The following is a 72,089-nucleotide window of genomic DNA, read 5'->3' on the forward strand; positions in this document are numbered from 1 at the left end:
CTCGGTTTACTTACAGTTAGGGTTAGGAGAAATAAAACCCACTTCTATAGTTCTCCAGTTGGCAGATCGGTCTGTTAGGCGACCACGTGGGATAGTGGAAGATGTTTTGATAAAAATTGGTGAATTCATCTTTCCTGTAGATTTCATCATCTTAGATACTGAACCAGTTCGTGATACCCAAAACCAAATTCCCGTCATTTTAGGACGACCATTCTTAGCTACATCTGATGCTGTCATATACTGTAGGAGTGGACTTTTAAGATTGTCTTTTGGAAACATGACTGTAGAGATGAACATCTTTAAGGCTGGACTTTTTCTTGATGATGTTAATGATTTTAGCGAGATGAACCTAATAGATATGTTCGTTCAGGATTCTTTACCTGAGACTTTATCCGAGGATCCTTTAGAAACACTGTTGGCTCATTTTGGCTTAGACTTTGATGAGGAGGGAAGTATCAATGAGGTGAATGCTTTGTTGGATTCTACCCCATTACTGGATACTGATAAGTGGAAAGCAAAAGTTGAACCCCTCATTTTGTCCGAGCCAATTGACTCGCCAACTGTAGAGACAAATCAACTATCATCCACCAGTGAGTCCAGTGATCCTTCTATCCCAGAGTTGCCTCCATGCACAGAGAAACCACCTTCCTTCGAATTGAAACCCTTGCCTGACAACTTAAAGTATTCGTTTCTAGGTCCATCTGAAACTTTACCTGTCATTATTGCTTCTGAGTTAGAAAAAGAACAGGAAAGTAGATTGCTAGATGTCCTTAGAAACCACAAAGAGGCTTTAGGGTGGTCAATAGCTGATTTAAAGGGTATAAGTCTTTCTGTTTGCATGCACCATATCTACTTAGAGGAAGATGCTAAACCGTCAAGGGATATGCAACGTAGACTTAACCCTCACATGAAGGAGGTTGTTAGAGCTGAAGTCCTGAAATTGTTAGGAGCGGGTATCATATACCCTATTTCAGATAGTACTTGGGTCAGCCCTGTTCAAACTGTACCCAAGAAATCAGGCATTACTGTAGTCAAGAACGAGTCAAATGAGTTAATACCCACCAGGATGATCACTGGGTGGCGTGTTTGTGTTGACTACAGGAAATTGAACACGGTCACGAGGAAAGACCATTTTCCTCTTCCTTTCATTGATCAGATGCTAGAAAGACTAGCTGGGCATAGCTACTACTGTTTCTTAGATGGCTATTCTGGCTATAATCAGATTCCAATAGCCCCCTGAAGACCAAGAGAAAACCACCTTCACTTGTCCATTTGGAACTTATGCTTATCGTCGGATGCCTTTTGGGTTGTGTAATGCACCCGTTACATTTCAACGATGTATGATGAGTATATTTTCAGATATGGTAGAGAGGTTTCTCGAGGTCTTTATGGATGATTTTTCAGTCTTTGGTTCATCATTCGATCAGTGTCTGCATCACCTCACACTCGTGTTGGTTCGATGCAAAGAGAAGAACCTTGTTCTCAATTGGGAGAAATGTCATTTTTATGGTTCGCTCAGGAATAGTCCTAGGGCATGTCATTTCTGAAAAGGGCATTGAAGTAGATAAGGCAAAAGTTGAGTTGATAAAAAGTCTCCAAGTCCCTAAAACGGTCAAAGATATTCGATCGTTTTTAGGACATGCTGGATTTTATCGACGGTTTATTAAAGATTTTAGTAAGATATCTAGACCTCTTTGTAATCTTTTGGTAAAAGAGAACAAATTTGTCTTCGATGGTCCTTGTTTAGAAGCCTTTGAGAAACTCAAGCTTCTGCTTACTTCAACCCCTATTGTCCAACCTCCCATCTGGAGTACTCCATTTGAGATCATGTGCGATGCATCTGATTATGCCATTGGAGTCGTGTTAGGTCAACGTGAGAATAAACTTCTTCACGTAATATACTATGCCAGTAAGACGTTGAATGATGCACAGCTAAACTACTCTACCACCGAAAAAGAGTTGTTAGTTGTAGTGTATGCCCTAGAGAAGTTCAAATCATATCTTGTGGGTTCTAAGGTCATCATATACTCTGATCATGCTGCATTAAAATATCTCCTTTCTAAAAAGGATGCAAAACCTAGGCTGATTAGATGGATACTACTGCTACAGGAATTTGACATATATAGAGATTCGGGACAAAAAGGGTTCCGAGAATCTAGTAGCAGACCACTTGTCTAGACTTGTATTCGAGTCTGTAGAAGACAAGTTACCAATGAGAGAGAGCTTTCCCGATGAGCAACTTTTTAGTATCTCTCAATTACCTTGGTTTGCTGATATAGTGAACTATCTTGCTACTGGTCAGATACCCAAACACTGGACCAAGCAAGATCGTGATAAATTTCTATCCGAGGTAAAACGGTTCTTCTGGGACGACCCATGCTTGTTCAAGTATTGTCCCGACCAGATCATTAGGAGATGTGTTCCTGATGAGGAACAATCCAAAATCATCTCCTTTTGTCATGACCATGCATATGGAGGGCATTTTAGTGGTAAGAAGACGACCGCAAAAATTCTACAATGTGGTTTTTACTGGCCGTCTATCTTTAAGGAAACCCATGCATATTGTCTGGCGTGTGAACGATGCCAGAAGTTGGGAAGCATTTCATGTAGGAACATGATGCCCCTTAATCCTATTTTGATAGTTGAGGTCTTCGATGTGTGGGGCACCTTCCCAAATTCATTTGGAAATCTGTACATCCTAGTTGCAGTTGACTATGTGTCTAAGTGGATAGAGGCGGTCGCTTCCAAAACGAATGATCACAAAGTTGTGATCACTTTCTTAAAGGAAAACATATTTTCACGTTTTGGTACAACGCGGGCAATCATTAGTGACGGGGGAACACACTTTTGTAATAGGCAGTTTGAGCTTTTAATGAAAAATATAGTATTACCAATAAAGTGCCTACCCCATATCATCCACAGACTAGTGGTCAAGTCGAGGTGTCGAATAGGGAGATTAAACGCATTCTAGAGAAAACGGTTAACACCAATAGGAAGGATTGGTCTTTACGACTAACCGATGCACTATGGGCTTACCGTACAGCGTTTAAGACCCCTATTGGAATGTCTCCATATAGACTAGTGTACGGCAGAGCATGTCACCTACCTGTTGAGTTAGAGCATAGAGCATATTGGGCTATCAAGCAATTGAATTTTTCGCTTGACAAAGCAGGTAGAGAGAGAAAGTTGCAACTCAGTGAGTTGGAGGAGTTGAGAAATGATGCATATGAAAGTGCTAGGTTATATAAGCATAAGATGAAAATGTTTCATGATAAAAATATTTTAAGAAAAACATTTTCACTGGGTCAGAAAGTTTTATTATATAACACACGTTTGCATTTATTTCCTGGGAAACTCTGTTCTAGATGGTCAGGACCTTTCACGGTCAAGTTTGTTTATCCTTATGGTGCGGTCGACATTGAAGACAAAAATGGTAGTGTGTTCAAAGTGAATGGACAACGGCTAAAACCATTTTTAGAGATGTTGAACGATACAGAGGATGTTTCCGTCGAAGATCCTGTCTATCCAGACTGATCCGCTATGATCAGTTTCGTCTGGCTGAAGACGTTAAACTTAGCGCTTTTTGGAAGGCAACCCATGCATAGGACTTTTGAATCTGGTAACATCTTTCCTTACATCCTGTTATTTTGGCATAGTCTTCAGAACATTGAGGACAATGTTCGGTTTAAGTTTGGGGATAGGAGATTGAATTTTTAGTCCTTATTTCAAAAATTCAAAAGGTTCAAAATTTTTAATTTTTGGATTGAAAAGGCGAGTCTAGTTGTTTTTGCTTGTTAATAGTTATAGAGTCTAGTTGGTCGTACTATGCTTTTGCTGAAAGTTTTTTCACGAATTTCGAGTCTTGGAGTTGTTGTGCACTAGCCATGTGAGTGTTAGATAGGTGAAGAGTTGACTTTTCTGAGAGAACTTAATCGATCATTAGTGGAGACTTAACCTATGTGAGATTCTGAGCCTTTCCTTTTGTTTTGAGTGATCTCTTCTATGATAACTCCGAGTAGAATGAAGAGCTACTCAACCTCGCAATAGTCATTAGAGCTCAGTTGATCTCTTGAGTTCAAATTTTACAACCACTAGGGATGTCATCAAGAAGTAAACCCTTCTCTTGTAGTCTGAGAAACTTGAAAGCAATGTCAACTAGAGGAAAATAGATCTCATCCATCATTTAGAACCCTGAGAATAAGGCATAAAGCAAAGTGGAGAAAATTATACCCAAGGAAATTGTTGAGAATGTAAGTTGTGTATTTTGAGAAGTGTATAAAAAAAAAGAAAAAAAAAGAAATAGAAAAATCAAAGAAAAAAAAAGAAAAAGAAGTGTTTGTGTGGTTTTGTTTATGTATTTATCCCTTGAAGTAGTTCTTGAAGATTTGAAGACGTCGAGTTCTCAGGAGTTCTAGTCACATCATCATTATAGTCTATTGACCTCTAGGAAGCATTGTTAGATAGTTGATTAGGTGAGAAGAGTTGGTTAGCTTCCCCATTCCGTATTAGTGGTTGTTTCCTTTCTATGAGATTAGTCGTTTACCAAAAATTTAGTCCGTCTTTAGTAATGTGTTGAGTTTTTCTTCATGCTCATACTCGCACATTGAGTGAAACATTTCCGAGTGACTTGAATTTTTGAGTGTATGACCGTGAGGCAACAGTCGAGGCGAAATGTATTGAGAAGGTAATCAAGGTCTTGTCTGTTCTGAACCGAAATGATACTCATATTGGCTGGTCACGTGCACTTCGAGTCTTGATTACTAGTGAAGGGATATTTAGCATTTGTATGGTTTGGTCGACTTAGATTTCATTTCTATTAACTTTCGAAAATCTACCGGATAAACATTTTTAGTCCATATCATATTTAGACCCTATTGGATTTTGAAATTTCTGAATTTTGTGGGTATATTCAATGCAAACCCTCACGAGACAAAACTCGTCCTCTAGGGTAACCTAGAGGTTTAACGGCTTGTTGCACGAGCTAAGTGCAACCGTGATTCCCTACGAAAGTGGTGAACTGGGCTTAATTTTATTTTTCTGTTTTGCTCGAGGACTAGCAAAATCTAAGTTTGGGGATGTTTGATGAGACATGAAACTGTCCCATCTGAATCTCTTAACTTGGGTTAGTTAGTCCAGTTCGAGCGGTTACTCTGATGATTTGTTTGATTTTCTTTCTCAGGTCTCATTTACGGAGTTCGATGCGAAAACATCGTGATAAAGACATACTTGAGGGGCATTTTGGTCATTTTAATGACAAGGGTATTCTGGTCAATATTAGTGCTCATGTGAAAGTAGAGTCTAATACGAATCTATCGGAGAAAGCGGAAGTGGAATCGGAGTCCAGATCAGGGAGATGGAGCTAGTCGAAGTTGAGAGAAAAATTAGTTGACTAAACTAACTCCAGTGACACGTGGTGCTAGAGTGAAGCAGAACGTACGGTGCAGATAAGGCGAGGGCTCTCTTCGGTTACTAAAAGTTGTACCTCCGGGTCTTTATGAGTGCATGATCCCGTATGCCCAACAGTAAGTGTTACGGTACTCCATATCTCAACCGACGGATCTTAAGCGACTTGCGAATGGATCGGCAAACAGGTGGGCGTTGCTTCATTTGTTTGATGGACCTTACTGTAGCGAAATTACGCCAAGGGATAAGCCAGCAACCACCTGTGACCTAGCTGTAAGTGTCTCTCTCTTTCTCTCTTATCTTCTACAATTAAGGAAACTAAAGGGAAGATATCTCTCTTCCCTTATGAAAACCGAGCTGCTTATCAAGAAGAAAGAAGAGAAGAAAGGAAAGGGAGACAGAAATGGAAAGAAGAAAGAAGAGAAGGAAAGAAAGAGAGTTGTGGGAAAGCTTATTAGTGAAGGAGACAGAGATGCTAAAGGATCACAGGAAGATTATATCAGCTAGAGAGAGAAAGTTCTTGGTTAGGAAGCTTTCTGATTTTGAATAATTCTTCTAAAAAGAGAAGTTATATCCGAAGCTAGAAGGAGAAAGAGGGGGAGGATATTCGTTTTGAATTCTCTCTTTATATAACAATGAAAGACAGAAAAGAGGATCATCTTCCCACGGCTAGAGAGAAACAGAGAGATTATTTAGAGATAGAAAAGAAGATCAAGATTTAGACAGAAAGAGAGAAGAAGAAACAATACGGTTTAGAGTTCATCATCATCATCTCTAGCTTGTTTTGATCATTTGTTTTCTTTTCGATTTTTCTTGTATTCTTTTTATTTCTGTTTCTCAGTGAGAGAGAAAGAGATTACAAAAGAACAAAGAGAGATTGTAGAGAGATTGATGTTACCAAGTTAGAGAGAGAGAGAGAGATATAAAGATTCGGTTTTGAAATAAAAACAGAGAGTTATCTTCATTCTTTCATACTTTTGATTTTTGTATCTATCTTAAGTGAGAGAGAGAGATTAACAGAGATTATAGTGAGAGAAAGAGGTTAAGAGAAAAGAAACAGAAAGTTAGAGAGAGAAAGAGAGTTGGAGAAGGTGAGAAAATAATTTTCCCACAGGGAATCCGTTTCCGGGAAGACGAGAAAATCGTTTTCCATGAGGGTGCGTTTGGCAGAATTCTGGGAAAATAGAAGGAAATCATTTCCCTAAGGCCCTGTTTGGTTTGGAAATAGCGAAAAAGTTAAGTTTTCTCACTCTTTTACTTATATAACTTTAAATGTTTATCTCTTCCAGCATGATTAGCTAAAAAATCTTGTCTATCTAGGGTTTAGATGAAGTCCAAAATTAATTTTATCGATATGATTTGTTAATAATCTTTATTGTTCTTCATGATAAAATCTTCTGGATTTTTAGACCATTCATGGACTAAAATCTGAGTTATATAAAGAATTTGCTAATTAAATCATAACAAATCGTCGTTAGAATTTTTAGAAGGATGGATTCGAAAACCCTAGGTTCCCCTTTTCTGAATATCAACTTAAGAGTTATTTAAATTTTAATTGCTATTTTTTTATAATTTGAAAAAGATTACCAATCAAACCAAGTTAGAATTTAAGTTATAATTTAAGTTTGACTAAGTCTCTGAGGAACGAATCGGTCTTACCGGAATTTATTACAACTTGACACCCGTGCACTTGCGGGTGTAGACCTATTTAGGAAACTTTTTAGGCCCATCACACTCCTAATGACAACGCGTGTAATATTTCGAATAGAATAACGATGACCTTATCCGGAAGATCAACTAGTCTGGTTGAATTAGGGATCGTAATGCTTAGCTAGAAGCCAATTACGATCGTCTGATCACTTTGGTGATCCGCGACTGAAATAGACCGGATCCTACAACGGATTACACCAAAGAGTGGTGACTTGATTGGAGAGAATTGACTAGAGGGAACTTGACAAATAGATGAATTAGATCCAGTTTGATGAGCCCAAAAGGTTCGGAGAGAGTCCAAACAAAGATAGAAAAAACCAGGCCCGAAAGAAGGTCTGGATCAAGAAGGGAATGGGGCAGCCATATGAAGTGGGCGGCCAGGACCAGCCCAGTAAAGTGGCTGCCCTGGCCGACCACATTAGGAGTTCCAGATGGGACAAAAACCCCATCTGGAATTCTGCTCAAAAAGGGTTTTCCGAGTCTTATCTTTTATGTAGTCCTTATTGAATCCTAATTCGGATACGATTCTACTCTAGGGTTTGCTATATAAGGACTCATTAGAGAACAAAAAAGGTGTGAAATTTTTTTAAAAGAAAATCTAGTTCTACAACATCAAGTAGAAAGTACATTTTAGAGAAAAAAAAACTCCTAATGTATCTATCTAGTCAAGAAGAAAGAAGTTCTTCTTATCAACCTTCAATAAGGTCCTAGCTGACATTAATGAAGGGAGGTCAAGTCAACCTACTCGGTGTCTGAAGTATAGGAGCTACGCTTTGAAGTCTCATCTTCCGAAAATGAGTCAGAATCTAAGTTCGAGGGAAAACGATTAAGGTAATCTTCTTCCCATTCTAGTTCATCTTTAGTTCTTGCATGTGATCTTGGAAAGTGTTAGACGTATTAGACATCTGAGATTCTTCTTAGAACATTAGGTTACACCAAAACCTAACACTTCACCTACTAAGATCTTGAGTGGGATTACGTCGGCAAACATTAGACACACTTCCACCCCCTATGTTTCGGGATTTAGGTATGGGTCCCACATACGCGAACCCCTAGTATTCTCTTAAATCTCAGGACAAACCTGGTTGCATTTAAGTCAGGGCGGGGCTTAAGGTGCGTAACACAATCATACCACCCCACTAGTTTTGGGCTTGAGTGACAAACCTCTTTCAGATTCAAACTCCCTGTTGACTTGATACGGGTGGACCTGTTGGGATTTAAATATTTTCTTGACTTATTTACCGCGTTCAACTAAAAACCATTTTTTGGATTATCACGAGCCATGCAAGTCCTTAGTCTAAAGAAGAGAAACTAAAGAGTAGAAGAACTTAATAGCTGTGGACGGTAGAAAATCACACAATTGATAGATCGTCGATTGGTGGGCCACCGACAACTTGGGCTTTAGACCTCGAGATGGACGAAGTTCCGGTTGGACCTGTAGACAGACAAAAACAAGTAAAACCGTGAAGTCTTGGGGACACCGGGATGGTGTCTTGCCAAGGGCACTCCGACGGTCAAGTCAGCAAACTATAAAAGATAAGTATTTAAACAATTGAATGCTGAGGGTGTCACCGTGTTGTATCGTCGGAGGGTGGCTAGACTCGTAGAGTGGCCGGAGCTTCGACTCTACGGGATAGTTGATCGGATTGATCTCCTGGAGCGGGTCGAGAGGTCGTCTCGAAAGGACTTCAGAAGGACTTCGTGGGTGATGGAGCTTGAAGATGTAATATCGTCGTCTAGAGTGATCCCCTAGAAGATTACCCTTCAAGTCTTCTGGAATTCGAAGGTCGATTATCGTCGTCTAGAGCACTGATCCGAAGGTACTGAATGTGAGAGAGAGAGAGAGAGAGAGAGAGAGAGAGAGAGAGAAGAATGTTCTGTAGTTTTCTAGTCGGTATTCCCTGTCTTTGGAGTCTGAGTCTCCTTCTATATAGGCGACTGATGGACTCGTGGAGTCTGTTAGATCCGAGATAATTGGGGTCGAGGGTGACCTCAAACCCTAAAGGAGACTTGTTCTTGGCCGTCGATCTGTCACCTGGAGTAACTCGACCGTACGATTACGCCGCCTCGACTTTAGGCTCTTCGTAGTCTGAGATCGCCTAACGGTACTTAAGGCGACGTGGGGTTCTAGAGGGACTTCGTCAAATGGGTACGTGGCGAGGTCTCCGGAGTTGAGGTTGACTCGGTATCCGGCAGGCTCGGTTGAGGGCGACCAAGGGGTGCTTGGAGCATTGTAACTTTTGATGGGTTATTGTTCGTCTAGATGGACGTTCGCAAGGGCTCAGAGCCAGTTGGACCTCTAGTGGGTCGAGTAACACGTTGGAGAGTGTCCAACTAGTAGGCAAGTGGGTCGGGCCCAAGTGATATTTGTTCGAAGTAGGCTCGATCTAGGCGACCTTTAGACGAAGTGGGTCCAACACGATTTTTGACCACTACAGTTTGTCCCCCACTCTCTAAGTTAGTGATTCGCTCGCTTAGAGAGTAGATTTCGTATTTCCGAGGAGGTGTCGGTGTTTAGCGTTCGATCGGGGAAGTTCCGGTATTCTTGAAAATTGTATGACGTGCCCGAAATATGTTCTCTCGTCGAACATATTGATTGTCTGACCACTTCGAGTGAAATACGACTTAGTGTCGAAATTGGTCTTCGATCTTATAATGATTTTAAAAATACGCAAATATTTACGGATCTAAAAAAAAACATCGGGTTGTCACCACGAATATGTAGCAAAATTAGTCGGACAGATCCGGTCCACACTACCGAAAAGCAGTTCGGGAGGGCCTCCAAATTGCCCACGGTTAGTGGGTGAGGAGGGCCTCCAAATTGCCCACGGTTAGTGGGTGAGGAGGTTTCCTCCGAACCACCTCTAGGTAGTTTGGGGAGGGTTTCCTCCAAACTACCACAAGGTGGTTTGGAGTTTTCCCCCAAACTATCATAAGTTAGTTTGGGGGAATTCCCTCCAAACTACCTGGTGGTAGTTTGGGGGAATTAATTCCTCCAAACTACCTAACGGTAGTTTGGGGGAAGATTCCCTCCAAGCTACCGTGAGGTAGTTTGGAGGCTTCCTCCAGGCTACCTTTCGGTAGTTCGGAGGAATTCCTCCAGGCTGCTTTTCGGCAGTTTGGAGGTTTTTCTTCCGAACTACCGTGGGTAGCTTGGAGGCATTCCTCCAGACTGTCGTTAAGCAGTCTGGAGGTCGGTATTAATTTTTTTTTTCTTTTAAATCAAAATTGATTATTTTTTGAAAAATTTGTGCATACATACGTATATATATGTGTGTCTGTGTGTATATATATACATGTGTGTGTAAACATTTACATACAAGTGTGTGTGAACATTTATATACATGTGTGTAAACAAATGTGCTCAAGTGACATATAATTAAATAGACAACAAATGATTTTTGTGGGGGGTCTCAACAACTATATGACACATTTATTTTCAAAGGTCTCGACCAATGTGTGAAACACATACCTTTTTTCTGGGTAGTACACTTGTCGAAATCCGTGTTTTGCTATTTATGGAATATTGGCCTTGAATTTGCTTGAAGTAGTCTAGATGGACTAAGTGTCGGCTCGTTCCTTAGGTGTTATGATAGTATTAGATGCCTATACGTTTCAAGTTTAGCGGGACATTAGTTATCCTAGAGAGACCAAATATAGTCTAGCTGGACTAAGTGTTGGCTCAATCCATTTAGCGGGACTTTAGTTGCCTAGAGAGACCAGACATAGTCTAGCTGGACTAAGTGTTGGCTCAATCCATTTAGCGGGACTTTAGTTGCCCCAGAGAGACCAAATATAGTCTAGCTGGACTAAGTGTTGGCTCAATCCATTTAACGGGACTGTAGTATCGAACATCAGAATATTTGCAAGGGCGATGATTTCTTCAATGAATTTCATGAGTTAAGTTACACAATAAAAAAAAGTACGTATAAGGAACGTTGCAAACAAGCAAGAATGAGTTGAGTAAGAAGTATTACAAAGTTATTCAGACTTGAGGTTTGTCATCTCGAGCTTAGTGGCGAGAATTTCTCCAGTGCTCTTCTCGAGCTTGACCTTCGGGGTTGTTCTATCGTCTACTGAGTTGGCCCAAGTGCTAGCATTTTCGAATGTGTTCATCTAGAATTGTAGACTTTTGAGACTTTGTAGTTGGAGTCAGAGTCGAGAGCCTTAAGGCATCATTGTGCCATGTAGAGCTCGAGGGTGAATTCTTTCAAGAAGAGAGTGAGATCTCGAAGCTGTTGTGTTATTTTGATGACTTTGAGGTCTCGAGCTTTCCTTCTCTTTCGGTAACACCCGAGGTATTTATATTCCCCAGGATGTATCTATCTCGAACCTTCCTTAGGCCGGGTGGAGTCTCGGAGACGTCTCGACCCGCTACAATGTGTAGAAAGAGAATTAGAGGAAGGGAGATTAATGGCGCCTTGTGTGGATCATGTGGGGGGGGGGGGGGGGGGGTACAAAAAGGTATGTAGTATTGTAGTGCTCCCTTTAAAGCCGGTTGAAGTTCGAGCGTGAACCTCGTTGCTTCGTTTGAAGCGACAGTAAGCTTCTTAGAATTTTTGTTTTTTCGTCGAAGTCTTATGTTCTTCATCTGAAGTATGAGGTCGATAGCTCTAGTCTTCTGTGTGGCTATGTTGGAAGTTTAAGCTTGCATTTCATGGTATTATTTGTCCCCTGTTAGGCCAGTTGGAGCTCGAGCGTGAACCTTGCTGCTTCGTCGAAGCGACAGTAAGCTTCTAGAAATTTTTTGTTTTTCGTTAAAGTCTTATGTTCTTCGTCTGAAGTTTTAAGGTTGATAGCTCTAGTCTCCATTTAGCTTTGAGGGAATTCGAGCTCGCATTTTAGGCACCATTTGTCCCCCCAGCCTAAGTGCAGAACATTATTTTCTGGACTTAGGTTGATTATTTGCTGGCTAGCTTCGGTGGATGGGTGAAGGTTGTGTTTCTCCTGTTTGTCCACGAGCTTTGACCGAGCTGCACACACAAAAGCGAAGGTCGACGGCAACACCACCAGCCCTCCGGCGCACAAATTAGTAATTTTCTATCAACAAAGAATGATAGAAATAATGGGTGAAGACATTCAATACTTCCTGTTATCAGTATGGGAGTCGAGATGAATATCGATTAACCTTGTGTGGAGTCCAGGATAGTGCAAGATTCAGGTCTGGTTCCAGCTAGGTCGTGCTCCCAAGGGGTTATTTGATGTTTTTTGCCCCAGATTGTAGGTGTAGAATGTTTCGTGCCCTTTAGCCTATAAGTTGAATCAACTTTTCCAGATTGTTGTCTCTAGAGTCGACTAAAGTTGGTGGATGATGGAGGTGTTGTTTTCCAGCCATGTTTGTCCCCCGGTCGTGTTTAGTCGCTCTGCGATTGGGTAAGAGGGGAGGTTGATGGTGGAACCATCGACCCTCCAGTACAAAAGTTACTCAGTAGAGTTTTTAAGACAGTGTAAACTTTTGAGGTAGAATTTTAGAAGGTTAGAGATACACCTCTGGCGAGACGTCTATTTGTCTGGGTAAGATGCTCTAACCTGCAAAAAATCGAGCTAGAGGGTTGGTCGGTGGCGTAGCCACCGACTCTCCGATGCTTAAGTCAGTAAGTTTATTCAAGATGAAATGTAATAAAAACAGTTTAGAGTTCAGAAATGGTACAACTTTAGATGTGCTGCATCCCAACTCTTATTAATGTTGAGTTCATCTTCGAGTTGTAGTTTGACCACCTTGCCCTACTACTCAGATGGTTCGATGTTCATGTTGTAGTCTGGAACTCTGATGCGAACTGGTCCATTCGGCAATTAGACCTGGTGGATCAAGTGGTTTTCTGTCGTCTCGGGATTGAGGTCGCCTTGAGGTAGTGTAGGGCTCTAAGTGTCTACCATCTGACCTACGATCTGTTCGTCTCAAGCGACGTTCTCGGGATCGCTCATCGCTAAGGTAGTGTCTGCTTCGATGGTACTCGTCTTCTTCCCAACGGATCTCTACCCAAGCTCGAGCAAGAACATCCTCCATGGTGGTGCAGTTGAACTTGGTGAGTTCTTTGTAGAGTTCACTGTCTGGAAGTAACCCTTTTCGAAACGCATCCACTGCCGTCTCTTGGTTGCAATAGGGGATCGAGACTTTCTCTCTGTTGAACCTCCCTACATAATCTCTAAGTGGTTCACCTCGCCTCTGGCTAAGTCGGTAAAGGTCTCCAGAGAGCTTCTCTAACTTCTTACTACTCGCGAACTGTTCAACGAACGTGTCTGTCAGCTGGGCAAATGAGGCGATGGAGTTGTTCGGCAGGTTGGTGTACCACTGGAGAGCTGGACCAATGAGGCTCGACCCGAAGCTTTTGCACATGCAAGCCTCTCTAAGGTCCCTGGGTATGGCTGCAGTGAACATCCTTTGCTTGTAGGATGCAATATGGTCGTCTGGATCTGAGGTGCCATCATACATTCTTATACTTGGGAATGAAAATTTCTTCGGCATCTCCACTAAGGCGATGGCGTCGACGAAAGGGGAGTCTGCATAACTCTGTGGTAGACTCTTTCTAAGGGGGGTTGGGACTCCTGGAATGCGAGTGATCAGAGCCTCCATCTCCGCCAATTTTTTAGCCATCGCTTGCTCCAAGGGGGTTCCTGCAAAGCCAGAGTTCAGACCATCAGTCAACAGACTAAAGGGTACACTAGTAGGTAGTAAAGTAGGAGGAGTAAGGGAGGATGAGAAAAGAGGGGCAGTCATCGACTGCGATTGTTGATTGGTTTGAGCTGAGCTTTGGAAAGATGGTAATAACGTCGTTGTCGGAGTCGTAGTATTAGTCACTGGATTCGAAATCGAGACGCCAATGGTGCCAGACTGGACGGTTGGTTGGCTAGAGGAGTTTCCTGCTTCAGGAGTCACCAAGGATTGCATCGGGTTGACTGGAGTTTGAAACCTAGGTCCTGTTGGATACACCATGGCGAGTTCAGTAACTTTTTCTTGAAGTAGTTGATTTTCTGCTCGAACCAGAGCATTCTCCTCCTTCAAGGCCTTAAATTTTTGGGCATTTTCTTTCATCTGAGCAGTGAGTTCGGCGATCTGGGTCGAGACATCGTTTGGTGAGGCTACCATTCCTTCTTCCATTGATGAGGTCATTCGAGATGTTAGTTGAAGGGGCCCCACGGTGGGCGCCAAACTGTGGACGGTAGAAAATCACACAATTGATAGATCGTCGATTGGTGGGCCACCGACAGCTTGGGCTTTAGACCTCGAGATGGACGAAGTTCCGGTTGGACCTGTAGACAGACAAAAACAAGTAAAACCGTGAAGTCTTGGGGACACCGGGATGGTGTCTTGCCAAGGGCACTCCGACGGTCAAGTCAGCAAACTATAAAAGATAAGTATTTAAACAATTGAATGCTGAGGGTGTCACCGTGTTGTATCGTCGGAGGGTGGCTAGACTCGTAGAGTGGCCGGAGCTTCGACTCTACGGGATAGTTGGTCGGATTGATCTCCTGGAGCGGGTCGAGAGGTCGTCTCGAAAGGACTTCAGAAGGACTTCGTGGGTGATGGAGCTTGAAGATGTAATATCGTCGTCTAGAGTGATCCCCTAGAAGATTACCCTTCAAGTCTTCTGGAATTCGAAGGTCGATTATCGTCGTCTAGAGCACTGATCCGAAGGTACTGAATGTGTGAGAGAGAGAGAGAGAGAGAAGAATGTTCTGTAGTTTTCTAGTCGGAATTCCCTGTCTTTGGAGTCTGAGTCTCCTTCTCTATAGGCGACTGATGGCCTCGTGGAGTCTGTTAGATCCGAGATAGTTGGGGTCGAGGGTGACCTCAAACCCTAAAGGAGACTTGTTCTTGGCCGTCGATCTGTCACCTGGAGTAACTCGATCGTACGATTACGCCGCCTCGACTTTAGGCTCTTCATAGTCTGAGATCGCCTAACGGTACTTAAGGCGACGTGGGGTTCTAGAGGGACTTCGTCAAATGGGTACGTGGCGAGGTCTCCGGAGTTGAGGTTGACTCGGTATCCGGCAGGCTCGGTTGAGGGCGACCAAGGGGTGCTTGGAGCATTGTAACTTTTGATGGGTTATTGTTCGTCTAGATGGACGTTCGCAAGGGCTCAGAGCCAGTTGGACCTCTAGTGGGTCGAGTAACACGTTGGAGAGTGTCCAACTAGTAGGCAAGTGGGTCGGGCCCAAGTGATATTTGTTCGAAGTAGGCTCGGTCTAGGCGACCTTTAGACGAAGTGGGTCCAACACGATTTTTGACCACTACAATAGCCTTCCCTTTTATTTTCGCAAATAATAATTATATGCAAGTAATTCACGTGAAATCATGACGACGCGAGGTTAGCTTAAACAAATAAGTTTTAGGCGTTTTATATATACTTGAGCTAGGACTGTACTGATAGCCAAGTTATTTTTCGCGTAGTTAAATGTTTGTATAGCACTGCTTTCCAGGGTTGCTCTCCGGAGATGCTTTCCAGAGCTTGTTAACGTGTATATTTGCACGATTTTAATGCCTTAACTTTTAAAGAACGCTTTTCGTTGTTTAAGTTTTTGATTTTCTGAAGTATGGCAACTAATCGTCTGATCACGCGTTATCCAAGTTATCTTTTGGGTAACTTACCACGGTACCTTCTCTGCCATGCGTGGGACACACGCCCACCTTTCATTCGCGCAAAGCCATAATCGTTTCTTGTCACATTAATGTTGTGTCTTACTTAGTCAGAGATCCACCGCGATTTCCTTATGAACATTGAAGGTTTCACTAGTTTTTGTGGAACTTCTCCTTTATTCTTTATTCTTCGATAGAGACCTTTGCTCTTCATCTTCAATCTATAAATAGCTTGCTTGTTGTTGGATTTTCTCCATGAACAACTTTTCCCACGTTGTTCTTCTTTTTTGATAATTTTTCTTCAAACTCCCTCATTTCTTCAAGTTTAAGATGAGACCTTTATTTGAATTTAAATTCAGAGTCACTTGCTCCATTCACGGAAGTCATGCTAAATGGGGATGTCACTTCTTGTGAGTGACATTACCCTTGGGGGTTCCAGATCTTCTCTGTCTAGGATGACGAAATGGTTGACATGTGGCAGGTCTTCTGCCATCATCGCTTCCGCTTCATGAAAAGGTTTGAAGAATGGAAGGGCTTTCTTGAGAATTTGTCTTCCTCGATCTCTTGTTCGAGATACTTTGATTAAGGAATGACAGAACACACATGCTTCCTATTTCTTTTGCGGACTCATCCTGGTCTCAGATTGGTCGTCTCCCTATTCTTGTCTTCTTTGTTAGGAGTCAAAGACATCTTCATTACAAGCTTAGACCATCTCCTTTTGCAAGAGTATCTAGCAGACAACCTTTTCTTCTTGCTTGCGGAACTTTTTCTTTTCGCAGATCGAGATGAATGTTTTTGCTGAATTTGTTGTAATTTCTTCTATAATAAAGGTTCGAATAAAAGAAGATTTACAAAATGGCAGAATCGAGAAATTTAAAACTTCACTTTTTTTAGTCGATGCATCGAAAAAATAAAAGAATATCATCTGAGCAATTATGCAAATTTAGATGGCCACGCCAGAAGTCGATCACCCTATGGAGGTCAAATGTAAAACAACCCAAACAAAATCAATTTGTGACCCTTTCTCTTTCATAAATCTCACTCATAAAATAAAGGGAGATTTTGACATTGACCCCCACTTTTTATATCGATATTAGGACTACACCCCCATTTTTTTTTAAAAAACTTTTGATTTACACCCCCACGTGAACGGAAAACGTTAACTTTTAGTTAACGTCAGTTGTGAGAATCACACATGTGAATCATGACAAAAATGCCCTTATGTATGATGTTGACATTGACCTCCACGTGGACGGAAAACGTTCAAACAATTTGTGAAGATTAAGATTGTGGTGATTGTTGCGTAGGTCAGAGAAGATGAAGACAATGATGATGATGATGATGATGATGGTGGTGATGGTGGCAGTCGATAAGAGAAGAGTTGTCTATGGTTGATGAAGTTGATTGATGGATAAAAACAAATTTTTTGTCCTGATTCACATGTGTGATTCCCACGATTGACATTTACTAGAAGTTAACGTTTTCCTTCACGTGGGGGTATAAATCAAATGTTTTTAAAACGGGGTTGTATTTCTAATATCGATATAAACACGAGGCTCAATGCCAAAAACATACATAAGGGCAGTTTTGTCCTGATTCACATGTGTGATTCGAACAGCTGACATTTAACTAGACGTTAACATTTTCCTTCCACGTGGCAGTGTAAATCAAAAGTATAAAAAAAAACGGGGGTGTAATCCTAATGTCGATATAAAAGTGAGGGTGAATGTCAAAATCTCCCTAAAATAAAATATAAAAAGTCATACCTAGATCTCTCATGCGTCACCAAGATTACAGGTGGCTTACATAGGGAGTTTGGTTCGTCTAAAGGGACACAAATATATTTACCTTTTTGAATTAGCCTCGACTTTGGGGAATAAAGAAAAATCTTTGGGGCATAAAGACACTAGTCAACAAAATTTGACCTGTGAGTTATCTTTATTTTGGGTCTAAAAATAATTCTGTTATTTTATAATCCTTAATCTTCATCTTCTTCATCTTCTTCATCTCACATTCACCCACAATTCCACCCACCTCCACCGCCCGCCTTTTCGCTCTCTTCTCCCCTTGCTCTCTCCCCCCTCATTCTTCTTCTCTCTCATCTGTCTCTTTCTCATCCTCTCCATATGCTTCTCTCTAAGAACCCCAACAGATCTCGGATCTGCTGGGGTTTATCTTCTTCAACTTGCCGAGTTGAAGAAGACGATGAGAGTTGCTTCAACTCACTGAGTTGAAGAAGAGGGAAAGCCCAAGAAAAACATAAGCATACCAAATTCATTAAAACTAACAACACTATCACCATCTTCATCAGCTTCTTTCATCATCTCTGTTATTTCTATATGTTAATGGTTTACCCATTTTAGCCATTGATTCTCAGCATCAGTTTATACCCAGTTCCATGTCAATCTAAATACTTGTCATAGTTGTTCTTGATTTATTTAAACTTCTTCATTCACATCGGGCATAATTGCTTATACTAATTCATAAAATTCAACAAACACGTTTCCACTAACATCCACATCCATATTTGATAACAAACACTTGGATTCGATCACTTGTTGGTTTTACCCGAATGATCTCAATAATGCTGTCAGGTCAAGTTGAGTTAGGCTTCCATTTGAATCCATAATGAATCTTGAGAATATCTCTTAATTGTTGAAGTTGTTCTTATCAAAGACCTCATCCCATGTTTAATCAAGATAATTTTGATCTAAGCAAGAAGAAGGGAAATTTGATGAGGAAGGGTGAGAAAAAGGACTTTGAGACTTTTTTTTCTTCTCTCTAGAAGTAGGGGTTATTCTTTATACTCGAAGGATGGGAGTATAGGTTAGAGAGAGAAGTGCGATGAAGCTTTATGGCTTTGAAATATAAGAGGGCGTTTGGATGAGGAAAAATCTTAAATGATGGTAAGTGGCCGAAAATTAATTATGGTCGTGGTGATTGGAATTTGTGAGTAGAAAGGTGAAATTGAAGATAAAGATTAAGGGTTAAAATACAAACAAATTTAGTTTTAGATAAAAAAGAAATATGTCTCTAGACAATTTTCTTAATTCCCAGAAGAATCCACCTTTGAATTTTATGTTCCAAAAACAATAAGTTTCTCACATCCTAAAATTACCCCTCTCATTTTCATCTTTTAGGCTATGGCCACAGGTTGACCACCACCATGCCCTTCATCTTCTCTCTACTTTGTGTATCTCTCTCTCATTTCAGATATCTTTTTTACTGTAAAGTTGTCTGACTTGGTGTCCCTATAGTGTCGATGTCCCTATACAGAAACTAGAGGTCCCTAAATATACAACCGACCAAATTATACAGAAGTAATACTAAATAGTTTAGACTTTACAGAGAGATAAACAAGCGGTTTTTCTCCCTCCTGAAAATCTGAAATCCTTTCATCTATTTTCTAGTCTTGAGTCTTGACCTACCACTCTTTCTCTCTCTCTAAAATTGTTAAATGAAGAAGTAGATTGAGTTACAATAGTACACAATGAAAATGATGAACAAAACTTTATTTTTTTTCCTCCTCTTCATACTAATAATTGGCTCTGTTCAGAGTCGATTTGTAACACTAAAGACACATTCTTCTTCTTCATATGAAGATCAGATCTCAGATGGAGTTCATGACAAGTCATCATCATCTTTCCTGCTACTTAATCAAGGATCTTTTGTGGAAGAGAAGACATGTGAAGAGACTTATGGTTTTTTACCCTGTACAACTACTGGTTTGGGAAATCTTTTCCTAATTCTTGTTTATGGATCTCTTATGTTCCTTGCTGCTAAGTATCTTTCAACTGGTAGTGAACTTCTTTTAGAGATCCTTGGTCCTGGTATTGTTGGTGGTCTCTTCCTTCCTATGCTTGGTGCTCTTCCTGATGCCCTCCTCATTCTTGGTACTCTCTCTCTCTCTCTTCAAGATCTCTGCTTTTTTGTTCTTTATCTCTTTGTGGTTGTCTTTTTGAGTAAGTACAAGTATAAATTCTAAAACAACTTTAGTTGTTTATGATTTTAGTGTTTTTTGATCTTTACTGATTGAAAGTCGTTTAGGTACTTTTAGGGTTTTCTGATTTGATTCTCTTAATCAATGATCTCATAGTTTTGCTAATTTTTAGTAGACAATCTTTCAGATTGAGCTTTGCTAACTTTTGATGTTTGTTTAATTTCTTAATCAATTTGGCCCAATGTGTCTAACTAACTGTTTTGCCCCATTTTGTTTTGACTTGATTCACATACAACTTTAGTAATGATATTATTTGACAAAAGTCAGCTTATGTTTTTGCCTATGAATGAAGTTTAGACATTTGATTGTCCAAATAAAGATAGATTTAGGGATCAGATCATCAGAAAGAGTAATGCTTGTTATTGCTAGGTCAGGGACTATATGTTGTTTCCCGTTTCTCTGTTTTCTTCATGATAGCTTGAATATGGATATTGGATGTTTTACAAGATCAAAAAATTCTTTATCAGTTCCTCAGCTTAACAACCTATTTGACCGTTTCCAACCTTCCCGTCATCTGTTATCATCATTTTTTGACATCCTTGTCGTCAATCTCGAAAATGTTTATAGTGAAAAGTAGATGGTTCAATAGGGAGTAGATCTACTTTTTCTCTTTACACGATACATTTTATCTTGCTCATTGCTACAGAGGAGGAAGGTGTTCCTATGGGTACGAAAGACTTTTGCAAAGAATTGGTAAATCTAATTTAACCCAATTGACTTTTTTTTTTAATGAGAGTGTAATAACTAAAAGTCGCGGAAGCTATCGAACCTATCCTAGAAATTGATCCGATTATGAAGATTAATCGAAAAGCTAAGTCAAAATCAAATATGCGAACAGAATTTAACGAGGTTCGGCTTTAAAGCCTACGTCCTCGGGCGAACAAGAAATCTTTATTGAAGGATAGATGAAGACGACTAACACAACCCGCAAGTTCGTCCCAAGATGGTACCGTATAGTAATAACCTTCTATACTAAATCTTCGACGACCGAGAAATTTAACACCGCTCAAAAACTATGAAAAATTTCTCTCACTCTTGCTCTCTCTCTAGCTCTCTAAAGAAGAGTTGTTGTTTGTGTTGGTGTGTTGATTGTGTTGATCAACCCCCTATTTATATATTATTATAAGCCAAAATTTAGAAACCAATTCTCAAGCCAAAACCGCCTATAGCCAACTTGGTTATACCAAAGCAAACCGCCTATAACAAATTTGGAAACTGCCTCCTCTTTTGAAATTTGGAAACTGCCTCCTCTTTTGAAATTTGGAAACCTTCCTCTCACAATTCTCCACCTCGTACACAATTTGATATTCTTCAAATTTTGGACGAACACCAGGATACTCCTTGTAAGATATTTTTACTTGTAACTTCATCCGACTGCACCATATGACCATGGTTGCCTACGTACCCTTTTACAGGATCAAGCCTACCGTAGTTCTACTAACCCTTCACATAAAGTTTACCTTGTCGCCATTACGCCCTTTCGGGCAACTTAACACGAGCCGATTTGTAGCAATTCCAAGCAATGCTGAAACTTGCTACACGTCACCACTTTAGTCAACATGTCTGCGGGATTCTCATCCGTGTGTACCTTCATGAGAGAAACATCACCTTCCTCTATGACATCTCGTACAAAGTGATACTTGACATCGATATGCTTAGTACGAGCATGATGAACCTGATTCTTCGCCAAGTGGATCGCACTTTGACTATCACACCATACATCCACGCACTCCTGCTTAATCCCTAGATCATCCAGAAGACCCCACAACCACAATGCTTCCTTCACACCCTCGGCCATAGCCATATACTCGGCCTCCGTAGTAGATAACGCAACTGTAGATTGTAACATCGATCGCCAACTAACTGGAGCACCATGTACCTTAAATACATAACCAGTAGTAGATCGTCTTCTATCTAGATCGCCAGCATAATCCGAGTCAACATAACCGCTTACCTGACATGTGTCTCCACCAAAGCACAAACCCGTATCAACGGTACCCTTCAAGTACCTCAAGACCCACTTCACAGCTTCCCAATGTGTCTTCCCCGGGTTTGCCATAAACCTACTAACCACACTGACCGCCTGTGAAATATCCGGACGAGTACACACCATAGCGTACATCAAACTGCCAACTGCACTAGCATACGGTACACGATCCATATGATCCTTCTCCACCGTAGTAGTGGGAGATTGTTTTCCTGAGAGCCTGAAGTGTGGTGCCAAAGGTGTTGACACCGCCTTCGCATTCTGCATCCCGAATCGAGAAACTACTCGTTCGATGTAACCTTTCTGATTCAAGTACAGTTTCTTACTTGACCGCTCTCTCTTAATCTCCATTCCCAGTATCTTCTTTCCAGCGCCCATGTCTTTCATCTCAAACTCTTGACTGAGTTGAGATTTCAACTTATTTATCTCCACCATGCTTCGAGAAGCAATAAGCATGTCATCCACATACAAAAGGAGATAAATAAAGTCACCTTCGCGAAGTTTCTTGATGTATACACAACAATCATAGTCACTTCTGCGAAAACCATGTTTTAGCATGAAAAAAATCAAATCGTTTGTACCATTGGCGAGGGGATTGTTTCAATCCGTAAAGAGATTTCCTCAAACGACATACTTGATTTTCTTTGCCCTCAACCTTGTATCCCTCAGGTTGAGCCATATAAATTTCTTCTTCCAAATCTCCGTGCAAGAAGGCGGTTTTAACATCGAGTTGTTCCAGCTCAAGATCCATGTGAGCAACAATACTCAATAGCACCCGAATAGAAGTATGTTTCACGACCGGTGAGAAAATCTCATTGTAGTCGACCCCTTCTTTCTGTGCATAACCCTTGGCCACTAGTCTTGCCTTATACCTTGTACCCTTGATCTCGGAAGAATCCTCTTTCTTCTTGTACACCCATTTACAACCAATAACAGACTTACCTTCGGGCAATGGGACAACCTCCCATGTCTGGTTCTTGTGAAGAGACTCCATCTCTTCTTGCATAGCAACCAACCAACTCTCTCTTTCCTCCGCGGTAATAGCTTGTTTGAAGGTGACCGGCTCGTCGTCTTCCACCGAGAGTGCATATTCAACCAGATTTGCCTGCCCATAATGCCTAAGAGGTTTGTCTGACCCTAACCTCTGTACCGGCTTATATAACCGTTTCGGCCTAGTGTGTACCGAAACATCCTGCTGTTGTTGTTGTTGTAAAACTTGTGTACCTTCCCCTTGAACCTCCTCATGATCGGGTTCATCAATTTCCTCATCCTGAGTATTATCCTGATGCTCCACCTGATCATGATTCCTAGAAATCCGTTGGTCTTCGATTTCTACTTCCACTACTTGAGCTTTAGTAGACCCAACATCACCACAACTAGGCACCGTAGCTTTCGCCATAGCTACAATAGATGACTCATCAAACACCACATCTCTGCTGATTACAAACTTCTTGTCTTCCGTACACCATAGCCGATAACCCTTGACTCCTGTAGCATATCCTAAGAAAATTGCCTTCTTTGCTCTATTATCAAGTTTGTTACCTTTAACATGGTAATAGGCCGTACAACCGAAAACCTTAAGTCTCCCGTAATCTGCATGTTCACCTGACCACACCTCGTAAGGTATGCCGCCATCTAAAGAAGAATGTGGACACCTGTTCACAATATAACAAGCTGTAGCAACAGATTCTGCCCACCATTCTACGCCTAGTCCCGAATTGGAGCGCATACATCTAGCCTTCTCAAGTAGTGTACGGTTCAATCTCTCTGCGACTCCATTCTGCTGAGGTGTGTTTACTACTGTCCAGTGCCTCACAATGCCTTCCTGATTACAAAACTCCTTGAATGCCCCATCCGTGTACTCGGTCCCATTATCCGACCTTAACGTCTTCAGCTTTCGACCAGTTTTGTTCTCAACCATTGCTTTCCACACCAGGAATGTGTTGAATACCTCATTCTTATGCTTCAGAAAATAAAGCCAGACAAATCTCGAATGATCATCAACGAATGTAACAAAATATCTGGAACCACCCTTGGAAGGTAACTTTGCCGGTCCCCAGACATCGGTGTGTACGTAGTCTAATACCTCTTTGCTCCTGTGCTTGCTTGTAGAGAACGTCACCCTGTGTGCCTTCCCGAACACACAATGCTCACAAAACTCCATGCAAGGCTTCTTCATGTCCTTCAACAAGCCTTTCCCGCACATCAAAGATAGACCCTTTTCTGACATATGCCCAAGGCGCATATGCCAAAGCCTCGTACTAGCCGTTGGATCCCTTCCACTGATTCCTACTGCTACATCTCCCGTAATTGTTGTCCCCAAAAGTTTGTATAAATTACCGTAACGAGTACCTCTCATTACCACCAAAGAACCCTTAACGACTCTTATGGAGCCATTCTCTATAATTATCTTACAGCCGTTCCGCTCCAACACACCAAGGGAAATTAGATTTTTCCGCAAATCGGGTATGTGTCTTACGTCCGTCAATGTTCTCACCACTCCATCGTGCATCTTGATCCGTATTGTTCCGAGTCCCACAGTTTTACATATACTATCATCACCCAGTATAACTGTACCACCATCTATACTCCTATAGGTAGTAAACATCTCCCTATTTGGGCACATATGGTGTGACGCCCCTGAATCAAGCATCCACTTATCGAAGATCTTCTCAGACACCTCTGTCACCGAGAAACATTCGTCCGCCTCTTCTGACACATATCCCGCCTCTTGCATCTCTTGTTTCTCCTTGTAGCCTTCGTTCTTTTGCTTCAACTTTCTCTTTGGACAAGCCGCTTTAAAGTGGCCAAGCTCACCACAACTAAAGCACGTTTTCTTGAAAGAGCCTCTAGATTTGGATCTAGATTTCCCGCCCTTTCCCTTTCCCCTTTCATTACTCCTCCCCCTCGTTACAAACAACCCTTGTGCTTGATCCTTGTCTACTCCACCCGACGCCATACTGCTAGTAGCAACCTTACGAAGGTCATCCGCTAATAGCGAATTTCTCGTCTCTTCCATGGTTAGACTATCACCAACAAGCATCAAAGTTTGAACAAGGTTCTCATAGGATTTAGGTAATGAAAGTAACAATATGAGGGCTTGGTCCTCATCCTCAACCTTAACATCAATATCCTTCAAATCTGAGATAATCCTGTCAAACCTATTCACATATTCCTGAATAGAAGAACCCTCTTCCATTCTACATGTGAATAATTTGGATTTTAAGTAGACCCGATTCGTTAAAGTTTTCGTCATGAAACTGCTTTCTAGTTTTAACCATACACCAGCCGCCGTTGTTTCTTCGTCTACTAGGAACGCCACGTCCCTCTCAAGACACAACATAATGGTAGCCCGTGCTTCGAGGTCTAACTCTTCCCAATCCTCATCTGACATATCTCCTGATTTCTTTCCTGTCAACGTCTTGTGTAATTTCTGCGAGATTAACAGATTCTTCATCTGCATCCGCCAATAAGAAAAATCGTTTTTCCCATTGAACTTCTCTATCTCATATTTCCCTGCTTTGACCGTACCACTTCTCAATCCCATCTTCTCTTCGTTCAATCTCAACAAGGCTCTGGTACCAATTGTAATAACTAAAAGTCGCGGAAGCTATCGAACCTATCCTAGAAATTGATCCGATTATGAAGATTAATCGAAAAGCTAAGTCAAAATCAAATATGCGAACAGAATTTAACGAGGTTCGGCTTTAAAGCCTACGTCCTCGGGCGAACAAGAAATCTTTATTGAAGGATAGATGAAGACGACTAACACAACCCGCAAGTTCGTCCCAAGATGGTACCGTATAGTAATAACCTTCTATACTAAATCTTCGACGACCGAGAAATTTAACACCGCTCAAAAACTATGAAAAATTTCTCTCACTCTTGCTCTCTCTCTAGCTCTCTAAAGAAGAGTTGTTGTTTGTGTTGGTGTGTTGATTGTGTTGATCAACCCCCTATTTATATATTATTATAAGCCAAAATTTAGAAACCAATTCTCAAGCCAAAACCGCCTATAGCCAACTTGGTTATACCAAAGCAAACCGCCTATAACAAATTTGGAAACTGCCTCCTCTTTTGAAATTTGGAAACTGCCTCCTCTTTTGAAATTTGGAAACCTTCCTCTCACAGAGAGAGATACCTATTTTGAGGACTTAAGGACCTAAAAATAAAAAAATTTATATTTTTGGTTCCTTTGTCTTCATCACCAACCACTTTCACCACCACCCACCACACTATGGTAAAGAAGATGGAGATAAAGATGAAGGAGGGTATTTCTGGAAAAGAAGAAAATGTAGGGAGTTAAAAAATAAGTGATACTTTAATCACTTCAGTCCCCGTAGAATCCGAGAAGTTGCAGGGCTTTCCCTTAATATCACCGAGTCAAACCTTCCGTGTCCTAGCGAAGACCTTTATCTTTTCATAAACCTTCTCATAAATTGGGGACAGAAACGATGTGCGTGAAATTTTTGCTTATTCTTCATTGGTAACAAGTTGTTCGGTCTTATAGGGGTAGCTCTAATACCAAAGGACCTCCAATTTTATATATTACCGTTCCAGTCATTACAGTGCATATGCATTATGATTTATTTAAAGTGCATGTACATTGTTTTTTTTTACTGTTTTGCGATCTGTACTTGTACAGTATCTGGACTTTCGGGAGATAAAGAAACTGCTCAAAAGAAGGTCTTGGTTGGAATGGGGTTGCTAGCTGGGTCAACCGTAATGCTTATAACAGTACTATGGGGATCTTGTGTTATTCTTGGCAAATGTGATATCGAGGATTCAGTTGCAGTAGATTTGAAAGATACAAAGAGATTTAGCTTAACTGGTATGATTCTTTTTGTCATATCCTGGATTACTAGTTATGTACTCATAACTTCCTTTTTCCGTTGATGATAATGAGTAATTCAATTACATGTTACATTTTCTAGGTTCTAATACTTAAAAATGTTGATAAATAATTAGAAACGCAATAAACCAATGGTTCTTATATTACTTCTTATCCCAATCTGGTTAGAGCACTCGTTAGTCATAGGTGACATACGTTAGGTTTGGGGAAACCCCGTTAACTCAGTTCAGAATTGAAAAACCTTTACTTAGTCAGGTAGCTCAATAGGCTAACAGGGAAGGATGTTAGCAGTGGGCTGAGTAGACGTTACAATACTGGATCACGTTAATGATTTTATTAAACTTGAAAAAATAATTCTGTTTAATCATTAGTTTAGTTTGTTGAACATCAAATAATTCGACATTTCTTATTTCTGCAGGTTCTGGTGTTACTGTTGATATTTGGACTAAATATGCTTCATGGATAATGATCATATCTGTCATCCCGTTTATCATCGTTCAAATACCACAAATTTTTCATTTATCTTCTGGACGACACCTAGTAGTTTTGATCTCTCTTGTTGTTTCTATTGGGCTATTAATTTCTTACTGCCTTTATCAGGTATACAATTTTAAACTTCTCGATTAGTTTATCTAATTAAAAATAAGCAAATCTTCACAGTATTTTGGTGGAAACCACTTCAGTTGGGTGATGTCTGCTTCTGAACTGCGGAGACCAGGGTTCCAATTTTACGGTTTCCATAAAACTTCTTCACAGTATTGATTTTGGTATATCTACTTTTAATGTTGGTTCAGGTCTTTCAGCCGTGGATTCAAAGGAGGAAGCTTGCATATGCAAGGCATAAACATATAATTTCAGGACTTTTGAGGCATCTAGACATGAAACAAAAACTCCTCACAGATGACTATGAGCCCGATGAAGCTGCTATTAATAAGTTTGTCCTTGTTATACTGTTCTCTAGCTTCTTTTGCTTTCTGATTTTTCGGTTATAAAATCTACTCTAATTGGATTAATTTTCCCGAATTACAGGTTATTTAATCTAATAGATATGGATGGGGATAATCAATTATCGCGCTCTGAGTTACGAGCACTTATAGTAGGCATCCGATTTGAAGAAATAGAATTTGATCAAGAAGAAGCTGCTGAAAAGATATTTGTTGATTTTGATACATCACGTGATCATCAAATTGAGTATACCGAGTTTTTGACTGGCATTAAGAAATGGCTTTCTGAGGTAAAACGTGCTCATAATCGTGATCCAAAAGCACAACCGCTACACAAATTTTATCAGGTATTTTATCCGATCATATGCATATTTCCGAAATAATGATTGATACATTAGTGTTCATAACATTTTTGAATGGAAATGCAGAGAACAAAGCAAGAACATGATATGCTGACAGATAATAGTGATGAAGTTGCAGAGGGAGTTGAGAATCCAAAATGGATTGCCACTAAAGCTGCCCTATTATTGTTGCTTGGAGCTGCTATTGCAGCTATATTTGCAGATCCCCTCGTAGATTCTGTAACAAATTTCTCAAATGCAACAAGTATACCTCCTTTCTTCATCTCATTTATTGCCCTACCTTTGGCTACTAACTCCAGTGAAGCTGTATCGGCACTAATTTTTTCTAGCCGAAAGAAGAAAAGAACATCGTCCTTAACGTTTTCTGAGGTTTGTTTCTCTCTTTGAAGTCTGAGTTTAGATTTCCTTTGCTTAGGGAATTGCAAAATCCCATGAACCATCGACACTTTTTTTTAATCACAAATAGGGCACCATGTCATCTACCCAAGGGCTTGCTCGCCTCATGCTCCGTACTAGTTAGCTAACCTGGTCGTAATCTAGTCAGCCTACTAATGTTTCCCTGTATTGGTTAGCCTAATGGGTAAAATAAATCCGGACGTAAGCTATTTAGCTCGAGTTAATCCATTCATTACAGTACTCTACTACTCTGTACAAACCACCACCCCCCTAAGAAATTGTTTTTGTACTCTGACATAATCAAGTTAAAGTCATTCCATCTCTAAATTACGGTCATCCCATCTCTTTCAAATTTTCATGTTTAATTTTGTGATTATATTTTCGAAACCGTCTAGCTAGGAAAATGTGTACCAAATCAGGAAAATTGCAATTATAATGAAATTCTGAGATACGTTAAAACTATTTGTTGCAGATATATGGAGCAGTGACTATGAATAACATCCTTTGCCTTGCTGTATTCTTAGCCCTTGTTTATGCAAGGCAATTAGTATGGGATTTCTCTGCTGAAGTTCTTGTTATTCTTATAGTATGCATTGTGATGGGTCTATTTACCAGTTTCCGAACCACGTTTTCTCTTTGGACATGTTCGGTTGCGTATCTTCTGTACCCGTTCTCCTTGTTGCTGGTTTATCTTCTCGATTATCAGTTTGGATGGTCATAGATTTGGGGAATCTCCAGAAATCCTAAAGCAGAAATAAGTTGCTACCTGACTCGGTTTGGTACTTTCTAAATGTCGTGCCCTGCTACCCTAAACCGTTGTTTCCACAGATTTCATGTATTGTTGTTGTTCATGTTTTGAGCGAGCGTGGTGTGTACTTGAGACTGGTTCTTGTCTACTTTCTTTATGTTTGAAAAACTAAGGGGGTGTATGATATTTTAGCACTGACAATTGGTAGCACTAAGTGATGTTTGGTTTTCTATCACTTACAAGTGCTATTGAAAATAAAAAGTTATCAATTTTACCTTTATATATCGTTACATGGAGTCTTTAAGAGAGGGAAAAAAGGCAAAATAGGAAGAGATGAATGACTTGTCCCTCTTACGCGAGAGAGGAAGAGGGACTCGGTAACTGAGGTTCGAACTAGAAGGGAGAAAGAAGAATTTTTTTTCTATAATATTCAGACACAAAAGTTTCTCCCATTTTGCTATAATATTCAACTCCCAAACCAGTAAGTAGTGTTGTAAAAATATTTCTAGGTATTGAACGAAGGATTACAGTTTTGGGGTGCCAAGAGACATCCCCATTAATATCTGCCTCTTAGCAACAAATTCTAGGTAAAGTAATTGTCCAACCGTTCTTTCCAAAGACTCCATGCAACAATTGCATTAACCATTTCAGATCCACGTTCTGAACTTGTCAAATGGAAGAACCAGCATCCTGAGCGAACCCTAACTAGTAGGGATTGTCAGCGTATTTGTATCACTTTGTATTTACTTTTATATTCAAAGGTATATTTGTACTAGTTCCTTTTATATAAATATATCCATACCCTAACTTCTAGGGTATCTTGAGCTTTTCAATTCTCTACATGGTATGAAGAGTTACTACCAAGAAAACCTACTCTTCTTCTTCGTCTTGGGTTTCAGTGCCTTCTTCATCCTTTCTGTTTTGCTTCATGACCGATTCAACAACAAATCTCTCTTCCTCTCCCACGATTCTCTCTTCCCTCCCAAACACCTCTCCCACAACTTCTCACTTTCCTGCTCTTTCTAACATTGCCAACTTGGTATCCATTTGATTGGATAACACCAAGTATCTCTTATGGAGGAGTCAACTTCTCCCAATACTTCATTCTTAAGATCTTTATAAATTTGTTAATGGCTCTTATGCCCCCAGTTGAGTTTCTCCCTACCTCCTCTAAAACTTCTTCATCCCCTATTCCCAACCCTGATTTTGTCTTTTGGTATCGCATTGATCAAATGCTACTGTCTTGACTCAATACCACTTTCATTGAACCAGTCCTCACTCAAGTTCTTGGTCGCCCATCTTCGCGTGCTGTTTGGAATCACTAGAAAGAAATTTATCTTCGATTAACTCTTCTCTTCTGATGAATTTGTAGCTTCAACTTCAAACCCTAAAGAAGGGATCTCTCTGTCTCTCTGATTATCACCTTCGTATCAAATCAATTTTTGACTCTCTTTCCGCCATTGGACATCCAGTAGCTGTGCTGAACTGGTACTCATTCTCTGGTCTGGGTCCAGACTATGAAAGTTTCGTTACCTCAATAACCACTCGATTGGTTCCTCCTAGCTTTGCTGAGCTGCACTCACTTCTACTCACTCATGAGTTTCAAATTGATTCTTCGTCAACATACCATTCGACCCACTGCTCTGTTTTCTCATCCTTCTCCACCCACTTTTCGTTATTCTCATCCACCTATTCAAAGAGGTAACAGAGGTGGAATCAGAGGTAACAGAGGTTTTAATTCAAATAGAGGCCATTATCAAAGAAATGCCTCCTTTGTCCTTGGTCCTCCTCCTCAAATCATTTGCCAATATTGTGGTAAACCATGTCACACAACTCGTCAGTGCTTTAGTTTACCTAATCCAAATGATTTGGCCCAAGCATTTGCCGCTATGGGTGTCGACTCTGCTCATGCTGATCCAAATTGGTATTTCGATTCAGGTGCTACTATGCACATTGGGGCTGATGTTGCTTCAGCTTCATCTCGATCTGATATTACTCTTCCTGATCATGTGATGGTAGGCACAGGTCAAGTTACTCCTGTTTCAAAAAGAATTTGATCTATGTTTCTCATTTGCTTCGAGATTTTAACTGTTTTGTTGTCTTCCATCGCCATGGATTCTTTGTTCAGGAAATTCGAACAGGGATGAGACTCCTCGTAGGAACGATTGACGAAGGACTCTTTAACTCTCTTCCACCAAAGCAGCTTCACCACCACTTTATCTTTTTGTGTCATCTCTATCCTCTGTTTCTCCAGTTTCATCTGAAGTTTGGCATTGGCGATTAACTCACCCTTACCTGAAAGTTTTAAATTATGTCATTAGAAACAATGAATTAAAATTTAAAAATTCTGTAGTGGATTCAAGTAAATGTTTAGGTTGTCTTTCTAGAAGATTCATCGTCTTCCCTTCTCTTCTATTGTTCGTTCTTCTTCTGCCCCTAATGAGCTGATTCATTTTGACCTTTGGGGTCATCGCAGGTGACCTTTTCGTGCGGTCATCGTTATGTTTTATTATTAATTGATTACTACACCAGATTCACATGGATATATTTTCTGAAAACAAAATCAGAGGCAAAATTTCACTTTCAACATTTTAAAGTCTTTGTGGAAAAACAATTTCAAAAACTAATTAAAATTCTTCAATCTAATGGTGGTTGTGAATTTATTAACTCTGATTTTTCTGAATTCCTTCTAGCAAAATATAATTCAGCATCGTCGCTCTTGCCTCACACTCCTCAACAGAATGGAGTGGTTGAGCGTAAAATACGACACTTAATTGAAACCGCAGTTTGTCTTCTTCATCAAAGATCAGTTCCCTCTAATTATTGGACTAACGCTTTTCAGACAACTGTTTACACGATCAATGGTCTTCCCACTTCCTTACTACAAAACAAATCACCATTTGAAAAATTATTCAACTCCAAGCCTTCTTATAATGATCTGAGAACCTTTGGCTGTAGAAATTTCCCTAACTTACTTCATATCGATCTTCAAAGTTGGATGCTAAAACCAAACCTTGTGTGTTTCTTGGTTACAGTCCACACCATAAAAGATATAAATGTCTCGACGAAAGATCCTCACGAATTTATATTTTCCGCCATGTTTTGTTTGATGAAGAAGTTTTCCCTTTTTCAGCTCCTTCTTCTTTAACGAATAAGGTCTCCAAGAACCTTAATTCTTCTATCATCAATTTGCAATGGACGGTCCCCACTATCTCTCTCACACTTTTTCATCAAACCGTACACTTGTCCTTCCTCAGCCAACGCGTTTTGCTAACGCGTCGTCTATCTCTCCTCCACCTGTTGGCCCCACCACTGCCACAAATCAAGGGTTGCCTCCTTCGAAAGACAACAATACCTCTCATTCCTGCCCGCTGGTCCATCCACCCAACAATTGTCGTCTGACCAAAACCGGTTGTCCTCTTCAATTAATCATGACCATCCATTCTTAAAGAAATCTAATCCTTTACCTACTTTACCAAATGAATCTTCTTCAACCTCCGATCAACTTCCAATCACTGGAAATGTCCTTTCCATTAACCCTAACTCAAAACAACCCTCTTCTAAATATCCCATGGTTACTCGCACTCAAGATGGCACAAGGAAACCCAAGATTCTTCTCTCTATCTTCCTCATTACTCACTTAACCCACCACCTATTTTCAGGCTTATAAATACGATCATTGGCGTAAGGCCATGGAAGATGAAATTGAAGCTCTTCAGAAAATGGCACGTGGTCCCTAGTGTCTCCTCCCTTTCATAGAAACATAGTCGATTATAAATCGATCTTTAGGGTCAAACAGAAGGTCGATTGCTTTGTTCAGAGATACAAAGCTCGATTAATTGATCGAGGATATTCTCAATAGCAATGGGGTTGGTTATGATGAAACTTACAGCCCGGTGGTGCGACCGGCGATAATCAGATCAGTCTTATCTCTAGTGATCTCAAGTAACTGGCCTATTAAACAACTTGATGTGAAAAATGCATTTCTCAATGGTGATCTTCAAGAAACTGTTTACATGACTCAACCTAACCTTCAAAACCCTAATTACGTTTGTAAATTACATAAGGCTCTTTAAGGCTTAAAACAAGCCCTAAGAGCTTGGTACCATCGGTTCAGTTCTTGTACTTTAAAAATGGGGTTTCAGCAGTCCATTTCTGGCCCATTAATGTTTTATCATCACAACTCAAATATTTAACAATTTTGTTACTTTATGTGGACGATTCTCGTCACAAGTTCCTCATGTCAATTGTTACAAACTCTGTTCGACAATCTTAAGAGGCGTTTTGAGATGACGGATCTTGGTGATCTGAGCTACTTTTTGGGCATGGAAGCTCATTGATCATCTGATTGTATTACCTTAACTCAACAAAATTATACTTTAGATCTACTTGGTCGTTTTGGTTTGATGTCCTCAAAACCAGTAAGTACTCATGTCATCTCCGGCACAAAACTTTCAAAAATGATAAAGTCAGATTATACTAATCCGCAAGATTTTAGATGTTTCGTGGGTGCTTTACAATATTTAACCCTAACCAGACCTGACATATCTCATGTCATGAATCAAGTTTCAAAGTTCATGAGTTCTCCGACGACAACTCATTTAATCGTTGCTAAACGAATTCTCTAGTACCTGAAAGGAACAATAAAAAATGGTTTATGTTTCTGGCGAGCCACAAGTCCTCCTTTAATTTGATATTCTGATGCTGACTGGGCAGGCTCCGCAGATGACCGTCGATCGACATCTTGGTATGGTATTTTTCTTGGGCCCAAGTTAATTTCATGGGCTTCTAAAACTCTGCCCGCAGTCATCGGGTCATAAAGAGAGGCGGAGTATCGGGATGTGGCCCACACAACAGCGGAAATCATATGGGGAAAGAATTTGTTAAATGAATTAGGGCTACCCACACCTCAAACTCCAACCATATATTGTGATAATATCAACACCACATACCTCACTATCAATCTAATTCTTGACTCGCAGACAAAGCATGAGAGCAATAGATTTTCATTTTGTTCGTGAAAAGGTCAAGAATGGTCAACTCAAGGTTATTTATCTTCCCATCGATGCTCAGTTAGCTGATATATTTACAAAAGGCTTATCCTCTACAAGATTTCATAATTTAAATTTTAAGCTCTCTCTTGTATCTAGTTGCTCGGCTAGAGGGGGGATGGTGGGCGTTAGTGGATTTGTATCATTTTGTATTTACTTCTATATCCAAGGGTATATCTGTACATTGTATTTAGTTTCTTTTATATAAATATATCCATACCCTAACTTCTAGGGTATCTTGAGCTTTTTAATTCTCTCCAGGGATAAGGGGCTTGAAAGGTCGCGCTGAAACAAGAACATGAAGATGTTAAAGAAGAGCCTCTTGTATATGACCCTGATCATATGTTTCTAATGTTGTGTTTGTTGTTTAGTGTAATTGTTGGTGAGACTTCAAAGTGGAAATGGTTTTAATATATGGCATTTATGCTTAGTTTTATTCTTAGAAGCTTCAAACATGTTGGATTCTTGAAGCAACTTACTTGGTTGCGCAGTTAAGCAAGTTCACCTCTGTTTAACATAAAAATGGTTAAGCTAAGAAAAGGTGCAAACAAGCAAAGTTTTTCTTTTCATTAGTCTGTGTCAAATTCAATTACCAAAACTTCGTAGCCAACTATGAGGTATTAGATATATTTCCATTGAAACACTAGAAGATGTTCAAAGCCTACTTCAAACCTACACAAAATTAGGAGTCTTTATTTTCGAGTCAACTTTCTCTCTTCAAGAACTCTGTCACTCTCGATAAATGTTTGATTCCTACTTCAGTCAAAGGTATGTCTACTTTTGTAGCCTCCTGTATCATTTTTCTTATAGATATGTTATAGGAAGCGAAGCCCAAGACATACACTGGACTTATTCAATTGGAAATAAACATATGGAAATGGCGTCCAATTTGACAGTCCGTTAGGGTCAAATCTGAAAGTTTCAAATTCAGTCCTTGAAATGTCCATGCTTGCATCCGAGTCCCTTGTCTTGTTTTCGATCTAGGTCATCGTAGTAGATCGACGATCCAGATCTAAATCCGATGAATCATGTCCTAACACCCCTTCCCTCCCCCCCAATAAGAAATCAATTCAACCTTCTTCTATGTAAAAGACTCGCAAAACACCATTGGAGCTTCTTTTTTCCAACTGAGGTCTCCCTTCATGAACCCAATCACCAAAACATCCCTCATGATGCCAATGTAGGAAGCTTTTCTGTCTCAGTCGGGGTTTCACTCATGCCTTGGAATCGCATGAGTGAAAACCCTGATTGAAAACAGAAGTGCACGAGTGATATGCCCAGAATGGGTCTATTCTCGCAAGTATACATGATCAAGTTATAGTATATCCGAAAGTCCGAAATCGATCCCCGGAGATAAGTCATTTCAGTTTAAATCTTAAATTAACACCCCATTCATAAAATTGATTTGTTTTGGAAAATGATTAAAATAATAATTAGAAATTAAAGGAGAAGGTAGCAAGATGAAGAAATATCTAGGATTTAGAATCCACCATATTAGTTCACTTCCTAACACATGTAACTAATCAACTAAGCCTCTTTCTTTATAACTTAAAATCTTACATAATGAACTATTTAGATTTCGGAAGATATTCTTGATTAACATATTTCATAATCATGTATTCAGATTGACTATCATATAAAGACTATACTCTTATTATTCATGATTTAACAAGCATATTCCATCTAACAACTTAACGTAAGTATGAGATATCTAAGTATGAAGCATGAACAAAGAAAAGAAGATAAAATCTAAATGGAAAGGCAATTAATAGACATTAAAGCTCAATTAAAGGGTTCAATCAATCAATAACACATTTAAAAATAACCAAATATGATTTCCTCTACAATCCTAGATATGAAATTAGCTACTCATTGAATTTGAAGACATATTCATTAATAAAACAAAATATATGGAAATAAATGAGACAGAAAGAAGACACCCAAGAAATCAATCTTTTCTCAACGTGCTTCAAATAATCCCCTAGTTATGCTCCAAATTCCAAGTGCTAGATCTTTGTAATTGAGGATGTAGAGAAAATTGATTTAGAAAAGGAGATGGAGACAAATAGGTTGTAGAAACAAAATGGGAGAAGCAAATAGGTTAGAAATAGAATTTAGATGTAGAAATTAGAAGTAGGAGTGATAGAAGAGAAAGATAGAGGTTAGGGTTTTTGTTGTTAGAACTAAAAGAAGAGGGAGAGAGAGAGAGGTTAAGAACTAGTAGTAAGAGAGATGAGAGGGCCTTCAAGTCTACCCAAAAATGAGTGGAATAGATTTATTTTTACAGGTTGATGGTTAGGGTTCTAAAAGATAAGGTTGAGAGGGCTAAAATCGAGATATTTAGGTTGCTTTTGGTGCAAGGAAAGATTTTTATTGGTTGGAAATCAGGTGGGGACCAAAAAGAGGAGTAAAGAGGTAATTTCAGGGGTTTAAAGGTAAAAGCCCTAAAATTAAGGAACTAAAAGACGTTTGGTGGCGAATGAGAAATTCAGGAGAATTCAGTGGAGCGCGGCCATTCTATTAACATACGACAGAAGCCGAGGTGTGTTGGATCGAGGATCGCGAGGGAATCTGGCTGATTTGGAGGGTTCATGTGCTGGGACTACGGAGGTAAGCTGTGCAAGGAATACTGGATCGCGCACTCTAGAGCGCGCCATTTGCTGCTTCGCGGCGGACGGTTGTAAGTGTATGTAGCGCATCCTAGATCGTGACAGCGCGTCCCAAGTTGTCACACTTGCCCAAATAAATCTCGAAGATATCCCGAATGCTGACTTGGTTAACTTCAATTGGCCCTAACTTTGACATTGGCTAATTTGCTCATCTGAACTCCGATTTGACGCTTTCGCCTATGGGTTCGCCTTTGTCTCTATTTTTCAGCCATATACAGATATTGGCAATATACCAGAATGACCTTGACTCCAAATGACCAAAATACCCTTTGTGCACCTTTCGCCCGTTTTTATCAGTTTTTCGCTCTTAACTTCACAAAAGACACCTAATCAAATAAACCAATCATTTTATTATAATTAAGGCTCCAAATGGACTAATTCGCCTAAGTTAAACGACTCAGATGAGATGTTTTCATGACCAATCAACTAGGAATGTCTTGGAGATTCGATTCACAAGGGGAGACCTCGTTTGGGAAGAGAAAGTTGCAATGGTTTTTTGTGTTTTTAGGGAGAGATATAGAGAGAGGGGGGGGGGGGGGGGGCTGAGTCGATTTGTGATTGAGGGGGTTGCTGGGACATGAAATTTAGATCTCGGCATTCGATCTACTTCTTCAAAGGTTCAGTTAAAAACAAAATAAGGGACTCAAATGCAAACACATGCATTTCAAGGACTGAATTTGAAACTTTCAGATTTGACCCTAACGGACTGCCAAAGTGGACTTCATTGCCACATGTTCCCTTTAACCCTGAATACACATGTGGGTCCCAATAATATTTTTTTTTTTTGTTGAAAGATGTGGGTCCCAATAATAAGTAATCAGGTTCCTTTTTATAGAAATTAAAACTAAAAATCAATGGGAGAATCAGAGGATTGGTGCATTATGTTTCTGACGTTTGATCAGCCAGGTTCAGTGGATCTGTCTCTATAATTCCAAACGACTAGAATAGTAGGGACCAGAATAGAGAAGAGAATTCCTTCTTCTAAACCAATTCAGTTAGTTTTGTCTAATCTTTCAACCAAAATCCAGAAAGAAAAAAAACCCATTAACAACAAACAAAATACACACAATAACAAAACAACATAAACCCAAGCCATTTCATTACATTTTTTTTTCTCTTTGATTCCGGTCATTTACGTCCACTTTCTTTATCATGAAACAGAGATATGCTCGAGTTTACCGTCTTCCTACTTGTAGGGTTAGGTTGAGATCCACATCTTCTCCTCCTTCACTTTTTCTTTTGATCGATTTCGATGTTAACCGATCGGTATGCTTCCCTTTCAGAGGAAATAAGCTATAAACTGGTGATTGTTGCTGAACTACCCCGCTCGGACCAAAGAACATATCTTCATTATATACCTTCATAATCAACCAAAACAAAAGAAAAAAAATCAATCAAAATAGAATACTTTTTTTTTTTTTGATGAAGATCAAAATAGAATACTTAGATAGTTAGATATGTAGTGTTCGGACGGAATTTTATCTAGATAGTGTTTGTTTTTTTTTTCTTTAGTCAGATCTGAATTCTGACTCGAGTCAGGTTTCAAAATGTTTGTTTTGGCGTGACTTGTCCAAATGAATGATCCGGACTAATTTTAGGCCGATTGAGTCAGATGATACATAATAAGAAAACAACAAATAACACCTAAATTTGTCCTCAAAACTTACTGGAAAACTTGGCAGCAGATTGAATTCAGGGAACTCTATCTGATCAGGAGCAGGATACATAAAGGGTTGCTTGGCTTCAGAACTTGAAGAAGATGAACTACTTGAAGGAAATCCTAGGGTGAGAAACTTTCCATCTAAAGATCCTATTTCTTTAGTACTCTTTCTTGAGTTTCGCTCTGATGAGCTTCCTCTCCATCCGACATTGATGGCAGAAGAATTTGATGAACCTTCTCTATGAAACAGATTCACAAAGACATAATGAATAATCGACAAATACCCATTATTCAAACAACCAACATTACATATCAAAACTCAAATTCATTAGAACTAACCTGAAAACCAAATTTCCTTGATCGAAATTTCGTATATCGCCATTCAGACACGAAGATGATTCATCAAGTCTACATATTGGAGGGAGGAGTTGGGGAAGTTTGTAGTTGAAAGAAGAATCAGATGGTTTCTCTAAAGAAAATGGCCATGGCCTTTTCATACCAACCATCTATACTACATTTTAACCAAATCCACCATTATACAAAACAGCAATATCCATTTCAACTGTTCTATGTAAAAGAAACTAATAGACCTTGGATCAAATGAACAACTAGCCAACCAGGGTTATGGTACTAGCATTATCCCATTTCGTGTATTAAAATTTGTAAAGTAGATAAGCCTTCATCAATCTTTTTCTAGCAACTCGGTTTTCAAGGAGAGTAAAGCCCAATAAGCATAGTATCACAACTACTTCTCACTCATAGGTCGGGACTTAGAGCATCTCCAATGGGACACTCTAACAAACACTCTATAAATCCTAATTGTCAAGTGTCAATAGAGATTCTCTTTCCTAAATGTCAATATAGAGACACTAATTTTTATTGGTTTTTAATGGAGATCTCTAAAGTCTCTATACTTAATACACATGTCCCTCTTCAATCCAATAGATCAAAAGTAGTTGCAAAGCAAGATTTTCGGAATACTAAAGTAACACTTAGAGAGTCTCAAGTAGACGCTCTAACTTTAGAGTTTCTCTCTCTAGACACTCTAAAATAAATGTGTCCACTTCATATTACAGTGTTTAACTAAGTGTGTCATTGGAGATGATTTTTAATCAGAAACTCCAAAAAGTCTTATGTGATACTCTACGTGTTAGAGATTGAGTGTCCCATTAGAGATGCTCTTAGTAATATTACCCCTGTCTGGAGGGGAGTGTATTAAAATTATCCAACATCGTCTTGGCATTAGAATTTTTAAAGTAGATAAGTCGAGTAATTGTTTCCCTGCTTGGGGGTTTTCAAGATGAGTAGTCCCAAAGGGGTGCTTTAATAAATGAAAGAGAAGAAAAGTTCAAGTACCTTCTCTTCTACAGGCCATAGTGGAGGTGCTGTGAAGTTGCTACTGTAGCTTTGGTTTGAAGGGGGCTCTATCTGAAATTTTACTCCAGATGATGATGAATCTGATACATTCATCTGAAAAATCCTCTCAACTTCAAACTCAACAAGTCTAAACAACAATCACATTAAAACAATTCTAGAGAGAGAAACAATTTACTTACAATTGAAGAAGGTTGATGTTTCCTTTGTATATTCCAAGACCATGTCTGGTTGGACATTGGATCCAACTTTGGAACTTCTCTGTCAAGCTCAAAAGGGTTTCTTGTGTATGGAAAATAACCAGAGCCACCATTATCATTACCACATTCTGGTTGATGATTTCCATAAATAGTAGTCCTTGGAATAGGTGAAGAAGGAGGTGATGGAAGAAAGGGATCAAAATTTGAAGATGGTGGTGATCTAAACAAAGAACTTGATGAAGATGGAAATAGTGGTGGAAATGAGATGGAAGAAGATTGGTGAGGAAGAGAGAGAAAAGCTGAAGTAGAAGAATCTTTCTTTTGTTGTTGTTGTTCTTCTAATCTGATTTTTTCTAATTGAGCAACCCCAAGTCCTCTTTGTGGGATTTTTTTCTGCTTTGCTTTTTTAGAAAATTTACCTCCAGTTCCACCATTACTGATGATATTACTAAACCTTTCTTGATCTTCCTGAACCATTATTCTTCTCTTCCATTTACCCACAAAAACAACACCAAAGAAAAACCCACACCACCAATCCAGAAATACCCATAAGCAAAATGAACCAAATTATATACCCCAAATCAGAATCAACAACTAAATAAACAAAAAAAACAATTCAGAAAATTTAGAGTAAAATGATTGTAAAAACCCAATTTCAAAATTGCTTAAAGGTAGAGATAGAGAGAGAAAAAAATGAAATTAGGGTCATGGAAAAAAAATCTTAGAAGCCTACCCAGGTTTGTAGCAATTTTTTTAGAGAGAGATGAAACTGATAGTATCTGAGAGACCAATTTACTAGATCATATCACCACACATATCCAACCTTTTAGTATCTCAAAATTTTGGCCCAAATCCTCGCTCTAATTTCTCTCTTCCTAGGACCTCTTCTCTCTCTCTAGAGCTCAAAAAACAGTTTCTTTCTCTCTCTAAAACTCTCAGTCACTATCTAGTATTTCCTTGATTCTTTCTCAGTCACTTTGGGTTCTCATCTATAAAAAAGGATCATCATATATATAAAGCAAATTACACATGTTTTCTGGGCCACAAACATACAAAAATACTGTCACAAAGACTCCATTAATTTTCAAATTCTCTCTCTTTCTCTACAAGGTTGGGAAAATTTGGTATTTCTTTACCAATCTGAGCAAGGTTCTACAAATTGAGACCACCACTTGCAGCTATTCTAAGACATGGAAAGGGTTTGGGTTTATATGGACCCCAATTTTGTGAGATAAACCACATGCAATATTTCACTACTCATTAATCATACATATTTCATGATGCCAACTGAGAAGTGCTAAATGACCCCAAACTGCCCTTCCTTGGTTGGATCTAAGCCTCCTATGGATATGGATATAGGATATCTGAATATTCGACATCCGATCTGCATCCGTATTCGAATTTTAAGAAAGTATCTCAAATTTCGGATATCGGATTAGGGATTCGGATATTCCTTATCAGATATCTGCTCATCGGCTAATATTCGATCCGATAAATATCCGTATCCGATAAGTAATATAAAAATATAATAAAAATCAAAATTTATTAAATGATATATAGAATGTATGGTTGAGAATTATTATTTAGATCTAATAGTTAAAAATTTAAAGAAAAAATTATAAAATTTTGTTAAAATTTTGGATATCGGATATTATCCGATATCTGTTAATATTATCGGATTCAGACATTGATTTGTAATATCCGTCGGATAATTATCGGATATCAAATAGCTTATCGGATTCGGATAAGGATATGTCTATATCCGATGCGATAAGCTACCGTTTACAGGTCTAATTGAATCATTTTTCTATCTAAATAGTCATCGATTAGTTTCCGGTTGTGGTTGGCTTTCATTTTCTCGGATCATTTAACATTTTTTATGTTTATTTTATTTGGATTCTTAGACACTTGAACTTTATTAGTATTGCTACACAATTTATTTGAGTCAATGATCTAGTTAGACAAATAATTTGTTTTAGATGATAGTTCCATATGACCAGTCCAGATCTTGATCAAAGTTTAAGTATTAACTTGTCTCACTAGAAGATTAAATAGATGGGTTGCTTATCATTAATTTCTCAAACTTCATTGTGCATTCTTTTAAGTAACCTTTTTCTCTTTCCCGTTTTGCATTTTTAACCCATTTTTGTGTGTAGTTTCTTTTAGTAATAATACCTAAATAACAAGATACACTGCCTATCTTTCAACAAAAAAAAAAAAAAAAATACACTGCCTATCCTCAACCATTTTTGTGTGTATGAAAGTGAAAGTTAATATTTGAAAGTTTCATTTCCAGATAGTGCATTTCAAATATACAAATAGAGAGCTCAACTTGCATGCAGATAAGCTAGCCAAATGGGCGATAAAGAAGAATAGAAGTAAAAATTGGCTAAATATTCCTTGTATTTTGATTGATAAATATTGTAATAACGTTATTATTTAATTAATGTTAGCTAGTTTCAACAAAAAAAAATTATTTGAAAGTTTCATTATATCAAATATAACGCTTCTTGGGAGATTTTGACATTGACCCCCACTTTTATATCGATATTAAGACTTAAACCTCCAGTTTCTCAAAACGTTTGATTTACACCCCCACGTGGACGGAAAGCGTTAACTTCTAGTTAAATGTCAGTTCAGGACAAAAATACCTTTATGTATTCCTTTGACATAGACCCCTACTTTAATATCGATATTAGGACTACACTCCTGTTTTTTTAACTTTTGATTTATACCTCCAAGTGGACGGAAAATGTTAGTTTCTAGTTTAATTTCAATTGTCCAAATCACACATGTGAATCTGGATAAGAGTACTCTTATTTACATTTTAATTTCTTTCTCAATACGTTCTTCTTTATTCAATTAACCAACTTCATCAACCACAAACGACCATTCCTTTTCATTGACTCCCGACATCCCTACACAGCTAGCACCACAATCTTTGTCTTCACAAGCCACCATCACAACATCGTCATCAACCTTAAGGGGTTTAGTCAGTGATCAGAGTTCTATGCCTTCTTTGGTTGATTAGAGCTAATTGAGTTAGAGGTTAGCTCATAGAAGAAATCAAATTTAATAGTTGATTAAGAAGATGGTGATGATGATAGTGGTGGTGGTCAGCTCAGAGAAGAAGATGACGACGAGGATGATGATGATGGTGGTGGCAGTCGATGAATGAAATAGTTGTCTGTAGTTGATGAAGTTGATTAATCGAAGAAAAAAGAAGAAGGTATTGAGGTGGAAATTAAAATGTAAATAAGCGCATTTTTGTCCTGATTCACATGTATGATTCCCACGACTGACATTTACCTAGAACTTAACGTTTTTCGTCCACGTAGGGGTAAAACACAAAGATTTTAAAAAACGGGAGTGTAGTCCTAATACCGATATAAAAGTGGAGGTCAAGGTCAAAATCATACATAAGGACATTTATGTCCCGATTCGCATGTGTGATTCACACAATTAAACATTTAACTAGAAGTTAACGTTTTTCGTCCATGTGGTGGCTGTAAATCAAAAATTATAAAAAAACGGGGGTGTAATCCTAACATTGCTATAAAAGTGAGGGTCAATGTTAAAATCTCCCGAGATTTCTTTTATTTTATTTGTAAGAGCTTTGATTAGACTGAACAACAAATATTTTATGTTACATTACAATATTATGTTTACAAATTTGCACAGAGAGCACAAGCAAATGCAAAAAAGACAAAATTCGTGAACAACATTAGCATGACCATATTTAGCTATATGGTATGCCATGATGTTAACAAAGTGGTAAAGGTAAATTATATGGACAAAAGAAAACAATCCAAAAGTGTAAGGAGGAAAAAGATGGTCCGTCTGCAAGTCAAATGCACCCAAGAGTATACTCCTATCAGATTATCAATAACCACTTCACGACCAGGGTTCAAGATTGAATTGTTAATAGTAAGCCCAAGTTGTAGCCACAAGAATTGCACAGCTTTCTCCCTCATCTATCTTTTTTAGCTGACTATTGTACTATAACCCAATTAAGTTAGCACTGGACACTTTAAATTATAGTCAGAAACAGATTAAAATCAAGATGTGCACAAGTTTTGAGTTATACCATTGTTTCAAGAATTAGATAAATGAGTAAATGACATAGTATCTCTTACAAACTAATTTAGTGAGTTGTACTTCAATATTGGTATTATGGGCTCTAGCTAATAGGTGTAGATGGAAGTAGGGGTATACCTGAGTCTGAGTGGCCTGAGTTAGAAGGTTGTAATATTAAATCATGACACTTTATTGGATGTAAATCAATACAAGTCTTGATGTCTCCTTCACATGGTGAAAGTTACTTTTAACTTGACCTAAAGAAGTATAGAGAAACTCAAACTTAATCTTCACATCAAAATTAACCTTCACATGCAGTCACTACTAGGTCTAATAGTGACTTGGCTTAGATTAACATGTACCCTAACTTAATATCAGTAGAACTAGAACAAACTCAATAGAGGCATAGAGGCCCCAGGGGCTTCCTTCTTATTTTTGGAGCCTCTGAATTGTAGGGAGTTTAATTGGTTCACAATCTCAAGAGAGGCTCCCAAATGAAGGATTTCAAACGCAAATTTAATTTATTTCGCGCGTCTGTGATATATGTGTGTGAGATTTTAGTTCCAATTTTCAGCTATCAACTATGAGCTCCATGTTTAAAATTTGTCAATCATTTGTTTGTAAAATTTACTTGACTTTTCGTTTTTTTTTGAGAAATCGACTACGATCTACATTAGTCATTACAAGACATTGATACATCATGAAGATGTGATGAATACGATAACCGCCTAATTTAAACCATAGTGAAAGAGGCCTAAAGCCCGACATATTTATTACGATATTTACTTTATATATAGCCTAAATTACATGGGATAAATCTGGTTGGCAAACTGCTTCCACCGAGACTCGATCCCATGACCTCATGGGCTTAAGAGGGGTGTCCAACCATAACAGTACCGAACGTTAGGGTGTATGCCTTCGAGATACAACGAATAACCTTTCAGAATTTTAAGATGGTACTTCTATATTCTGAAAGCGGATGAACCTTCGTAAATATTATGAGCTCTTGGACTGATGCGAATAGATCTTCTAAACGCTTGAATGTTTAAAAATTCACTCGGTACTTATCTCTTCAGAATTTCAGACACACTAGAATATTTCTAAAATCAGATTTTTATTCCTGACACACCAGAATACTGGCTTTTAGAAGAGAAGAGAAAAAGAGAATGAATTGAATGAAAAATGAAGCGGGTTTGGGTTGTTTATATAGGAATCGAATAGGAATTTTCATTTGGGACACATCTCGTGATTTTTGGGGGGAAAACCCTTAGTTTTTGGGACACAACTCTTGACAAAGAGTTGATAACTGGGATTTTCGGTTGCCTTTTAGATCACCCGATTAAGCTTAAATCTTGGAAGAAACGCCCATCGTTAGATGGCGTTAGTTCCGTCCCAAGACGTGCGCACCAGATGATGAAATCAACCGTTAGATCAAAGGTCAGACGATACCCCGAAGCCAGCCTTACACAGAGGTGACAAGGGTCATTGGATCTTACGGATCCAACGCTTCTCGATGGTGCGCGACATTGTCCCGAGGATTTCAAAGCTCGGCCGTCAGATCTACGAAATCCCGCAGAGTGAACGCGAGCCATCAGATTTGGACGCACTTGCTTCGCTCAAGTGGCCCCCAATCTAACTTGTCCGTTTTGACATTTTAGTCCCTAACTTAGCCGGTCTTCGTCCTTAAACTTGAATTTCTCATTCATCCTGAATCGGATTCGAGTGATTTTTGCTCTAAATTAAAGAGCTTGACGAGACAGCGCAGAGTGAACGAGAGCCATCAGATTTGGACGCACTTGCTTCGCTCAAGTGGCCCCCAATCTAACTTGTCCGTTTTGACGTTTTAGTCCCTAACTTAGCCGGTCTTCGTCCTTAAACTTGAATTTCTCATTCATCCTGAATCGGATTCGAGTGGTTTTTGCTCTAAATTAAAGAGCTTGACGAGACAGCGCAATGGCGCGTTTCTTTTCTGAGTTTGACGAGTCGGGTCAAGCCAAAATCGGCTCTGATTCCAACAATCCCCCACATGAATGAAAATTCGAGGTGTTATTATGAGATATGCAGACATACTATACTGACAAACTGACACTAGCAGAACTCATATGCGTAACCCGAAGGCCCGAAACGGGTTTTTCTGAAAATTGATTTTGGAAATCATTAAAAGTCAAAACCAATTTTTTTTCGAAATTGACCCAAGCCCTCTGAAGCCCCAAATGGAGTTTTTCTTAAAATTGATTTTGGAAATCATTAAAGATAAAACTGAAACGCACCATTAGTCAAATTTTTTGAAATAGACTTAAGGTCCATACGTGACATAGAGACGTCGACAAAACATCTCCATGATAATCATGCATATATAATTGTTAGCCTTAAAGATGATATAAATGCATGTGATGTGAATGCGGAAACTACTATGACCATAGAAAGTTGTTTTCTTTCATTCCTGTTTTAAGCACGGATGGGTGCAAGTTGTAATAATTTTAATTTCAAATTTTATACGATCTACGAATCGTAAGAGTCTTGTAATTAGAGTTTAGGGTCTATGAGTCCATTGAAGAAGATCAAGGATAGGATCCTGACTCGAGTGGGAGAAATCAATGGAGGCTCGAGCATGGTGATCCAGGCGAACAAAGGCGAAAGCAAGAAGAATCCTAAGAAGATTGGATCTCTTAGGACTTGGAGCCATACTTGGATCCACATGTGCTTGATTTATTTTCTCGCTCGCATATACTTTTTTATTTACATTTATGTCGTGGATGATTAGTTAGGCTAAATAGTTCACTATAACCCACTAGACAAAACGTAAAAGTTCCTAAGAGTAATTTTGAGTAAATAGCCTACTCAGACTAAAACACCCGTTGAGACCTTGATCATGGAATGGTGGATCTGCTAGGGAAGGGTGCCATCTTTTATCTTAGGACAATGCAGGTAGACCTTTGGCAGAGGTCTACACGTCTAAATGGTTTTACTCAACGAGATCAGCAAAAGAGTTTTAGATACTCGAGGCAAAAGGATGGATTGTGCATTAATTAATGCAATCTATCAACCAAGAGTCATAAGAGTACAATCAGTGAAGTAGTTCACTCACCCATGACAACAGGGTTAAGGGTAGGGCCATAGTCCGCTTGACTTCCGAAGAAATGAGATCTTGGAATCACGTTATTCAATCAGGGACGGTTTTTATATTGAATAATGTGGGAAAACTGAATTTTTCGGAAAACGATAACAAGTTTAAAAACTTGCTTATTCTTTCATTGTGGTTTTAATGACATATTATAAAATTAGTTTTCTAACCTTCAATCAATCCTTAAGATGAAGTTGAATGAAAGTAACTTCCTTGAGTGGATAAAGGAATCCCAGAATAGTTCTCAGATTCGAATAAAGAAAACGTCCTAGAATATCCAACCCTAGTGATGACTCATACCTAATAAGGTCAAAAGCCGTTTACAAGCAATCGTAGAACATTCTCTCTAGAAGAGTAACAGATGCTAGCATGACCATTAAGACAAACTGAAGAAGAAATTCCTACAGAGATCATTAATGGAGAGGTACGCGACCTCTAAGGCAATGTGAAAGTCATCTTAAGTAAGGAAGAACCGAAAGGTCTTCATATTTTTTATATGACTTGTCTGTTCGAAAACTTGAAACAACTCGAATTTCCCTTGTTAAGATATGACAACATAATTTATCTATCATCCAGTTCAATACCGATTGAACCAAGACAGATAAGACCTTATACGAGTCACTCCGATTGTTATGAACAACTGAGCAGTACACACTGGAACATCGAATCTGAGAAAAGGTTCTTGAGATTCAGAGCAGAAAATCTAAGAGAAGTTCTTGAGATTCTAAAGGGCAAAGGGGCAGTCAAGAGAGACAAACAATTGATCAAGGAAGGCAAATTGTGTTCGAGTCCATGATCAAGAATTGTTCCTCATTACTGTAGATGTTTCTAAAACAATGGCTAGACCATTTCCAGTATCTTTGTTAACAAAGTTAAGTAAGTATCCTAGAATCCCTTCATCAAGTGTTTAAAACCAGATGTGAGGCTCTGTAGGAGCTTAAAGGAACTTTTTACTTGACTAAAAGAGAGATGGACTCTTTAATAACTAATGAAGCAAACAGTTGCCTAAATCGCTATAAAATCTTACAGCTTTCTTTTAGACACTGATCTAGTTTGGAACTTAATAGTAATTATTATGTTATCCTAGAAACATCGAATGTTTTAAACCAGAGGTAAATTAACTGAAGATTCTTGGAGAACCGAAATTGTCAACATTGATAATGGCTAAAATCAAGAGATTCAAACTCGTTAACTCTAGAAGTGGCGCTTACGTCTGAAGGACTAGTTGACAAAGTCAGCCTTTTCAGAAAGGCATAGAGACTAGTAATCTGTTAGGACTCATACTTAGTTATGCAAACCTATAAATTTACTTGGAGAAGGTAACGAAAGCTACTGCAATACGTGCTCTGACAACTTAATGAAGTACGCAAACGTACAAGTCATAAAGTGTATGCAGAGTTGAGAAATGGTTTCTTAACTCAATCCATGGAACACATCTGATGGATGGTGGGTCCAGTGGGAGTAATCAAACACTGTTATGCATGATTCGATCAATGATGGGTTTGAGCCAGTCTTCCGAATGTTTTGGGATATATTCTACAAATGGTCGTTTTCCCACTTAACCAAATCCGTCTAAAAGCTAAGCCTACATAAAACATTCACAGGGGCAAAAAAATTCGCAAATCCGACGCAATTTCTTTAGAAGAAATTTGGGGCTATTTCACGACCGATCAGAGAGCAAAGTTGTTGTTGCTCGTGATGGTGTATCCTTCTAATAATTAGTCTGACCTAGAACTAATTGTTAGAAGGATAAGTGGGAGAAAAGTAGAAGCCGAATTAGTTCGAGTATGAGAAAAGTCTTAAGAAAGTCATAGGAAAAGTACAGGTCGAATAAGTTCGACCTAGAGCAACAAAACTGTTAAGAACAGTTAATCGCGGTTCCTAAAGGTAAAGATAGATTAACTCTAATTACCTACCGCACAAGACGAATAAAATTTGCAAGAGAACTCTCAAGAAGTTGAAAGTTGCTCAAACGGGAATATCTCAAAAGTTGAGAGCATTCCAAATTGTTGTTCATGACCCCTCAAGGTCATAATAGCTTATCTAACAAGTTCAGAAGATTGAAATCTTACTGATAGAAGATAAAAACCACAGTCCTGCGCAAAGACGAAAGCCAACTATGGATTTTGGCTCGAAGCCAAAATATCATGGAATCCATATCTCATCAAGTTTTGGAACTTCATAATTTGATCAATGGAGTAAAACCCATATGACAAAAATTAGTTTTCCAAAGGAGAAAACTGAGAAGGATGGAAACATTAGAGTTTCTCAAAACTAAACAAAGAGACGAAGATCACAGATTCATACCATGAGACTATTAACAAGATCTTTACATCAGTCTAAGTTTAGTCCGTACTAACATGGAAAGTCAAAAACCGTCTTCCCTAATGAGATCATAGAAGTAAAAGGTTAACGACTTCAGAAGTTAGTAACACATGCAGGCTACGAAAATCTATTGGTAGATTGAAGCAGACAAGAGTTGGAATCTTCAATTCAACGAGGTAACAAAAGATGTTTGATTCCTAAAGAGTGAAGAGAAACTTGAACCTCGTGATTCAAGAAGGTAAGTGGGAGTAACGCGTTTTCAGGTCCAGTATGCATAGAACATACTAAGATTGAGACAACATTGAGATGTTGAAAACAGTTAAGAACTGACTCAGTAAAGGACCACACACAAAAGGATGATATGCTTTGGGCATTAAATATCTATGAGAATAGATCGAAAAGATGATAGGACTAAGTTAAGAAAGTTACTACGCTAAGATTCTTGAAGTCCAAATGCAAAAGACTCTATGAGAGAAATTCAACCCAAGTCTCGTGGCGTAGAGCTAAGCAAGACTCAGAGTCTAGTAGGCTATGATGAGCAAACACGCGTGAGAAAGATATTTATGCATCAAGCATAAGATCGGTCATGTTGGACATGAATAACATTCACCTAAAACGTCTCAAATACTTGAGGTATGACGAGTTGTCACTATTAAAATCCAGATAAGGAATCTCGGACCACAACTAAATAACATCCTCAGAATGAGTTTTTGGTACAAAGTGGGAAGTAGTAGATGTCTAACTATGCAAACTTCCAGACATGGAAGAAAAGTAGGCTAGAAAGTGTTTTGTGCCGAGAACTGTTGCAGACTCTACAAACGAAAGAATAGAGTTAAAACTTAAGGAGTTTGAATAACTAATAGATCCGTTTCAAACTGAACCGTCGCCCTAGACAAAGTATGAAAGTCATACAAAGGTCTAAGGCATCAGGTGAATTCTAAGAATAACATTGATTGCAAAATTGAGTGAGTGAAGGAGTTTACGGAAGAGACTCAAATTTACAAACTCTTGTTATCGAAAATAAGCACGTTGTTTATTTCGTCGTCTAAATTTGGTTTGGTATTTAAACGACAGTCCACAGATAAAGAATTATTCAAAATAGGATTGTCAGGTATGTGATCTGATGAATGAACCCGTATTAAGTGAACTTGGAATTTTCATTATCAACTCCGTAGTCTAGGTCATTGCATAGACAACAATGACTTACGAAGACTAACACGTGAGGTCGACAAAATATTGCAGTTTCATGGGCTATGTGAATAGGGTATTCGGGTCGACTATGTTGGTGTATGATTAGGAATATACACTGGATAACCCACAAATGAGAAGTACATCAATAGTGATGAACATCAAACACTTCTCATTGACACGATTCCTCAAAACATGAGTGTTCCACTCATCTTATGTAAGGAATGTCCGACTTTGGTTCCGCCAAACGCCGCGCCGTAAAAGGAGGTTATAAAAGTGGATACTGGGAAAGACATGAAGTTTAGTGGGAGTACAAGAATGAAATATGTCCTCCTAATTAAATTAGGATAAAGTATCTCCGGGTCACTTGACGAGTAGCAACTGAAAATGCATGGCCGTGCTCAAATAATTAAAAGGTTAATTGTTTGTCTTGATAGTTGTACTCGGGATCAGGAAAGTCTGAAAGATGTGACGTATCAGATAGAATACTAAGTGGCATCGGAATCGAGCATTGTACTACAAGTGGGAGACTGAAGGAGATGTCTTCGACTAAGATGCAATGCGAGTAATTTTCGGACAGGACAACTGATTTAGAAGATGATCAAGTCCCGATGATTTAGGTGTCGTAGTGTTTAGCTAGAAACCAACTACGATTGTCGAATCATGAAGCGATTCACGGCTAACTTCGTTCGGATCCTACATCGGGTTACTCAAAGAGTGTCAACTTGATAGGAGGATATGACTAAAGGGATGAGGCATATATGCATGGGTAAGACCCATATATATGTCCAAAAGGCCTAAAAGAAGTTTAGGCAAAGATAGTACAAAAGGCCCAAAGAAGGGGAATTTGGGCCGGGCATCAAAAATGAGTTTTTGGGCTCATTAGAGGACCGACCATACTTGGCCGTGTGCCTCTATAGGGGCTGGCTAGATCTGCCCAAGATGGGCATGATGTGGTCCACCAAGAGTAGGGAAACTAAAAACTATAAACTACTTTCTATTTTCATGTGTTTCCTAAATCTTATTCAGAAGGCCTTTTTAGGAAATCTAATAGAGAAAGAAAGAGAGAAAATTGTCAAGAAGCTTTCCACTGTTCTATATAATGTCTCTTGAGACTTGAATAAGGTGTGGAAAATTCTGATGAAGCTTTCTAGCTCTACAACATCAAGTAGAGAAAGAAAGAGAAAATTCCCAACTATCTATCTAGTAAAAAAAGAAGGTGTGCTTCAGTTTAACCACCATTGGAGTTCTAGCTAACAAAAAGGTGGAATATCAAGTTAATTGCTCGGTGTCCCAAGTAGAGGAGTTACAATTGGAGCTCTTGGTCTTTTCAAAAGCGATTGGAAAGGTTCTAGGGAAAACTAGCGATTAAGGTATTTATGCAACTAGTTTAACTTAGTTATGATTATTAGCTTATCCATGAGATCCTGGAGATATTAGTGTTAGATATATTAGATGTCTGAGATTCCGCTACCAACACTAGGAGATACCATAACACTACAAGACCGACTATGATAGACGGTGTATATGAGGCGGTTGTGATCCACCGTTTGGAGAAGTTTTCCACTGTTCGTGGTTAGGGGTTCCCTTATAGTTTATCTCGTATCTAGGATAACTAGAAGTTTCTATGTTCAAAGTTACTTTGTAGATATCCTGCTGATGGGCCTACAAAGTTTCCTTAAAGGATCACCACCCGCAAGTATACGGGTGTCAAGTAGTAAACCGGTAAGACCGAAGTCGATCCGCGGAGACTAAGTCAAACTTACTCTAAGACCTGCAACTAACTTGGTTTTTGAATTCGATTTTGATTTTGACGATTAAATAGTAAAGTACTAAAATAACGCAGATAAGTAATAACGGTGAACTGGTTAATGGGGGACAAGCCTAGGGTTTCGAATCCGTTAATATCAAACTCAAGTATTTACTCAAATTTCAATTTTTTTCTGACTAACCACAATCAATTTTTCTACAATTCTAACTATTCCCTATCGACTATCAAGTATTCGTCATTAAAGAATCTAACCTAAATATGACGAATCAAGATGTGTGAAGCATAGGTAATGAAAGTTAAACACACTTTCAACATTCGCCAATTAACTAAGAAACATTAGTCATTTAAGATGCTCACCTAAACATGACTAATCAAATCAGAAATATAACCGAAGAAGAAATTATGAGTAATTATCAAAAATCTATCAACTGAGTTTGTCTTTCAAATTGTTAAGATAATAAGTCAATATTCAAATAAAACATTAACTTCATCAAAACCCTGGACTGAAGAAAAATTAGCTACTCATGAGATAAGAGATAAAGATTTAAAAATATATAAGTAAGAGAGTAAAGAGACTTAACTTTTCTTCTGATTTGAACCAAACAGACCCTAAGGGATGTATTTTCCTTCTGTTTTTACGATTTTCCAGGAAAACAGACCAAACAGAGCCTTAAGGAAAACGATTTTCACGTCTTCTTGGAAATAATTTCTCTGTGGGAAAATTACTTTCCCACTGATTTTCTCGTCTTCCCCAACTATTTTCTCTCGCTACTGTTTCTCTTTTCTTCTTTTTTTTTTTCTTTTTCAATCCAAAACACCAAATAACAGGAAGAGATGTGATATTATATAAGATTAAAATTGAGAAAACAATTTATCTCTCTTACAAAATCTCTCTTTTTCTATCTGTTTCTTCCTTTCACCCACTACATAAATTTCACTCTCTCTGTTTCTCTTTTTCTCTCACTAAAAGATGAAAAACAATAAATAAAGAAAGAAGATGATAATGGTGGTTCTCTGTCTTTGTTCTTTAGTCGTGAGTATGATTTCTTTTTCTTCTAAAACCGCGATGATCTCTGTAGTATGATGATTCCCTGTCTTATAAAAGAATAATCTGAACCTTTCTCAATCGAATTTACTATCCAGCTTGGTTGTGAAGTATTCGTTTCAAAGCAAACCTTCCATCTCTATAAAATCAAATCACAATTTCTTTCCATCCGAGCTCAACTTAATTCCAACGTATCTCTCTCTCTCTCTTAGATTCCTTTCTCTTTCAAATTCTTTCCTTCTCTCTCTTCAATACTTTCCTTCCTTTCTTTATCGAATTTCCTACTCTCTCTTACTTCCCATTCTCGGTTTGTAAGAGAGAAGGAAATAATAACTTCCCTTTCTCTCTCTAAAACCAGAGAGGAGAAAAAGATAACTTCCCGTGTTGTTTCTAGCTGGAAAAAGGGGACGGATTCGCTATTTCGCGGATTAGCGGAATAAAGAGGCAGCATGTCCTCTAGATTACGCCACCTGATCAAGAATTAAACCCGCCGTTCGATCTGTTGCTGCGCGTCCAGGAGTACTGTAGATTGCGCGACCGAAACACCGAATCTTATTTGAGATAAATCCCAAATGTCCTCCTGCTGATGACCGAAGGTAGCCCGAATACGTCTAGATGCACTGCGTTCCCCATTAGGTTTTCCCCACGTGTCCTCCAATTGACTTGGTTAATGGCTTTTGAACCAAACTTTGAGTTTGTCTAATTCTTCCATCCGAACTCCGATTTGACTTCCGTCTTCGTCGTTGGACTCGTCTTGGACTCTACTTTCATCCGAGCATCAAAATTGACCAAAAAACCCCGAACATGTCTTTCTCCCGATTTTATATGTTTTTTTTACACTGAACTCCGTAAAAGACACCTAGACAAAAGAAACACAATTCATCAGAGTAAGTGCTCGAATTGGACTAACTAGACTTAGTTAAGAGATTCAAATGGGACATTTTCATGTCTCATCAAACATCCCCAAACTTAGATTTTGCTAGTCCTCGAGCAAAACAGAAAAATACAACTAAACTCATTTCACCAGTTTCGTAGGGAAGCATGATTGCACTTAGCCCGTGCAACAAGCCGTTAAACCTCTAGGTTTCCCTAGAGGACGAGTTTTGTCTCGTGAGGGCTTGCAGTGAATATACCCACAAAATTCAAAAATCAAAAATGCAGAAGGGTCTAAATGATATGGACTAAAAATGTTTATCCGGTAAATTTCCAAAAGTTAATAGAAATGAAATCCAAGTCAACCAAACCATCCAAATGCTAAAAATCCCTTCACTAGTAATCTAGACTCGAAGTGCACGTGACCAGCCAATATGAGCATCATTTCAGTTCCGAACAGACAAGACCTCGATTACTTTCTCAATACATTTCACCTCGACTTTCGCCTCACGGTCAGACACTCAAAAATTTAAGTCACTCAGAAATGGTTCACTCAATGTGCGAGTATGAGTATGAAGGAAAACTCAACACATTACAAAAGAATGACTAAATTTTTCGTAAACGATTGATCTCATAGAAAATAAACAACCACTAATATGGAAAGGGGAAGCTTACCAACTCTTCTCACCTAATCTACTTTCTAGCAATGCTTCCTAGAGGTCAATCGACACGAATGATGATGTGACTAGAACTACTGAGAACTCGACGTCTTCAAATCTTCAAGAACTACTTCAAGGGAAAAATACTGAATACCACTAAACAAACTATTTTTTTCCTTTTCCTTTTTTTTCACTTTTTTTTTCATTTTTTTTTGAAATAACCTCTGGTACAAATACTTATAATCCAACAAGGACTTTCTTGACATTTATTCTTTCCTTGGAGAAGTTTTTCTTCATTTTGCTTCATGCCTAATTCTCAGGGTTCTAAGTGGTGGATGAGGTTCCTATCTTCCTCTAGTTTACACCGCTTTCAAGTTTCTCAGACTACAAGAGAAAGGTTCGCTTCCTGATGACATCCCTAGTGATTGTAAAATTTGAACTCAAGAGATCAAATGAGTTCTTATAGCATTACGAGGTTGAGTAGCTCTTCACTCTACTCGGAGTTAGCGCAGAAGAGATCACTCAAAGCAAAAAGAATGGCTCAGAATCTCACATGGGTTAAGTCTCCACTAATGATCGATTAAGTTCTCTCAGAAAAGTCTACTCTTCACTTATGTAACACTCACATGGCTAGTGCACAGACAACTTCAAGACTCGAAATTCATGGAAAAATCTTTAGCAAAAGCACAGTACAACCAACTAGACTCTATGACCATTAACAAATAAAAACAGCTAGACTCACTTTTTCAGTCCAAAAATTTAGAAATTTTGAAAAATTTTAAACCCTTTTGAATTTTTGAAATAAGGACTTAGCAAAAAATTCAATCTCCTATCCTCAAACTTAAAACGAACATTGTCCTCAATGTTTTGAAGACTATGCAAAAATAACAGGATGAGGGAAAAATATTACCGTATGTAGAAGTCCTATGCATGGGTTGCCTCCCAGAAAGCGCTAAGTTTTTAACGTCTTCAGCCAGACGAAACTGATCACAACGGATCAGTCTCGATAGATAGGATCTTCAATAGAAACATCCTCTATGTCGGTTGACATCTCTAAAAATGGTTTCAAACGTTGTCCATTCACTTTGAACATACTACCATCTTTGTCCTCGATATCGATTGCACCATAAGGATAAACGAACTTGACGTGAAAGGTCCTGTCCATCTAGAACGGAGTTTACCAGGAAATAAATGCAAACGAGTATTATATAAGAGAACTTTCTGACCCGGTGAAAATGTTTTTCTCAAAATATTTCTATCATGTAACATTTTCATCTTATGCTTATACAACCTAGCACTCTCGTATGCATCGTTTCTTAACTCCTCCAACTCATTGAGTTGTAACTTTCTCTCTCTACCCGCTTTGTCAAGTGAAAAATTCAATTGCTTGATAGCCCAATATGCTCTATGCTCTAACTCAACGGGTAGGTGGCATGATCGGCCATACACTAATCTATATGGAGACATTCCAATAGGGGTCTTAAACGTTGTACGGTAGGCCCATAGTGCATCGGTTAGTTGTAGAGACCAATCTTTCCTATTAGTGTTAACCGTTTTCTCAAGAATGCGTTTGATCTCCCTATTAGACACCTCGACTTGACCACTAGTCTGTGGATGATATGGGGTAGACACTTTATGGGTAATACCATATTTTTTCATTAAAAGTTCAAAATGCCTATTACAAAAGTGTGTGCCCCCGTCACTGATGATTGCCCGCGGGGTACCAAAACGTGAAAGTATGTTTTGTTTTAAAAATTGGATCACAACTTTGTGATCATTCGTTTTACAGGCCGCCTCTATCCGCTTCGACACATAGTCAACTACAACTAGGATGTACAGGTTTCCAAAAGAGTTTGGTAAGGGACCCATGAAATCAATGCCCCACACATCGAAAATCTCAACTACCAATATATAGGATTAAGGGGCATCATGTGCCTACGTGAAATGCTTCCTAACTTCTGGCATCGTTCACACGCTAGATAATATGCATGGGTATCCTTAAAGATAGACGATCAGTAAAAACCACATTGTAGAATTTTTGCGGTCGTCTTCTTACCACTAAAATGCCCTCCACATGGATGATCATGACAAAAGGAAATGATTTTGAACTGTTCAATATCAGGAACACACCTCCTAATGATCTGATCGGGGCAATACTTGAACAAGTATGGATCGTCCCAGAAGAACCGTTTTACCTCGGCTAGAAATTTATCACGATCTTGCTTGGTCCAGTGTTTGGGCATTCGACCAGTAGCAAGATACTTCACTATATCAGCAAACCAAGGTCGGTGGGAGACACTAAAAAGTTGCTCACCAGGAAAGCTCTCTCTCATGGGTAACTTGTCCATCTAATCAGTCTAGGTTTTGCATCCTTTTTAGAAAGAAGATATTTTAATGCAGCATGATCAGAGAATATTATGACCTTAGAACCCACAAGATATGATCTGAACTTCTCTAGGGCATACATTCATCGAATGATGACCCGAAGACCAAAAAATCATCCATAAAGACCACGAGAAACCTCTCTGCCATATCTGAAAATATGCTCATCATACATCGTTGAAAAGTGGTGGGTGCATTACACAACCCAAAAGGCATCCGACGATAAGCATAAGTTCCAAATGGACAAGTAAATGTGGTTTTCTCTTGGTCTTTAGGGCTATCACAATCTGATTATAACCAGAATAGCCATCTAAGAAACAATAGTAGCTATGTCCAGCTAGTCTTTCTATCATCTGATCAATTAAAGAAAGAGGAAAATGGTCTTTCCTCGTGATCGTGTTAAGTTTCCTGTAATCAACACAAACATGCCAACCAGTGGTCATCTTGGTGGGTATTAACTCATTAGATTCTATATTGATTACAGTAATGCCTGATTTCTTGGGTACAGTTTGAACAGGACTGACCCAAGTGTTATCTGAAATAGGGTATATAGTACCCGCATCTAGTAATTTCAAGACTTCGGCTCTTACTACCTCCTTCATGTGAGGGTTAAGTCGACGTTGCATTTCCCTTGACGGTTTAGCATCTTCCTCTAGATAGATATGGTGTATGCAAACAGATGGACTTATACCCTTTAGATCAGCTATTGACCACCCTAATGCCTCTTTGTGGTTTCTAAGGACATCTAATAGTCTACTTTTCTGTTCTTTCTCTAACTCGGAAGCAATGATGACAGGTAAGGTTTCAGATGGTCCTAAAAACGAATACTTCATGTTGTCAGGAAAGGGTTTCAACTCTAAAGAAGGTGGTTTCTCTGTGGATTGAGGTGGCCCTGGGATAGAAGGAACACTGGACTCACCGGTGGATGGTAATTGAGGTGTCTCTAATGTTGGCAAGTCAATTGGCTCTGACAAAATGAGGGGTTCAGCTTCTGCTATCCACTTATTAGTATCTAGTAATGGGGTGGAATCCAATAAAGCATTCACCTCATTGATACTTCCCTCCTCATCAAAGTCTAAGCCAAAATGAGCCAACAACGTTTCTAAAGGATCTTTAGATAGAGTTTGAGGTAAAGAATCTTGGACGAATAACTCTATCAAATTGAACTCACTAAAATCATCAACATCATCTGGGTGAAGTCCAGCATTGAAGATGTTCATCTCTACAGTCATGTTTCCGAAAGACAATCTTAAAAGTCCACTCCTACCATATATGACAACATTTAATGTAGCTAAGAAAGGTCGTCCTAGAATGACGGGAATTTGACTTTGGGTATCATGAACTGGTTCAGTATCTAAGATTATGACATCAACAGGAAAGATGAATTCATTAACTTTTATCAGAACATCCTCTACTATGCCACGTGGTCTCCTAACAGACCGATCTGCCAACTGAAGAACTACCGAAGTGGGTTTGATCTCTCCTAAACCTAACTTTAGGTACACAGAATAAGGAAGAAGGTTGACACTAGCACCTAGATCTAACAAAGCTCGTTCGATCTTATGGTCCCCTATAGTGCAGGGTAGTGTAGGACTTCTTGGGTCTTTGTACTTAGGTGGAAGGTTCTGTTGGATGATAGAACTCACTTGGTTAGTCAAGAAGACTTTCTTATGCACATTCATCTTACGCTTCCTTGTACATAGGTCTTTAAAAAACTTAGCGTAAGCTGGAACCTGTTTAATAGCATCTAGTAATGAAATATTAATACTAATTTGTTTGAACATTTCCATTGTCTCCTCGAACTGGGACTTCTTCTTTGGCTCTACCAAACGCTGAGGATATGGGGCTTTAGGAACATATGACTCAGGCACTCTGGGTGGGTCTTCAGACTCAGGAGCCTTCTCAGGCTCTTTACTGGAGATACTAGTTGGTAAAGAGGATGGTTCAGGATTTAGTTCACTATCTTCGGAAACTCCTACCTTGTTGTCAATTACCCTACCACTTCTAAGGGTGGTCACTGCATTAGCTTGGTTCATTGTCTGTTTACCCTTTGGATTTGGTTCAGGTTGACTAGGAAACGTACCCTGTTATTTGTGCCTAAGCGCTTCTGAAAGTTGACCTACCTGGTTTTCTAAATTGGTAAAGGACTGGGTGGTCTTTTGCATGAATTGTTGGGTTGTTTCCTTGAATTCCACATGGCTCTTGGTTAGCATGTTTATGGCTTCCTCTAATAATCCCTTACCATCAGAAGAGTTTTGGGTACTAGTCTGTGACGGAGGGTTCCTAGGATAATTAGAACCTGGAGGGTTGGAAAAATTACTGAACTGGCCCTGAGTTTGACCCTTGGACCAAGAGAAATTGGGATGATTTCTCCAACCGGGAGTGTACGTGTTAGAGTAGGGGTCATACTTCTGACGGTTGTCCTGCCTAGAGTTTTGGTAAAGGACATTAGCTTGTTCTTTTTCTGCAGAATCAAAGAATAGGGTACACTTGTTCCCTGTATGAGAAGGGTCTCCACAGACGGAGCACGGATAAGAGATGGATTCATTTCCAACACTCATGACCTGAGTGGGATCCTCCCTGAATGCTTTAGGCTGACCAAGCTCTAGGGATTCTATCCTTCTCGTCATGGCGGCGAGTTTAAGTTCTGACTCATCAACTCTATAAATGCCACCTTTATTAGGATTTGAATTTGCCCTAGTAGGAGGTCCTCTAGAAGTTTCCCATTGCTGGGATTTTTCAGCTAGATCTTCTAGAAAGGCCATGCAATCATCGACAGATTTATAAGTAAAACTGCCACCACAAAATGACTCTACCATGGATGTAGTGGGATATTCTAGTCCGTCATAGAGAATTTGGACTAGTCTGCTTTTTTCATAACCATGGTGGGGACACTGCAATTCCAGTTCTTTAAATCTCTCAAGGTATTTATAGAGAGATTCTCCTTCTTGTTGCACAAAATTATTAAGACTTTGCCTTAAAGAGGTGGTTTTGTGCTTAGGAAAGAATTTTAGAAGGAACAAACTGCTCAATTCTTCCCATGTAGTGATGGAATGAGGTTGTAAGGCATACAACAAAGATTTTTCTTTCTCTTTCAAAGAGAAAGGGAACAACCTAAGTTTCACTATTTCATCAGGCATGTTGGGAAAAGTCATGGTCCCACAGATTTCTTCAAAGTCCCTAACATGGTGGTAGGGATTCTTGTTCTCAACCCCACGAAAGATTGGGAGCATTTGAATAACGCTCGACTTTAACTCGAAGTGAGTTGTAAATTGGGGTAACTGTATGCATGATGGTTGACAAGTTTTAGTAGGATTCATGTAATCCCTGAGTGTCATAGGTGGATATCCATTCCTGGCTTGGTTTAGATTTTCACCCATAGTGTCACTCAAAGAGAGATTGGCTAAAAGATTACTTAAATGAGTTTCTCTACTAATGAAGCGACCTCTCTTATCACGATATCTATCGGGCATAAACTAGAGCCCAATGACCAAGGATATTCTCAACACGAATTTTTTTTTTAAACCAAAGAATCACTACGAATACCCTAGAGGAAAGCAAACACAATCAGTCTGACTCCACCAAGCAACCTAAACAAATTCTAGCAACAAGTTAGACTTTAGTTTTAGTGAATGGGTTTGTCAGATTCACCCTAAAAATCTAGACAGCTCCTACTTCGTTACAAAACTTGAACTATAATTGTTATGAGGGTTACTCCGTCAAAGTAATAAGGTCAAACAATTCTTGGAGACAGCCAACGACGAACGTTGTGATAGTCGTCCAACCTTCGGTAACGTTTCCTCTTCTCGAGGTGACCTTTTAAAGAATTGAGTGACACTTTCCTTTGAGAAATGCCCAAATAAAAATCAAGTCCTTGAATTGTTTCAAAGATCCTATGAGCTCGAAACCTTAGGGGCTAATGTCTAAATTAGATTTTAGTTTTTTTACGTGAGGTTTAGGATCGTGAATGTTGTTACCTATTTGGGCAAGAGAACGGTGATGAAATCGGTCTCCTATCTTTCAATTGGGTTATTGCCCTTAGTAGAATGCTTATACTAAACATTTCGGTCAAAGCAATTAGGCACACGAAACACATAATTACCCACTGACAGGGGATTCGTGGGTGATTAGAGAAATTACCTCCCGTTCAAGACGGGGGATGACCCTTGCAAACGACCCGGGCCACTCTCCCCGCGACTGTTCCAACCCGAGGCTTCGTTTTGGTTTTCGGTTACATATTATAAAGCCCTCCAATTTAGGGCCAAAACTTTAAAACCAAAATAAAAACTAGAAAGTCTAAAAGTCTCTCTCTCACCAAAAATAAAAAAATACTAAAAATAAAACTGTAAATTCTTCTTCTTGAGCTCCTCTCCTTGTTGCGCCTTTTATTTTGCTCCTTAGTGTTCCACACACCAAAAACGGAAAAGCAAGTTGATGTGGTGTGAATTCACCACATTTATGTCACTTAATTTAAATGAGTTAGTCTATTTTATACTTTTATTTTGATTAGTTATACACTTCTTTTGATTAGGTACTATCTATGGAGTTGAACAAGAAAAACGGATAAAAATGGAAGAAAGGCGCTTGAAGGGCAAATTGGTCATTTGGACCAATGGAAAGTAGAGTCAATGATGAACCCAACGGTGAAGACGAGAATCGAATCGGAGTTCGGATGAAGAAAAGGTGATCATAAGAAGTCGATGGATATTTCGGTCTTTGCTAAAAGCTAGATGTAGAGAATGATGAGGGCACCCAATTTGATTTCTTAATGAGAAGCAACAACCCAAACCCAAGCCCACTTGTGTAAAGAAGATGAGCAATTAGAGATTTTATGAACACCCCATGAAGAGTTTAGCCTAAGTCAAAGAGTATGACCAAGTCAAGCTTGACTAGGGTTTTAGGAAAAAGAAAAAAAGAAAGAAGGAGGGCTAAAGGGGCTATTCTCTAAAAAAAGGCTGAACCAGAGGGAGAGAGAGGGAGAGGAACTAGGAGGCGATTTTCTTGAGGAGGCTTCACGGGTTTGTGTTAGGTGGTTTGATAGGGTTTGGCTGGTTTTGGTGGATTTGGTTTGTGAAGAAAGTGGAGGTATTGTTGAGAAACCAGGAGGGGTATGAATATTAAATAGGTGGTTTTGTTGGAGCTTTAAAATGGATGGTATTTTAATGGGTAGTTTTGGAAGGGTGGTTTGTGAGGATTTATTGGGCGGTTTTTGAAAGAACAAAGGAGGCGGTTCATGCTGGAGATTAAAGGTGGGTTCTGGCTGGTTTTTGAACAAGGAATTAAGGTGTGTTTGGTTCGGTGTTGGTGGCTGGAAATCTCTTCTCCTCAAGGGACTGTTTGGCTACAACAGCGAAATCGAATTTCCAGTTGGGAAAACCCCATTATTCTCCACATTTTCTCTTGTTCTCCCATTGTTTTACTTATTTTTCATCTTGTTCAAGTACTCCAAGAGCATAGTAGTTGGTGTTAAGTTACTCTTATCAATTTAATCGAGGTTCTTAGTATTTCAAATTATAAAATCATGTGTGTGGTTTCTTCTTTAACTTTGAATCCTGATTTTTGCTTGAACATGAGTAGCTAATCAACTTGTTGAGGTCTAGGGATGAAATCTTGATATATTTATGTATGTGTTTGTTTGATTAGATTAGTATGTTTGATATCTCTATCATGTTAGGTTAATCGGTTAAACTTGTTTCATGTCTTATGTTAAGCATATGTCATATAGTTACTTGTTAATCGATCTTCCCGATCTAGACTCGATATTAATGGAATATGATGACCCTTTGACTAGTTATGACCATTAGGTATATCTAGCACTTAGAGCATCTAATTTAGAGTCGAGAAGACTCAAACTTGATAATCGACCCAAACAAGCATCGACCCAAATATATCTCGATGGATTCCCGAATCCTTAACCTCTCTCATATTTAGAATAAAACCCTAGTCTTCCAAGAATCTTTAGTTAATAGTTCAAGTTTACGTATTTCTCTTCTATTTCTTTTTGGTCAATGCCTAATTAAAACTCCCCTCTTTACTTTATTTGTTTCTGTTTATTTTGTTAGTCATCCTTTCATACACAAATTCCTATTACTTGTTCCGATTTAGGTTTTAGTCACTTTAATCCTCTTTAGCTTGTATTTTAGTTACACTTGCCGTCTCGTGGATCGACTATCGGAAGTTGAATTCGATGACGAGGAAGGACCATTTCCCTTTACCGTTCATCGACCAGATCCTTAAGAAACTTGCCGGTCATCCTTATTACTGCTTTCTAGATGGATATTCGGGGTACAACCAGATTGAGATTGATGAGCGAGATCAAGAAAAGACTACTTTTACATGTCCCTTTGGAACGTTTGCATATCGTCGTATGCCATTTGGGTTATGTAATGCCCCTGCGACGTTCCAAAGACTCATGTTGAGTATCTTTTCTGATATGGTGGGCCAGTACCTAGAGGTATTTATGGATGACTTTTCTCTCTTTGGTGATTCTTTCGATGTGTGCTTGCATAATTTGAAATGTGTGTTGAATCGTTGCATTGAAATGAATCTTGTATTGAATTGGGAGAAATGTCATTTTATGGTCTCAAAGGGAATTGTGTTAGGTCATGTGGTGTCATCTAGTGGACTAGAAGTTGACCGTGCCAAAATAGAATTGATTTCGCACTTGCCTATACCTAAGAGTGTGAAAGACATTAGGTCTTTTCTAGGACATGCAGGGTTCTATAGACGATTCATCAAGGACTTTAGCAAGATATCTAGGCCTTTATGTGCTCTTTTGTCTAAAGAGAAAGATTTTGTATTTGGTGATGAATGTATGAAGGCCTTTGATACTCTTAAGACCTTGTTGACCACGGCACCGATTATTCAGCCACCCGATTGGTCTATACCATTCGAGGTGATGTGTGATGCCAGCGACTATGCCCTTGGTGCGGTGTTAGGCCAAAGAAAAGACAAGCTACCATGTGTCATTTATTATGCGAGTAAAACTCTTAATGAGGCACAACTCAACTACTCCACCACGGAGAAAGAGTTGTTATCAGTTGTTTTCGCATTAGACAAGTTTAGGTCATACTTAGTAGGATCTAAGGTTGTTGTATACACAGACCATGCAGCCCTAAAATATCTTTTATCCAAGAAAGATGCTAAGCCACGATTGATTAGATGGATTCTTCTTTTGCAAGAGTTCGATTTAGAGATAAAAGATAAGAAGGGGTTTGAAAATGTGGTAGCTGATCATTTGTCTAGGCTTGTTACCCATAGCACTATAGAGGCTATACCAGTGACCGAGACATTTCCCGATGAGCAGTTGTTTGAGGTCTCTTTAGCTTCACAGTGTCCTTGGTATGCAGATATTGCTAACTACTTTGCTGTAGGACATGTGCCTTCTCAGTGGAGTGCTCAGGACAAGAAGAAATTCTTTGTCGAGGTGCGAAACTTCATTTGGGATGACCCGTTGTTGTTTAAGTATTGCCCTGATCAGATTATCAGACGATGTGTCCCAGAATGGGAACAAAAAGGTATACTTAATTTTTGTCATTCTGAGGCATGTGGAGGTCACTTCTCTGGTAAGAAGACTGCCTTTAAGATCTTGCAATGTGGTTTCTATTGGCCTTCAATTTTTAAGGATGCATATCAATTTTGCAAAGCATGTGATAGATGCCAAAGAGTAGGATGCATGACCCGTAGAGATATGATGCCCCTTAACCCTATATTGATTGTTGAGTTATTTGATGTTTGGGGTATTGACTTTATGGGCCCTTTCCCTTCTTCTTTTGGTTATGTGTATATCTTAGTTGCAGTTGATTATGTATCTAAATGGATAGAAGCAGCCCCATGCAAAGATAATAGCCATAGGGTGGTCATAAAGTTCTTGAAAGAACACATTTTTGCTCGATTTGGCACCCCTAGGGCTATTATTAGTGATGGAGGTAGTCACTTTTGCAATAAACCATTTGAAAGCTTGATGCGGACATATGGAATAACGCATAAAGTGGCTACCCCCTATCACCCTCAGACAAGCGGGCAAGTGGAAGTGTCTAATAGGGAGATAAAGCGTATTTTGCATAAGACGATAAACCCGAATCGCAAAGATTGGTCTTTAAGACTAGTTGATGCTTTGTGGGCATATAGAACAGCTTTCAAGACCCCTTTAGGAATGTCCCCTTTCCGCCTTGTGTATGGCAAGGCATGTCATCTACCAGTAGAGTTGGAACATAAGGCATATTGGGCCATAAAACGGCTCAACTTTGACTTAGACAAAGCGGGTGCAAGGAGGAAGCTTGATCTTAATGAGCTTGAAGAGATTAGGAATGAGGCTTACACGAGTGCCAAGATTTATAAGAGTAGAATGAAGGCCTTTCATGATAAACGAATTCTTAGGAAGACGTTTGAACCTTTAGACAAAGTTCTTCTCTATAACTCTAGGCTCCATTTATTTCCCGGTAAACTCAAGTCTCGTTGGACTGGCCCATATTTTGTGAAGACCGTGTTCCCTTACGGTACCGTTGAGATCGAGGATCCCAAAGATGGCAATTCTTTTAAAGTGAATGGCCAACGGTTGAAGCCATTTTTGGACCTTGAAGACCCGGAGGTTGAGACTACCCCATTGGTTGATCCGGTTTACCAGGATCAATCTCCCTCTCATGTTGGTCAATCTTGTACATCAGGGTTGACCCCCCTCTCATAGTCAGACCTCTCGGAGTCGATGTTTGTGGGTATCATCTCTGGAAACCCTCCACGAGACAAAACTCGTGCTCTCGTGCATACGAGAGACTCAAAGGCTAGTTGCATAGCTTGATGCAATCGAGTGATCCCGCGTGAGTGGTCATTTTTATATGGTCATGCTTATGCTTCATTCTTATGTTTTATATTGATGTGTTAGGAGTGTTTCTCACTTTGTATACTTTTGGGACGTGGTTCGTTCCAAGTTTGGGGATGGCGATAGGCTTATCATCTACTTGGAACTCTAATACATAAGTCTTGGTAGTATCAATTTTTATCTCCGTCGGCTATGGTAATATCCTTTCACTCTTCTCTTTAACTTATTGTACCTCTTATCTTTTGGTGAGTATATGCTTAGAACATTGAGGACAATGTTAGTTTTAAGTTTGGGGATGGGGATACGACTGTTTAGTCGCATGACATCATGACCTTAGATTTCAAAAGGCAAGAGGGTTCAACAAATTGACCAAATTTGAAAATTTTTGGGTAGATTTGGTATGACTCTAGTGGTATTTTTAAGTATGTTGATACATGTGGTTCTTTCTGGATAAATCTTATGCATGCTCTTAGTCTTTTCATGAATGTTAAGTCCTTTGGTGTTGGTGTCTTATCATGTGAGTAGAATCTTAAGGAAGAAGGAACACTTCTAAGTGACCTAAAATAGTCATTAGTGGAGACTTCAAGCCATGTGAGTTATCTGAGCCTTTCTATTGCTTTTGAGTGTACTCTTCCGCGCTAACTCCGAGTAGAATGAAGAGCTACTCAACTTCGCAACTTTCAAAAGAGCTTAGACGATCTCATGAGCTCAACTTCCTTAGCCACTAGGAGTGACATCAGGATAGCGAATAAACCTTACTCTTGTAGTCCATGAAACCCGATAATAGTGTCAACTTTAGGGAAACGGATACTCCACCATCCATTCATCATACTACTCCCGAGAATGAAGGCATGAAAAGTAAAGAAGAAAGAATGTGAAAGCAAAGTGTGAAAGTAAAGGTGATTTGTTGAGAATACTAGTTTGTACTTTTCTATTTGGTGTTTGGTTATGTGTGTAAAAAAGAGAAAAGAGAAAGAAGAAAAAGAAAAAAAAAAGAAAAAAAAAAGGAGAAAAAAAAGGAAAAGAAAAGAAAAGAAAAATAAAAAGAAAGAAAGTTATTTTTGTGTAAAAGTTCATGTGAACTTTTGAGTGTTTATGTAAGTATTTGGAATAAATAAAGTATTCAAAACAAAAAGTCAAGTTAAAGGTTGTTTGAGTGTTCTTTTATCATTGAAGGCGTCGACATTCTCGGGATTTCATCATCTTCCATTCCATCACTTGTATCCGTTTACCTTTAGGAGGCATTATTAGAGGGTAGAGTGGGTGAGAAGGGTGAGTGAGCTTCCCCATTCCGTTAGTGGTTATTTCCATTCCTAAGAGATCATTTCGTTTTAGAACTTGATATCCTCATTTAATTTTTGTATATGTTGAGTTTACTTTATTCCATGCTCACATATGAGAGTAAACCATTATAATTCGTTTTTGAGTGATTTCATGTTTAAGAGCGTATGACCGTGAGGCCAAAGTCGAGGCGAAATGTGCTATGATAGGAAACAAGGTTTTGTCACTTTAGACTTGGATGACGCTCATGATGAGGGGACACTTGTACTTGAGTATAAAACTATTAGTGAGGAGACTCTTAGCATGCTTTTGTGGTTATTGGTTTGATTCATATGTTTGACATACTTAAGTTTCTCACTTGTTGATCATCACCTTATTTGCATCGATAGTTGGACTCTTATGTCTTTTGGAAATCTAGAACTTTGTGGGTGTATTCACTGGAAACCCTCACGAGACGACACTCGTCCACTAGGGGTAACCTAGGGGTTTAACGGCTTGTTGCATATGCTAAATGCAACCGGGATTCCTCCGAAAGTGAGTTAGGATTTTACTTTATTGTTTTGTTAAGTCAAAGTGTCCAAAAATAAAAACTTACCAAAAATAAAACTTTCCAAATATAGAAATAAGATAAGACAAATTCAAACTTAGTCCCCAACAGCAGCGCCAAAAACTTGATGGGCCTAGAAAGTTTTCTTAAAAGGTCACCACCCGCAAGTATACGGGTGTCAAGTAGTAAACCCGGTAAGACCGAAGTCGATCTGCGGAGACTAAGTCAAACTTACTCTAAGACGCAGATACGTAATAATGGTGAACTGGTTAATGGGGGACAAGCCTAGGGTTTCGAATCCGTTAATATCAAACTCAAATATTTACTCAAATCTCAATTTTTTCTGACTAACCACAATCAATTTTTCTATAATTCTAACTATTGCCTATCGACTATCAAGTATTCGTCATTAAAGTATCTAACCTAAATATGACGAATCAAGATGTGTGAAGCATAGGTAATGAAAGTTAAACACACTTTCAACATTCGCCTATTAACTAAAAAGCATTAGTCATTAAAGATTCTCACCTAAACATAACTAATCAAATCAGAAATATAACCGAAGAGAAATTATGAGTAATTATCGAAAATCTATCAACTGAGTTTGTCTTTCAAATTGTTAAGATAATAAGTCAATATTCAGATAAAACATTAACTTCATCAAAACCCTAGATTGAAGAAAAATTAGCTACTCATGAGATAAGAGATAAAGATTTAAAAATATATAAGTAAGAGAGTAAAGAGACTTAACTTTCCTTCTGATTTGCAACCAAACAGACCCTAAGGATGTATTTTCCTTCTGTTTTTACGATTTTACAGGAAAACAGACCAAACAGAGCCTTAAGGAAAATGATTTTCTAGTCTTCTTGGAAATAATTTCTTTGTGGGAAAATTACTTTCCCACTGATTTTCTCGTCTTCCCAACTATTTTCTCTCGCTAATGTTTCTCTTTTCTTTTTTTTTTTCTTTTTCAATCCAAAACACCAAATAACAGGAAGAGATGTGATATTATATAAGATTAAAATTGAGAAAACAATTTATCTCTCTTACAAAATCTCTCTTTTTCTATCTGTTTAATCCTTTCACCCACTACATAAATTTCACTCTCTCTGTTTCTCTCACTAAAAGATGAAAAACAATAAAAGAGGAAAGAAGATGATAATGGTGGTTCTCTGTCTTTGTTCTTTAGCCGTGAGAATGATTTCTTTTTCTTCTAAAACCGCGATGATCTCTGTAGTATGATGATTCCCTGTCTTATAGAAGAATAATTTGAACCTCTCTCAATCAAATTTACTATCCAGCTTGGTTGTGAAGTTTCCGTTTCAAAGCAAACCTTCCATCTCTATAAAATCAAATCACAATTTCTTTCCATCCGAGCTCAACTTAATTCCAACGTATCTCTCTCTCTCTTAGTTTCCTTTCTCTTTCAAATTCTTTCCTTCTCTCTCTTCAATACTTTCCTTCCTTTCTTTATTGAATTTCCTACTCTCTCTTACTTCCCATTCTCGGTTTGTAAGAGAGAAGGAATTAATAAGTTTCCTTTCTCTCTCTAAAACCAGAGAAGAGAAAAAGATAACTTCCCGTGTTGTTGCTAGCTGGAAAAAGGGGACGGATTCGCTATTTCGCAGACTAGCGGAATAAAGAGGCAACATGTCCTCTGGATTACGCCACCTGATCAAGAATTAAACCCGCCGTTGGATCTGTTGCTGCGCGTCCAAGAGTACCGTAGATTGGGCGACCGAAACACCGAATCTTATTTGAGATAAATCCCAAATGTCCTCCTGCTGATGACCGAAGGTAGCCCGAATACGTCTAGATCCACCGCGTTCCCCATTAGGTTTTCCCCACGTGTCCTCCAGTTGACTTGGTTAATGGCTTTTGAACCAAACTTTGACTTTGTCTAATTCTTCCATCCGGACTCCGATTTGACTTCCGTCTTCGTCGTTGGACTCGTCTTGGACTCTACTTTCATCCGAGCATCAAAATTGACCAAAATATCCTGAACATGTCTTTCTCCCGATTTTATCAGTTTTTTTACACTGAACAACGTAAAAGACACCTGGACAAAAGAAACACACAATTCATCAGAGTAACTGCTCGAATTGGACTAACTAGCCTTAGTTAAGAGATTCAGATGGGACATTTTCATGTCTCATCACCTGCCAAGGTGATAAATCTTCGAATAGATGTTTCCTCCTTTGAGACTCTTGAAGCTCAAGCTTGCTTAAACACTTAAGATCTTTAACCTTCTGAGATCTTTACGAAGATATTGGGATTAAGTCGGTAAGCGTGCGGCACGCTTCTGCCTTTCCAGTTTAGGACGTAAGGCATCGACCTTTCTTACGTGGACCGTCCTTACTTCTTTAGAGAATCCCAGGGCTGGTCTAACTGTGTCGTGGGTGAAACAGGGCAGGAACCCCTTAGCTAATCCTGGCCGACCTCCCAGTTCTGGGCATAGGCGGCGGAGCATTGAAGGTCCATCACTCCTGCTGCCTTGAGCCGGGTTGACCCGTTGGACTTCTGGTCTATTCTTGACTTATTAGGTTAGTTTAGTGTAAGTTTAGTCGTATCTTTCTTTGTTACTTTTTAGCTATCTTTCTGGATAAAATTAGCACTCAATCATTAGGCTAAGTATCAGCTTCCTTATAGATTGATTCTGGTCTTGTCGGGTACTACTTGATACCTCCGCTTTGTTTGTAACCTTTTCGGGCATATAGCCTCCAAAGTTAAAAAGTTAGCTTTACCCATCTTTTTCGTCTTCAAAGCTCCAACCACCACAACTCTCTGTGCTCCTCCCTCTCTTCATATATCGTTCGTTTTTTAAAATATCATTTTAACATTTTAAAAATATAATTTAGGATCTCATTAGTGGAGGTTCTTATGGATAGATAAGAAAAGAGAGTAGTACGTGATGATGGAGACGAAATTGATGAAGATAAAGGTACATAGAGATTTTGAGGAAAAACTTTAGAATTTTTGTTTCATTTATTTTCAAGAAGATGAAGCGAATCGAGACAAAATCGGGTTAACTAAGTATCCTTCCCCTTTTCTCCATAATAAATGGCTATTTGTGTCAAAATAATATAAATAATGAGCAAAAAAGCCAATAGCTTTTTAAAGTACTAAAAATTTATTATTTACTATTTTTAATTGTGATTTATATGTGAAATAATATCTATAACTATTAATCCGGTCATTTCATTCTCAAAATACCCCTAAATAGTAAATTCATATTTTCTCTCATGATCAACTAGAGATTTTAGGGTTCCTACCTTGTTCTTCTTATTTTTCTTGTTCTTCATCTTCGACTAGATTTTCAAAATTGAGAAAATAGACTTCTTGTTTTTTGAACTCACTCTCTTTCTTATTTTCACTCACTCACTCTTTCTTTCTTTCTTTCTTTCTTTCTTTCTTTCTCTCTCTCTCTCACTCTCCCTCACACTGTCTCTCACTCTCTTATGTCACTCTCTTTCGCTACTGTGGCTCACTCTCGTGCTCTCTCTCTGTCTTTTTCTATATCTTATTCTTCTTTGTTAGCAACATTATCAATTCAATATCACCTTATTCTTTAGATTCGAATATGATCAACTAAGAATTTATTATTAAACCAAATCAATTAAATCATAACTCAAAGAAACAAATCTAAAGCAAGAATTATTAACTAAGAAACTCAAGTTCTCACTTCAGCCATAAACAACTTATGTCACTATTACTAGTTTTTCATAATAGAGAAAGTGAAAATATTTTAGAGTTTTAATGTTCTTCGATGTGATATTATTAGTGTCTATAAAAACTAGGGTTTCGATGTTGTTTGTTGGGGATATTTAAGGTTTTCATGTGCTTCGTTTTTTTAGTTTTGGGTATTGATCATGGAACATGCAGACCGCGTTTGCAAGTTTTTGCAAACCCAGTTTGCTAGATTTAGAAACCCAGTTTGCAAGATTGATAAACCCAATTTGCAAGATTCGCAAACGAATTTTGCATCTGCAAACTAAATTTGTGAAATTTATAAATTCACTCTGCATATGCAACTCGAGATTGCGAGGATTACAAATCCAGTTTACA

At 38.8% G+C, this 72,089-nt stretch overlaps 2 protein-coding genes and 1 long non-coding RNA gene across 4 annotated transcripts; 2 read left to right on the plus strand and 1 right to left on the minus strand.

Annotated features, from left to right (window-relative positions):
- Window positions 1–17,692: 17,692 nt before the first annotated feature.
- Window positions 17,693–29,260, plus strand: LOC147557087 (sodium/calcium exchanger NCL-like). 2 transcript variants are annotated; one of them, XM_086658104.1, is made up of 7 exons: window positions 17,693–19,584; window positions 26,324–26,509; window positions 26,949–27,130; window positions 27,325–27,464; window positions 27,560–27,821; window positions 27,903–28,205; window positions 28,705–29,260. In XM_086658104.1, the coding sequence occupies exons 1-7, from the start codon at window positions 19,182–19,184 to the stop codon at window positions 28,951–28,953; spliced, it is 1,725 nt and encodes a 574-aa protein (XP_086514230.1). In that variant the 5' UTR covers window positions 17,693–19,181; the 3' UTR covers window positions 28,954–29,260. The 2 variants fall into 2 exon arrangements, with proteins under 2 accessions (XP_086514230.1, XP_086514231.1); XM_086658105.1 differs by having other exon boundaries at window positions 18,992–20,426; window positions 25,810–26,509.
- An 8,400-nt stretch (window positions 29,261–37,660) lies between these two features.
- On the minus strand, window positions 37,661–41,116 carry LOC147557088 (uncharacterized). Its single transcript, XM_086658103.1, has 6 exons — window positions 40,668–41,116; window positions 39,917–40,528; window positions 39,717–39,830; window positions 38,700–38,866; window positions 38,368–38,599; window positions 37,661–38,058 (listed from the first exon to the last, which is right to left on the minus strand). Exons 2-6 carry the CDS (start codon window positions 40,409–40,411, stop codon window positions 37,876–37,878), a joined length of 1,191 nt encoding a protein of 396 aa, XP_086514229.1. The 5' UTR covers window positions 40,412–40,528; window positions 40,668–41,116; the 3' UTR covers window positions 37,661–37,875.
- Window positions 37,728–41,116, plus strand: LOC147557089 (uncharacterized). Its single transcript, XR_015233849.1, has 3 exons — window positions 37,728–39,008; window positions 39,084–39,449; window positions 39,490–41,116. It is a non-coding gene; the product is annotated as an uncharacterized LOC147557089 (long non-coding RNA).
- Window positions 41,117–72,089: the final 30,973 nt, after the last annotated feature.

Source organism: Eschscholzia californica, unplaced genomic scaffold (genome assembly GCF_041429995.1).
Source record: "Eschscholzia californica isolate CP2 unplaced genomic scaffold, dmEscCali1.0.p SCAF_2, whole genome shotgun sequence".
NCBI classification, from domain to species: domain Eukaryota; kingdom Viridiplantae; phylum Streptophyta; class Magnoliopsida; order Ranunculales; family Papaveraceae; genus Eschscholzia; species Eschscholzia californica.

Coding starts and splice junctions, on each gene's coding strand:
- LOC147557087 (XM_086658104.1), top strand. CDS start 19,182: ATGAAAATGATGAACAAAACTTTATTTTTTTTCCTCCTCTTCATACTA. Junction 19,585..26,323: donor TGATGCCCTCCTCATTCTTG/GTACTCTCTCTC, acceptor GTACTTGTACAG/TATCTGGACTTTCGGGAGAT. Junction 26,510..26,948: donor AAAGAGATTTAGCTTAACTG/GTATGATTCTTT, acceptor TTATTTCTGCAG/GTTCTGGTGTTACTGTTGAT.
- LOC147557088 (XM_086658103.1), bottom strand. CDS start 40,411: ATGGTTCAGGAAGATCAAGAAAGGTTTAGTAATATCATCAGTAATGGT. Junction 38,867..39,716: donor TATGGCCTGTAGAAGAGAAG/GTACTTGAACTT, acceptor AATGTAGTATAG/ATGGTTGGTATGAAAAGGCC. Junction 38,600..38,699: donor CAAGGAAATTTGGTTTTCAG/GTTAGTTCTAAT, acceptor TCTGTTTCATAG/AGAAGGTTCATCAAATTCTT.